We start from the raw sequence: 72,089 nt of genomic DNA on the forward strand, positions 1-72,089 counted from the left end.
ATGCGAAGGTGTACAGATGCCAGAATTGGGAAAGCGTCTGGAAGCTGGGCCAATTTTATCCGATGCACTCTAATTTGATGTTCAGCATGTGGAAAAATAACATTAATCAGAACTAATACGCGGAGGCGCTGGAAAAGAAAAATAAACGAAGATCAAGAATTGGGATTGATTATTCCCACGAGTCATCGATGTGCTGAAATGGATGCTATTCGGAATCTTATGCAATGCTTGAGTGTGGGTAAGGTTGAAACGTGGGAATATTATCCTTCCACCAAACGTAAGAATAGTAGGGCAAGGAATGTAGTAAAATTGCGTATAGAGCATTAGCATTCTGTTCATCTTTGCAGGATAAACAAGAATATCAAAGAGTACCGTTTTGGAGGGCAAAATCTTTCGATATAAAATCCATGTAAGTGCTAATGAGACACATAGGTTATGAGAATTTTTTCTTGTTGGAGGATAAGCTCGTCTTTGCCGTCGCGTAACAAATCGCATACTACATTTATGCAGTATTATGCTTCCGAGCATTGGCGGTATCGCGCTGGAGTGCCGATGGAGGCGGAGGCTGAAATAACAAAATAATTCCATTCTGTTTTGATCGTTCGCTAGGGTGTCGTGTTGATGCTATCAGGTGAGGGAAAAAGAAAGAAAAATATGCCGGGTTTACTGAAAAATGAAGCGAAAGGGATATAATTTTAAGATGTAGAAGAATTTGCCACCATCACGCGTTACCCTATGCTGCTGTGCTCTAATACACAATACAAAGAACGCCATCCGCTCGTTTCATAGGATTCGACGCCCTGATTTGACATCAAACTTACGACGTGATGTTATAATGATAATATCAGACGTAATGTAGAATAAATATTTATTCCATTTCGTACCGTACCGTTCCGTTTTCTGTGTTCGCTTGACGAACACCGTCATTCGGAGCGGCTGGTAACAAAGGATGGATACATTTGTATTTATTACGCGGGGTGGGAGAAATTGAGCGATAAAATTACAAATTTTGATTTAATAACGATACCACAGGGGTTGTTGAAGTGCGATTATCCATTTTCAGCATGCTTGCAAGTAAAGCAATAAGCTTAAGGAACCATTTGATGCTAATAGAATGGCAATGGAACAACTCGTTTGAGCTTTCTGACGATGTTGGTATAATTAAGTGATTACAAGGTGAAAAGTGACAGCGTTATAGAAAGATTTGTGCCAATTACTTTATGAGCTGATCTGCGATCGATTTCATCAGCGAGAAAGGATGCAGTGCTATGCTTTCTATTAGCAAAATGGTTATGAAATACATTTTTGAAAATGGGCGGAGTTCGATACTACGTAGCTAAGAGTTTATGATAATGAAGATGCGCACAAATTGTAGTCAGTTTTCTGTCCGGCCTATTTTAAAAGTTTGTTACATTCCTTCAATGTTAAACTAGACTAAAAACGAATGCTTAGCTAAGTCAAACCGATTTCATCTTATTTTTAGTCACAGAGAAAATGCTATAAATACAAACGATTGATTTGTTTTATTATCATTTCATGTTGTTTGCCTCTTAACGCCACCGCTAGTACTGAAAATTGATTTGTTGTGTTAACGGCGTGGCGTGGTTGGCCGGAATTTTATGACACTGCTGGTATCAAGGCCTGTGATTGTTTCGTCCGTGATTTCTGTGGTTTCGTCGTTGTCATGAAGTGCTTAACACTGATTCCAGCCGGGTGATAACAATCATGCTTACACTTAGTTTAATATCAACCAACAACGTGTCTCAAACAAAGGCCACCATGTTTGCCATGAACAAGCTCAAGCTAATGCCTCTTGTAAATAGACCTGGGTGGTGCATGCTGTAAACAAGAAAGAGCTCCGGCGTGAAGAGTTCATCATGTGGGAAGAAAAGTCATGCCTCTTTTTTCTAGTCAATTGACGTGCTTCTTACTCTACAATGAAACCGACACGTTGTATTGCTCGCAGGGTATGGAGCACTCTGATCTCGCGCGGTTAAACGAATCGGTAGCGGAACATAATGCGAGAATCAGGACAAGAATATGAAGAAAAGTGAAAAGCTCGTGAATGAAAGGACATTGTTGTGGTTAGAAGTGTAAACAAACAGAAACACAACCGTATGCCCAAGATCCTGTGAACGTTTGAGACAAAGGCATTCGGCGTATTTTTTGTTTTGTGCTGAAGTATTCCCGGTGGGGTATGAACAAGGCGATGAGGCGGGGTAACAGAAAACAATAACAAAAATGACTGTAAAAGCACTTCACAGCAACAACAGTAATGAGATTTAACAGTTATGCGGCTCATTAAGTGTGTGTTACTACATTTATATTGTGTCGGGGCCAAATAAAGCGTGCCAGCCAGCAAGCGTGAGTAGCGTGGTCGCTAACCCTCTATTATATTCTGTAGCCGTTTGTTTTCACCATATCGCGATTCATTTTTTCTATCTGTGGTAAAATGTAATGTGTTGCATTTGAGATTGGGTTTTACAAAGATGAAAAGTGGACTTCGTTTGCTGTAATTGGTTGAGATTTTTTGTACCAATACACGAAAAATAGAAAACAATCTTTTCAAAACCATTAAAACATTATTGCATGTGTAATAAACAAGGACAATCGTTTGATAATGTTTGGTGTTAAGCTACTAAGGAACGTAAATGAGCATATTAGTTAAGGATAATGTGGAAGTGAAGTGTTTACGTAACTGTTTACTTCATTAAGGTAACGGAAACGCACATAAAAGTAGATGCAATAGAACTGACTCAGTACCGCAACGGTTTGCAAATTCGGATGTTGAAAGTAGCTACATACCGATCATTCCATATCCATCTGACCATCCGACAAACGATAATTAACGAGCATCTCGATGTGAAAGTATAAATGTCGAGCCAGACAAGTAGTACATGTTAATTGGTGTACCATTTGAATGTTAGTGGAATTGTGAAATAATTGTTTGCAATATTTTACATGAAATATATTGAAATATTTTTGACCTTCTTCGATATCTCATAGCTTTCTTTTATTAGCGTAGTTTAATAAATATTACTCTATTTATTTCTTCTATTTGGGGTAATATCCAACGCAAACATGCCGGCCTTAAAAAGGCTTTCGAGAATTATTGAGGACCGCAGCCGGATATAGTCTATGTTTGCTACGGGGTGACGGTCCTTTATAGGATTGAACCCAAGACGCCAAAACGGGGATGTTGTTGAGTAGTGCGAGTTGACAACTGTACCACGGGACTGCCCAACGCTATTTATTTTGAACATCATATTTCAATTTGAAAGAATCCAGTTTTCAAAATACTACGAAAACTATGCACAACTTTTAACTCAAAAACAAGGGTATAAATATCCAATGTTTGTTTGTTTTTGATGATAAATATAACATAATAATATAATTATACATAATTAGAACACTGTTTGGCTGGTATAAAGCTAAATTTTATCAGTTTATAGTAAATTATCGTCCTACAATCGTTCTGAAATGAATGTTATTTTGTATTTGAATTTAGGTTATCCAAGTCACTGTTTATATATTCAATATATTTTATGCCAAGGTAAAGAATTTTATTATCATATAAAGCATATTTAAAATCTATTTGTTTTTTCTTGTTAGTAACACAAAAATCTATTATGGTGTTTCGCTTTCATTCGATGCATTGCATTGCTGTGGATTTGGCTGTTACTGACAGGATTTGATTCTAATTGGCATTGGAACATACTAGTTGATTAGGGGAAAGTCTGGAACGTTGAGTACCATATACCTGTATTAGAGAGTGCCTCTAAAGAGGGGAAATGAAAAATATAAATGACTGTGTAAGGCTCAATATGGAAATTGAGCAAAATTATTTGAAAACAAAAAAAAAATAGTGGTAGAAAATTTTAGTGAATACTGTATTGAAATATGTAGTTAAATAATAATTGTACATTGATTTGTGATACTATTAAAATCTTCCGTTTTGTGAGCGTCCTTTTGCTACACATGCGCCGTCAGGTGTAGCACTCATCCAGAATTTAAACATGAGTGCTTCAGAACACGCGACACCACATTTCATCCGTTGGCCAACATTCATAGCAGTCCAGTCGATCTGTGCTAGTTGACGGGATTGGTGGCAAAAGGTGTAACTGTATAGTTGCACACTAGCAAAACTATTAGAAAACAAAAATACATAACCGTTCCTCGTTTGTGCGTTCGTTTGCTTTCGCCATTGATCGAGTGCTGGATTTTAGTTTTTGCGGTTACTGTGTATGTAAAATATAGCGTTTGATAGTGTTCAGATTGGGCTGAAATCGTTCCGTGACGTGGTGTGCTGTTTGGAATTAAAACAAACCATCATAAAAGTTTGTGTCGGCTTCCCATTTGGTAAGGAACTGTAATTTAGTCACGAATCAGAGATATTGCTCGTCGCTTCTTGTGTTGTGTGTTGTTTTCTGTGTGGTTTAGTTTTTTTATGAAAAGCCATTCTTACTTTCCTAGGCTGTGTGGGGAGGCGAAAACTTATTCTCAACGATCTCCGGCGTGTATGACTTTTTCCAATTTGTGGAATTTCTTTCGTGTGTTCCTTTCCTTGTGCTCAGATATCGCGTGTGTATATGTGTCACAATCGTGTTTCTAGTGAGTCAGTGTGTTACACCACGTGTACCTCGTTTCATTTTCAAATTAAAAAATGACAAAAATTGCTTTTAAACCCGATAATTTTGTTGTTGCCATTTAGAGACGGTGTCTTCTGTTGTAAGTTCTAAGTGAGTGTAGGTTTCATGCGTTATCAGGTGTTGTCAATCGGTATCCTCTATCTTATAGCATTTCATTTCACTTAGCTTCTACATAGGGGTGTGAATAATATATCGGGCCCAGCCAACCGGTGCCAAGGTGTCTCATTACCTTTCGGTTGTATTGGTAAGGCAGATGTACAATCAATTGATTTATGTTGGAACAATGCCCAACAATTTTGAATGTGCTGTTTATTTCTGGTGAAAAAAAAATCAATAACATTTTCCACTAGTGTCTCAGGTTTTAGCGCCAGAAGAGTAATCACACAATGGACGGATATCGAAAAAAAAAGGTTACCATTAGGTTTTAGTGTGTTATCCAGTGTTGACGAGTCAGAATCAAAGAAGCAAACGATATGAGTTGCAGTACAAATTAACCCCATGTGTTCGTTGCAGCACTACTTCTGAGAATGAAAGAGAACTCAGGTTCAATCAAATATCACGTGCAGTTCCATTGCGACCATATTTCAAACATACTGTCCGACAATCCATTATTTGTAATTTACTACTGGACAATCACATTGGTTCTTTCTGAAGCGAGGCATATTTCCTGGAACGAATAAGCATTTAAAATAATATTCCAAGTATATACACTTTATGTTTTATTAACCAAGTATCACTTATCCTCGTATATCGGAAGAAGTACAAAATAAATTTTGAAAATACATAACGGCAACGATTTGTTTTATTGCAGAGGAACAACTTCGGTTATTTTAAAAACCTTCTTTAAAATTGCTGATGAAAATTAAGAATCGTTGAAAGTACTAGAAATGATAGGTTACTAATAATTTAAGCTATGAAACACCCTAGGTTATTAAAACTGAATTCGTCTACAAAATGGCTATGCAGAGTGTATGCTCATATGATGCCAATTGGTGTTCTAAATACTATAATATTCATTCGTAACGTTACAGGCCGGTTCTGGTCTAATTAAACGTTGAATTTAGACAGATTTTGTCGTACGAGCAAATATCCCTTGAAAATGACTGCACCGTACATTTCGTTAGTTTTTCATACATTAACGATGTCAATTATAATGTTTAAAGATGGTGAATGAAGTATACTACAGAATAGGGAGCTATCCGAATGTTGTTTTCCGAATCCCAGAGTTCATTTGTCAGATGGTGGTGGTATGATGTAGTGAAGTTTGGCCTTTGTTCCGCGATATAAATCTGATCCGTCGGACATGGGTGAAGAAGTATGATGTTTTGAATATGTTGAAATATTCAAACCCCAAAACGATTATGCATAATTCACACAGTTGTTGTTCGCGTTTGTTGTGTAGTTGCATGTCGGAGTATAATTGATGCTGTAGTTGGCACTCTTGGTGCAGTTGCGTTTTGTTATTGCCTGTACTTCCGCGTGATAGGACATGATGCATAATAATTGCACCAGCTCCAGATTTAGTTAATAGTTTTAGTTGGTTTGTAGTGTTGGCTAGGATTTTTTTGAACAGTACTATTTAGCAAAAATGTGTAGGCCTTAAGAATATGTAAAAACATCATGAATCCTAGCATGTAGTAACATAATATATCAAATTAGTTCATGTACTTGTAATAAAATCATTTGTAATTATTATTGAATAGAAACAATATTATCACTTTTAATTGAGACCTATTTCTGTTGATACTAGATTACTAAAAATACATCAACATGGTTCTTCTTCTTCTTTGGCGCAACAACCGCTGTCGGTCAAGGCTTGCCAGTACCCACTAGTGAAGTGAGCTTGGCTTTCAGTGACTTATTGTTACCATAGCAGGATAGTCAGTTCTGCGTATGGGAGCACGGTCTATTCGGGACTTGAGCCCATTATAGGCATGTTGTTACGTCGTACAAGTTGACGACTGTGCCACCAGACCGGCTCAACATGATTATTTGTTGATAAAACATCAGTATTAGGAATGAGTTTACATCTGTAATTTTTGCTGAGTATTGCAGGTGCACAGCTTAAAATTGCTACTAAAATAAATTTAAAACAAAGTTTTATGCAATTATTGAATACTTTCCTACTCTTAAATGTAAATTTTAACGCAAATGTCCATCAAACGTTAGATTACAATGCATAATACTGTTAGTAATAGGCTCGTGATTGACAAGCCAGTTGAAACAAGCTAGTTGAATTTATATCGATGATGACATGCAAAACATGGTATGAGCTAACAATCATTATAGTGCGTGTGCTAGACGCATGAAACCCCAACAAACTTATTTGACTGAACAACCTTTGGGTCATGTCAGTAGCACGGGAGCAGTTTACTTTAGGCATTGGTGTTTACATTCATTAGAAAAAAATCAATTTGTACAACGAGAAACGCAACCACCAGCTGACATATGTAGCTCTTAAGCTCTAGTTCTATTGATTTTGCCAACTCCACGCGAGCTCCATACTCTACCTCAAATCAAACCCGATGTGAATTCCCGCCTTGGCATTACTCCAACTGCATCGTAACTGCTTTTGCATGGCAGAAGTGTACGACAAGCTTGCTACAGATGGAAACCTGAGAAATGCGGTGCTTAACAGGAGTGAAAATGCCGGAAGATTCTAGAAAAAAGGATTAAAAATTCCTACAGTAAACTGAAAAACAAAACCGGTCAGCAAACATTTCTGATGTGGTGTAATTTTACTGTCATACTTTACTGGCGAAAGTGAAGTGTAACTCTGATGGTGGTACCATAGCATCGTATGAAATGCTCACATCAACATATCAAAAGCACAGATCACGAAAAGTTTCCTTTTTTTGGTGATTGTGGTGACAAAGTTTATCCAGAGAGCGTTTACCGTGCTTAACGTATCATATCAACGAGTTGTGTATTGAGCATGCTTTGGTATGGTCCGGTTATTGGCGTTAATCAAGTGCCAAAGTTCATTTCGACATTGAGGTTCTTCCTTGTAACACCTTTCGTTGGTAATTTTACGCGTCGTACGAGGTGCTGGATGCCGCCAAAACAGCATGTCAATCGGTGTCACCAAGGATCGAGTAGTTTTGTGTTGGTGTTTTCGTTTAATATACGAGTTTCAACGCATCGTCATCGTGATCACATTGCCCATTCGATGAATTGGTATCGTGGCGAGATGGGATTGATACGAAAACAAGAAATTTTGCTCATGCAAAACTCGTTCAACCGTTCAGCTGGCAGTAGACAGATGATGCCCGTAAGCGACCGATTATCGGGATGGATCGAAATGGACCCTTTTTAGTGTCGGAGCTAAAGGCCAGCGCATTGGCCTCGAGCCTGACCTTCTTATACCTGCAATCACCTTTTTGGAAGTGTTGATTGCCGTAGCCGTTAGCAGTTAGCCTGGTATGTCATTTATGTTCCTGGTACGAGGATGATTTGCACTCGAAAACGTTAAGCTATTGGACAGATGGTAGATCGATGTTAGAACACGCTTTCTGTTTTGTGCTATATCGATTGCTTATACGCATCCATGTGGAATGCTACTTTCTCAAGTATTAGTAGTAGTGTGGTTAGTTGTATTCATAGCGCTGCTAAGTGCGAAGAAGATTGACCCCCTAGGAAGATTAGCACTTGATTTCAACCTGCAGTGTTAGATTTTTTTTATAAGTGGAATGGCAGAACATTCTTGGCGTTAAACGCATGTCCTTTGGCTAATTCATGCACGGCGAGCAAATGGTTAGTATGCAGTCGGAGAACCACAGGATGTCTAAAAGGGAACATTGTGCAAATGACATATGCCAATTGATGAACAAAGAAGATATATGCAAATATCGGTTATTGATGCGGTCAGAGAGTGTGATAATAGGATGAATGTGTGAAACTGTTATGTTTGTCAAAAGAATTGGGAAACTTTATACGCAATTAATCTTCAAATGACAATTAAAATTTGAATGTTGAAAATTTTCCATGTGAAATGCTTTTCGTTTGGATGCACGCAATAACCGTAGCCAGTCTAGACCTGGGAAAGGGAGCTAAGCTAGCTGTAACCTGTTCATGTACTCCATACGGGGCTTAAGCTCACAATGGACATGTTTGTTGAGTAATTCAAATTGACAACTTTACCACTGAAGCGATTTTTTTTAAATCAATTTGTATTTAGTATAATACGATTTTTTGATAAATTTTCCCTTTTGAATTTATTCGCTTTCAACCTACTTTTATAATCCAGGTTGAATTGCATGTATATGTAGCAGAGTAACGTAAAGTCACAATATGTTTCAATTGTAGTCCTTCAATCGCCTACATCAGTGCTCGCTTGCCTTTTAAGAATCACGGACCACTTGTATTTGAAAATAATGTGCCACGATCAACACATATTAAGTGCATATATTTGGTAGGCTAAATCCAAAGCTTTTTGATCAAAGATACGTTGAATCTTATTCTACACATGCCTGTAGAAAATTTAATCTTGATTATGGGAAAAACTTGTACAATATGAGTTGCGATAAGCCTTTCTTTAAAAAAAAATCAAATGATCCCTACATGATCGCAAGAACTTAAAACCTCTCTAATATGGAAAGCTCATAGGACACTCACTTTCGGCTTGTTATAGGTTATATAAATATTCTTAATTTGCATTTTACATTTTTAGCTTGCATTAAGTTTTCCTAGTAGAGCTACAATTTAAGTTGAGTGACAACTCCGTATGAAATAAACAAAAATATTTTAAATAATCGCCAGAGAGTTTATCATGTGTAATGAACTATGTTTATTTGTACTTGCAGTGACATCACATTGTATCGTTAAAACAGGTGAAACGATGTTGCATAAAAATTCAAGGAAACCCCTGGAGGCTGAATTTTATCAAGCTTCAAAAGGAATAGTTTTGTGGTGACCTAAGACACGATGTTATCAACGAAGTGAAATGTGGTTATGTGAATTTATAAAATCAGTGTAGTATTTTGGTGTAATAAATTCTTTATTCAGTACGAACTTGATACGTGTGAAAGCAATGCTTTGTTGCGTTACAGTCAATACATTTTGGCTAATATTATTAGTTTGTATATTTATTCGCCCAGCTTTATTTTCCGAAGTAACAGGTTAGTATTGTTTAAAATAATGTATATACATATGATTTTTTCTTGTGTAAAAAGTTGCAATTAGAGGAAAAGTTTATTGGTTTGTAGAATTACTTCTAAGTTTCCGTTAATCCAGGCTTGAGTTTAAAACTTCCCTAAATTTCATTTCATCTGGTATATATGTACAGGGTGTTCGAGATAAATTTGACAGTTTCTGAGGGAATAGGAAAGGAATTTTTATCAAATTTATGTTAAAAAATAAAAAAAAAAAAATCTACAAAGTTTAGCTTACCATGTTTGCCGCATTTTTTATTCGAAGTACCCCCCCTCCGTGTCGATGGCCGCCTGCACCCGCTTCCGGAACCGCGCGCAAGCCCGGACAATCATGTCTCTGGGGATGGCCGCAAACACGGCCTTTATTCTGGCCACCAGCTCCGCTTTGGTATTGCAGGACGCCCTGTTGGTGTCCCGCTCAACTGTGCCTCACACAAAGTAATCCATAGGATTAAGGTCAGGGGAGCTGGGTGGCCAAACGTCGGTGCTGGTGTATCGGTCGAAATTGGCAGTGAGCCATTGGCGTGTTTTTACGGCCGTATGGCATGGTGCAGCATCCTGCTGCCAAACGTACGGCCGCCCATTGGCCACCGTATTGTTTTTATGGTGTTCAGCGAACACATCACCGCCTTCCGAATTTCGGCATTCGTATGGCCGGCACGAACCATCATAACACACGTTACGCGCTTGTACAATTAGGACGAGTTCCACATATTTACGGAGCTAGACATTTTTTACACTTGTTCGCACAACTTTTAGCAATCGAATGACATATCAATCATTTCGATACGTCAACTCAACCCTGAGATGTAAACCCAAAGGCAAGGTGTCAAATTTATCTCGAACACCCTGTATATATATATTTTTTCTTTTGGCTCAACAACCGTTGTCAGTCAAGGCCTGCCTGTACCACACTACTTGTGGGCTTGGCTTTCAGTGACTTATTGATCCCCCCATAGTAGGATAGTCAGTCCTACGTATGGCGGCACGGTCCATTTGGGGCTTGATCCCATGACGGGCATGTTGTTAAGTGGTACGAGTTGACGACTGTACTACGAGACCGGCTATATATATGTGTATATATATAAATATGTACTCATACATATATATAAACTGTCCAAAATAGAAACAACATATTTTTTAAATTTCTTTGTATTCAACACATTTGTATTTACAAGCTTGAAATTTTAAAACGAAGGTTTCCGTTGAGCTCTGGAGTGCTCTTCTAGTATTTTAGAGTAGTTTTATAAAATGTGTCAATTTTGGTAGAAAAGTTTAACAACCTCTGCAATCATATAACGAATAGTTTTGAAGTTTAAAATCATCAGAGTCATATAATAAGAACCCTTTTTCTCAGAGTTTTATCCCGACAATTGATCCAAACTGCCCGCTGTGCACTGGTCTAATAATAATTGCTACAGCTCTTGCAAAACCTGATCGTTATTTGATTCTCATTTAAATCGACCTTTCGCGTCTAGGACATAAACTGTCAAACAGTCATTGAATTAATTCTAGTAATGCTGTTGTATGGCTTCACAGGTATCTTAAAATTGAAACAATAACCAAATTATTCTTTAGATATAATTGATGGAAAAAAGCAAACGATTTTTTTAGTTAAAGAAAATACAAACTTAGTGAATTAATTATTACATTCCGTACTTATTTAATATTAGGAATAGAGCAAGGTAGGTAACGACGGACACGTTAAGGGAAATGGTAAAAATCTAGGGATATATAAATGCAACGACCATGAAAATGTGCATACATTATCTTACACTTATGTTTTATCTGAAAATGTGTTGTAACTTTTAAGTTTCCATCGATTTTAGTGTTTTTTTTTCGTGCAGTTTTGAAATCTTCGGGTAGTCCGTCTTACCCGTTCCGTCCTGATATGGAAAAGATGGACACCATGAAGGGTAAGATAGACACCTATACACACGCTGCTCCAGCTTGCAGAACAACAGTATAGAATTTACTTTTAGGAAATTACTCCGCGAACCACGACCTAGTCCACGACCTTAGTATTTTTTTGGGAACTTGTTAATAGTTAAAGCCATTTTCGATTCAACAATTAATATTTGTAATCCCATAGAATTTCGCATCTATTTCTGAATGATGTCGTATCAACGGCTCATCTTTTTATTGCTTAAAGTTGTCCAAGTCATGACAAGATATTAGATTTCGTGAAGCGCTTCATCAGCGTCGAGCGAGTAATAGCATAACGAATGGCTACTATTTTGACCGGTGTTTCATTTCTCGCGTGTTTAAATACTTTCTCTAGTTATACCTATATAAAAAAATATATAAATATTGAAAAATTATTTTTTCCGTGGATTTAAACAATTTTGCATATACAGTGAACCTTCTCTTTTTTGACACCTCTCCAATTTGAAAATCCTCTCTTATTTGAACATTTTCCTCAGTCCCTTGATTTCCAGTACATTTTTGTCCCTCTAATTTGGAAAACCTCTGAAATCTGTATCCCTCTTATTTGTGTATGGTGTTGCCATGGTTATTGAATGATGTATGCTCAAATTAGCAATTCTGTTCGGAGTTTCCTATAGCAACAGTTAAGGCTGCATACTAAATGTTCTGTCTCTTTTTTTTTCTATGGACCTTTCATTCACTTTCAACCTCTGGAATTTGAAAACCCCTCTTATTTGACAGTCCCATCGTCTCTCAAATAAGAGAGAGTTGACTGTATTATGCCAAACATATTCTCAAATGTGTTGTTTATCTTTAAGCTAGGATGCTGCTTTGTTGATTTTTTCGAAAATTACCGTTTTCATGCATTCATGAGAAGTGTCCATCTTACCCGCAGTTTCCGTCTTTACCTACCTTCTCCTACCCATAAATACGCACACATTATTTTTAACTGTTTCTTCTTCTTTGCCTCAACAACCGTTGTCGGTCAAGGCCTGCCTATTACTTGTGAGCTTGGTGGTTATATGAATTCAGTGACTTATTGATTTCGCCTTACGTCCATTCAGGGCTTGAACCTATGACGGGCATGTTGTTAAATCGTACGAGTTCACGACTGTACCATGAGACCGGCCAAACTTTTAACTGTTTTGTTGGTTATAAAAACCCTTTAAAACTACAGCACATCACACTGACACATTCACATGTCAGGAAGTAAATTGAAAAAATATTGCAATCTTATTTATCGTCTTCTGATCAGCCAAATTGAAGAACGTGATGTGTTGCAATATATTTAGCTGAGTGGTGAATTGTTAGTGTGGTAATGAACATGTAAAATAAATGGACAAATCCAATTCTGTTGTATCCATTGTACTGCATTTGGTTTTTGGTTGGCATCGCTGTTGCGAAAGATACAAGGACTGCATTTTACGAACAGCCTAATTGATTTGAAACTGCGCAACCAGCAATGGCGTAGTGGGCATATATTGAATTGCACATATGTAGAAAACAGCAACGCTTTCCGATTCCGCTGTACAATCGTGCAGCCAAATGCATATGTGTAAACATTCTTACCACATTTTGTGACATGAATGTAAAATAATGTATTGATGTTTCTTCTTGTCTCTCTGTAATTGATATAGTTCGTCTGGATCCGAATAATTATTGGTCGGATTGGAGGGGAATAGATATGTTTGACACAATATCTGAATATTGCACTTCGGCTATGCTGGATGTATTGGTTGAGGTGTAGGGAGAAGAAAATTAACTTTAACTACTGGCGAAAGCCCACACAAAACCGCGCATTGCGATTATAGAAGGTGCCGTCTCTATATGACTGGTTTCACTACCATCATGAGCATACATCACAAATAGAAGAGATGATACATCGTCGTGGTTTTCCCTGGTGAATGACTGATAATTCCACAATTTATTGCATCAATCTGTGCCTGTTAAATGTATGTCTGTTAAATGTGTGATAATTTCAATGAGTACAAAATCACTGTACTTATTACACATTTCATTCGCCGAATCATACCGGATGGACGCTATTTTATTGTACTTATGTTGCCTCGTGAACATATGTTTAATATTTTCTATTACATTACCGTAAATATGGTTTAACCGTCCTGCTGAGATGTAAGAAACTACTCTATGGGTGTAGGCTGTAATCTATGGGACAGTTCTTTGAAATAAGCAACATTTAGGGAAGTTTAAGTCTTTAGTCTTAAGTCTAGACTAAACGTAGCCTACATTAACGCAAACTTTGTAGTGTAGGGAAGTAATTCCACAGACCAAAAAACTTTTCCTTAAATTAGAACTTAAAACTTATTAGAAGTTTTTAGGTCAGAAAAAAATCATGCACACTCGTTTTTTTAACCAGGCTATATAATTTGAATAAAAAAGAACTTGAAAGAAAATTTGCAAACCTAAACCTTGTAGATTTTTGAAGATCTGTTTCTGCAGGAAAGTAGATGGAAAGAGACACTGCTTTAAAACCATTCTGAAGGGTCGTTTATACTTTTTCTTTACTTCGTTACGTGTTCTCATACCTAAGAGAATCCCTCAGATAAGAGACGAATATGGAAACATTGCACGACATTACAACATAAAATAAATCATTGTAACAGGATGTTTCGTTTGGCCAGATTTAGCAATGACGAGTAGAGCGATGGAGTAAGAGAAGCTGGACCTAAAGCTCTAATTAATATGATTAGTTTTATTTACTTAAGGACAGTATTGGAGCTGTTGAGCTTGGATAATATTTCACATGACCCCACAAAAATTGTTTTTGTGCGATCGTCGAGTGAGCTGCAGTTATGAAATTGTTGTCTGGTCCAGTGTTTAATGGCGTACCTCGTCGCATGTGGTCAGTGTGGGTCGCTATTGGTAGAGAACGAAAAAAAATCCTTGCACCACAGATTAGAGTAAAGTTTTGTGGCAGGGATTAAAAACTAACGCATACTGACCGTTGGGCGCCCGTAAGCATTTCGTGTTTTAGCGAGAGACACTGGTTAAGCCTTTTGATGGTCCAAGGTAGCTTGCTCAAGTTTCCGATTCGCATACACGTACGCATGCAACTATACCTGAATGCTTGCAGATCAGGGTACTGAGAAGGTTGTGAACATATCACTATGACAGGAATGAGAGTGATGGAATGTTTGGTAGAATTTTCCACTCAAAGAACAACAGACCGACGAGTAGCAGAGTGAATCTGCAAAGCGCATTCTGTATGGACGTATTCATAGTGTTAGGAGAAGCCGTCCAGTTGTTCGAAGGCTTACCCACGGATGGAAAAAGATGAATGGGCTGACAAAAGAGAGAATATAGAGCAGAGAAAATCCATTACATAAATTGAGGGCAGATTTTTGCTTTTCAGTTTATTATATATTGCTGTTTTTGTACCTTACGGTGATCTCTGACCAGCATGCATGCAGTAGGGTTGTAAAATAATTCTGTCCTGCAGCTGTTTGCTACCCTTTGCGTTGTGTCAGAGATGATCTGTTAGCGCCGTTTTTATGTCCATCAAAGCATGTGTGGAAGCGCAGAGTTTATAAATTGTAAGCGAATTTTGGAATGGTCTGTTTAACAATTCATAGCATTTCAAATCGTTCATCAGGTTCAGAATCATTGTAGAGCTGAATTAATTTGTTTGTTTGGAGATAAAAACGATTTGGTGCATTTAGTTGAAAATGATTTATTAATATTATTTATAATTTTACAAAAGAGAAAAGTGAAATGTATTTAAGACATTACGACAGCGACAGCCCGGTTGGGAGGTCAGTAAGGAAGATGAGGGTTATTTCTTACTCAACACGACTTAGTTTGGAAACAAGAAACATAAACTTAAATTTGGTGTTTAAGTATTCATCATTCAAGTAGTAAATGAAAAAAGCTATGAAATTGACATTTTGGGTATGTTTTTATACCTCAATTGGTTTTGCCTTGCTTACAGAGCTCAAACGAATGAAGAACAAAAAAAAACGAGCGCAAAAAACAAAAGCATTATAGCAAGCTGAAAAGGGGTAAGGTAGCAACAGCATTAAAATTAGAAACTCTTGTTAAGAAAACTACACAATTAAGAACGAATAAGTCCTGACGGCTTCGGAATTTAGAGATAGCTTATAATGTACACAAAAAAGTTTTTTGATTTATTATGTACCATCATCGACACCATGATGGGGTAAAATCGACACCTTGTGGGGTGATTTCGACACATTGGTTTTAGCTTTTAAAATAACAAACTAAGATGGCCGGTTATTTTTCATTAAAGTTCAACAAAGTATTTCGTACCAATTTTATGAAAAATAAACACAAAACATTATTGACAAACATATGCGAAATAAATCAAGTCACAAGCACGAACAAAAATTTCATTACAAATAGCATCGGACCAGACTCCATATAGTAGAAGCTGCGGCGATATCATCTGGTTTACGGAATGAATGGTTAAGATTCCTTTAAAAAATAACCTGGCAGCCATCTTCCAGTAATCTTCTTTTTTATGAAATCGAAAAGTGTTCAATTTCATTTTTCTCTGCCAACTCGAAAGCCAAAAGTCGAACATCGGTCAATGTGATTCCAAACCAGCGACAAATCTATAGTGTTCATAAAACAATACTGTTAACAATATATGAAAATGTATTTGAAAATATATTTTTTTTTGAAATAACGCCCCAATTCCTTAAGTACCAGAAGTAAAAACTGACATCGGCTGTCAATCAGAACCACCATGTGTTTATTTTGTTGTTTTTTGACAATTGACAGGTTTCTGATCAGTGAAATGTGACTCAAATTTTCGAAACAGTTGACATAAATAATATGTACTAGTTTTTTTTCTTCAAAAAGTTCTATAAATACAAAAACGGCAAGGTGTCGAACTTACCCGCAGTGTCGAACCAACCCTGACTGCTGATATTGCTAATTTTCGAATTGCAATTTGGCTAGCAAATAATTTTCATTAGTACTCACAGAAGAATGTTAGTAAGGGTAGTGTCAAATTCAATCCGAAAAGTGTCATTTAATGTTTATTTGAACAATGTGCAAACCTACGGCATTTGTATCATCATGAAAACACAAATTGCAGTGCCAGAATATTGAACGCTACCCAGATTCATACTTCCGAGATTCGGAACGCAATTGATATAGGAACACGGTTTCGGTGCACCCAAGCATTGGCTTGTGTTAAGTGTAGTTTAGCTAGGCCACTGCTTGCATATTGGCAGACAAACAAATACATGGACTATGTGGGAAAATCAAATAGCTCCTTGCATTCATCGGCATGAGCGTGAGTTTCACTGTGGCAGATGAAATAGTGTATGCAAAGTATGGATACTCGAATTATCGAGTCGAGCCACTATGCATCGGGCTGTGGATAATGTTTCTCTTTTTCAATCCCACTGAGGTCATAGAAAACCATACTAGTTGTAGGTTGGTTTTTGCATCCTTTCAAAGCGTATATGGCACCATCCATTCTGTATTCAATTATTTCGTTTAAACGTCGATTTTCATTAGCTGGATTCAATACACCACTAGACTACTTAATAGATTGTCAGCTGCGTGATGAGGTAGCTTCTTTCTCGTTTTCTCGTCAACGTTACCTATGAAAACTACAGAAAAAGGACTCGCGGTCTGGTCTGTTAAACGGGAAAAAATATATGTGAAACTCATAAACATTTTGAAATGAACGTGATATGATAAATGTAAAATGAACTAAACAGATAATTTTGTAGTTGTTTTTATCAGACAGTTGCTTTGAAATGCTGTTGTATAGTACAGACCAACTTTGTCCAACAATATGTCTAATTATCTGTGAATAATAAGTAAACCCAAAGCAAAACCCCCTGTATGGGTAGCTGGGTCTATACCAGAATCGAACGGTCGAGATGTTATTATGTTATGGTTCGAAATTATTTATATTATATAACATATAATATATTAAATATATGTATCTTCAATAGTTGGAGTGCAGATATTTTAAGTTTTATGATAAGCTATTTTGTCGGTTATCATATTCAAGTGTTGAAATAATTAAAAAATCTTATAAAACCTCTTTTTTATTAACTTTCAGTAATAACCGATCCGAAGTTCAGCACACCCATATCTAATGTTACAGCCGCCGTTGGACGCGAAGCGACCTTAACATGTGTAGTGCATGATCTAGGTGCTTATAAGGTTTGATTACTACTAGTATAATTAAATAATGGTTGTTATAAAATACAATATCAGTTAAACTCAAGATTTTAAGTTTTACGATTTCTCAAACGTTACTGGACTTAATGATAAATTAATGCATATTATATTTTTGGCAAATTTAATAATTTGCAATTGTATTTAGAATTATATACCGTATCATAGTTACTTATCTAATATATATTGTTTACATTATATTTGCTAATAGGTCGCTTGGTTACGGGTCGACACACAAACTATCCTTACCATCCAAAATCATGTCATTACGAAAAACAAACGCATTGGAATTACATATACTGAGAAAAAAACTTGGCAACTACGCATCAAGGACATCCGTGAAACAGATCGAGGATGGTATATGTGCCAAATCAATACGGATCCAATGAAAAGTCAGATGGGTTACTTGGATGTTGTAGGTACATATTTATGAAAAGTTTGTGAAAGTATGATATCACCAAATTTACATTTTCAATCAAGGGTTAGTTCTAAAATTATTCCATATGACGTTTAGCTATTAAACATTATTCAAATGCGAGGACTCTTTGAATATACAAGTCATTCAAATAATACAGTGAGTCACAATATAATGTGAATTGCAACGTTACCGGCTTTCCGCCAATGAAACCAATGCAGTGCATTTATCGAAAGAGAATTGTAATTAAGAATGAATTGGAATGTGCAGGACACTAGTTATGCACCACGAGTTACTACTTGTAGTCACGATATACTTAAATTGGCCACCTTATGCCATGGGAATATCTCATGAGAAGCCCATTTTTGTTGACGAAACCAGCCGTCTTGAAGAAAGCATTAAAAGCACAAGGAAACTTCTCACATAAAGTTGAATGAACAACTAACGGTAAACATCATATGGTCAATTCTTTATTCTTCAATTACGTTATACTCAAATTGTAATTTATCGAACTCCTCTCCGCTATTGCAAAAATATATACCTTTTATGTTTAGATTTTGTATTGTCTTACGCATTGATTTCCTCTCTTTAATTATTGTACCAGAGGGCAAAACAAATCAAACGGTAGCTCTTAGTGCATTGACAGTGATATTGTTAGCACTTTGAAAATGTTGTTAGCACAAAAATCGAAATGTACGATCCACTCGATCAAACAAAACAGAACTAACGTATCACGATACCTCCATTCCTTTATATACGTGTTACGTAATTGATAAATAAAACCCATACAGGCATATACAATGAAGCAAACGAATACAGGCTCAGCGGTAATTTTTCACGAAGTTATATGAGTTATGCATTTTATGATGTTTAAACTTGCTGAACGCCTTTGCACTGTCATCATAGTGATTTTATGTTTTTCTTTGTGTAAATGAAAAAGTGCAGCCTCGAGAAAAGGTTACGTAGAAGGTTGCTGCCAGAATTAGCTGTTTGGAAAGTTACGCGTGTGTTTTTTAAGTTACAATTATAGAAACACGATAATGTTTTTGTGTTAAGCCTAAGCACAAATAGTGGTTAAAGAATTAAACAATTCAAATGATTGCATACAAACAAAATAAGACAATTAAATGGGAACAAAAAGAGTATATGTGTTTGTATTTAGTGTTTGTTCGTTGCATCGCTTCCTTTCAATTTAACCATTAGTGATTCAAGCAGCGATGCATATAAAGGTCAAACGAGGTTCGATTCGCATTCAGACTGTGCTGCGGAAGCAAGGATTGAGTAACAGGTTATGTGTTAAAATTAAACTTCAGTAAGTCGTAAAGCGTTACCGATATGACACGAAGATGAAAAGATTGAGGGAAAAAGTCAATTGATCGAAATCGAAAAGGATTAGTAGAAAAAGTTGTGAAAAAACAGTTTATAACCTTGGAAGTATTGAAATCGGAGGATTGAAAGTGTATTGTTAAGATTCTGTCAATAACCATAACATGCTGGTATTATTTTGGGAATTTTAGTGCCACCGGACATACTGGACTATCCAACGAGCACCGACATGGTGGTACGAGAAGGCAGCAACGTGACGCTCCGTTGCGCTGCTGTAGGTTCACCTGCCCCCGCAATTGTGTGGCGCCGTGAGGCTGGAGATAACATCTCACTTCAAGACGGTGAACAAGGTAAGCTGATGCTCCTTCTCATCATATATCCCAACAGGTGCAACACACAAATAAATAAAATGAGTATAAATCTACTAAATGATTTACCAATGTGTTTGTGCGCGATACAAGAGTGATAAAACAACATGCCGCGCTGAGTACAGAGTTGTGGGCGTAATAAACCGTAGAGCTACCGCAAAGTTGATCTGAAGGAACCCCACCAACTAGTACGATTGGTTGGTGAAGGTTTGCAATAAATTTAAACTGTATCGTTTTTTTATGTACACAGCCATTAAATTTGAAACTTTTGGCATATGTACAGCAAAAAAAAAAAAAAAAAATAGCAAGTTGATACTCGTAGTTTCTAGTGAGTGTAAAATATATGAGTGAGCTTAAAAATGAAAAAAGTACACAAAATAAAGATGTGCTTAACCGTATCGACTGGAATAAAAAAACGAGAGTTGGAAGCTACAAGGGCGTCGAGATGTAAAGCAATGATATTTGATGGGCTATATAATTTATTGGCTTGCAATGTGAGGGAGTTGGTAAGAGCGTACATCATGCTTGTTTATCAATGGCATTTTATTTCCATTCCCCCCCCCCCCCCTATCTCCACCTACTCTTCTTCCACTCGTCTTTGATGGTCCACCGCTCGAATTACTTCAGATATGTTTGCAACCAGTGAGTGATATACGAATCGGTGAGATGAGTTTAATTTCAATAATAGCTCGTTGCGTTGTGAACTTTTTACGGTCAGTGGAAATAGGGAGGTATAAGGTAGGGAAGCAAACGTGCAAGTGGTTACGTTTGGCAAACAAAATTCTCTCGACGAATGAATTTTGTTGGCAGTCAGTTATTCGTTTTTAGTAAAGCTTTGTACAATCAACACACAAGAAAGAGATTTATGCTACAAAAATAAACAACTAACCACCACGGGTACACTCAGTACGCCAATCACGCTAAGTTTGATTTGATTGAAAACGAAAGCTCAGTGATTGGAAACGAAGTCGGCCTACCTAATCGTTGTCAGTATGCCGAAACCAATTCCACAATCCCATCGGTCATCAGACGAGCTAACGAATAGGTGCAAATGAATTATTTGTTTGGTAAATGTAGCTGGAACCATCATGACTGGCAAATAAAGCGATACACGAGCACAAAACCATGGATAGGTACGCCTAACATACATACGGAAACATTGGCGGAAATGGAGGCAAAAGGTGAGATTGGGTGTAATTGGGCTAATTTACCGTCGACAGTTGGCAAATACTTTTCACATTTTATTGTTGCCACTTGGCCCGGACAACCGTGGTCGATTCTGTGTAGCCCGGTTGCACGCGTGAAAGACGGATCAATGAGCCATGACCGTGGATGACAGTGGAAAACTCGTTGTAAGTGAAATAAACTTCGAGCTCATTCGTTACGGTACTGTTCGGAAAGGAAGAGGTTCGAACGAAATGTTGTCAATATTTGTAGATCTTTGTTATTTGATCAAGATATAACCAAATGTGGATTGGCCAATATACAAAATCAGCCATAGACGGAGCGGAACGAGAGATAAACGTGAGACCTTCTACATGAAGGTCGCAAAGTGGTATTGTTTGAAATCGATTGAATCATTTTTTCTCATGCTTGTCTCATGTAGATATTCGTAGTGGCTAGTTTGGTGATGGGTGATGATTGAAGAAGCCAGAGACGAGAAGCTAATAAAATGAAATATGTGTTTTAAAGAGAAAAATAAGTTTTGCAACCAATTTTAGTGGTTTGATAAACCTTTATAAACATTATGTAGGAATTTGTCAAATGACGTAAGCATGATATTTTTTTAACAATTGGTGATTTTTTGGCATGTTAGTTCATATTCTAGTTAAGAAAATCCCTTTTCTATTTGAAATAGATAGCAAACAAAATAAAAGTTGAATATGGTTCTCACAAAGTATGGGTTAGACACACAATAGTGTCGAATGACATAGCTGATCCAAACAGCGTACGAAACAGAAAAATAATTTTGTTTTATGACAACTTTATTTCCCAGATCCAATTTTCCAGCCAATTGAAAATTTATCATTCACACCAGTCCTACCCTTGAGGGAAGAACTCAAAGCACCTCTTAGTATAAGTAAGCGCCTTTTTCCGTGCTTACACATCGGTGCTTCAGTCAGCAACAGGAAGACGCATGCTGTTACGAATTCTTCCCCTTATGTCTTTGGCCTTAGGAGTTATGTTGCGGTTGTGTGAAAATTCCAGTTGTTATTTGCACCTTCGGTGCATTCAGGACGCATTCCTGTTTTGTCATTTGAAAGAGTATGTGAACGCATTTAGGAATAAAACAAGAAAGATAAGCATTTCAATGAACCGGGTATCAAGCTATATCATAATATATATTTGCTTTGGTACGACTAGATTGGTAATTCTTACTTAAGCTTCTGTGTACTACAATGGACAACAATATAATGTGATATGCGAGGTTCCATTAATTGATTTCGTTTGACGTTAACTTATTGCCCGCTTTCAGTATCATCCGTTGAAGGTCCAACGTTTACAATACCAAAAGTCAATAGACTGCACATGGGTGCGTATCTGTGCATTGCGTCAAATGGAGTACCACCATCAGTAAGCAAACGGGTAATGTTGATCGTACACTGTAAGTATCATACGATCTGTATTCGCATACCATCTGGCAATTCCGGAATGCGATGGCGCTTGAGGTGAATCTGATTGGAATAATTCAGTTCTCCTATTTGCTCGTAGTTCCTCCTATGATATGGGTACCTAATCAACTGGTTGGAGCGGTTGAAGGTCAACGGATGACTCTTGAATGTCACTCGGAAGCATACCCTAAGTCAATTAACTACTGGACCCGTGAGAAGGGAGATATTGTTCCCCAAGGTAAGTGTATAAAATAATAATATAATTTGTACAATATTTTTACAAGACTATGAAACCTCCTTTTGAGTTTTGAAAACCATTGGCTGTGATATCTACTCGATGCAGTTTGTTGGCATACTTACTGCTGAGCTATATTCAACACACAGAATGAAAATTTAGCTTGCGTCAGATAGTTTCTTATCATAATTTTTACATATCACGTTTCATTGATTACGTATCTGTTACGTGCTGAGGGAGAAACAATGAACGGAGCTCTACTTTCTTAGCAAAAGCGTAAAATGAGCGAATGTTCGTGGGGTGAATAGCGGAATGAAACGCACTGTTTGGGTAAAGATACGTAAAGCGCAGGTATTGCTGTAGCTACACAGTAGAGATAAGAGGATAAGTGAATGTTAACAGCATGTAGGTGAGCTGTAGGGAAAGAGGTCGGTTTGTTTTGCTCTTATTGTCCTTGGGAAAAATGAAACCGTAACACACAATTACGGGGTACGTGCTTTCAATGAGGGCGGCTGTTTTATGTAAGAAATGGTGAAGGAAGAATGTTGGCTCGTTTTTGAAGTGTGACAGTGTGAAACATAGATGGACAAGATATTAATATAATCTTTGATTCTTGCACTTGTACTTAGAAACGATAGTTATGGAATAATATTTGAAACTCACATAATTAAGTGTAAAAGCGTACCACAAACACAACTGCGAAACGATGAATGTTTACCAAATATAGGCTTAATTCGCACAACGGGCAACACTCGACATAAAATAGATTGAAAATGTCAATTTTGGAGTTGAATTTCAATTCAAAACCCCACAAGCAATTGAATATTTGGGCATATTAGTGCATATAACACGTGTTCATATAACGACTGTATATAACAATTTCTAAACAGCGTCGAGTCTGAATTTTTATTGCAGTTAGAGCATTGGAAGACATGACAGTTAAGCTTGTTTGGCGTATTTTTGAGGTGTTATTTCTAGACAATACTTGGAAAACTCCGACTTAAATCAAACAAGTGTTAATGACGACAGCGAAATATAGTCAATCCCAACTAATTCCTTTTGATTCGAACCTTTGACTTCCTCGAAACCATTCCATTCCGCTTGCTGTGAAGTTTACTACGAAAAGAGATTGACCCTCCCAACTGGATACGTCAGGCTAGGACCTTCTTCAGGCGACTGGATTTAGGATAAATGAATTGATAAGCATAATTTATGCCCGTTGTGTTTTCCGATACTTCCTTGTTCTATTCGACCAGATTGTGGTTGCGGTTTGACATTTGTTTTTTTCTTGCGTTTTCATTTTCAACCTTTTCACTCCATCGTCAGAATACCGTGAAAGCGGTATATGGTTGTGTCGAAAGTAATATCTTAATTGGGTTGAAATTAGGTTAATGCCACATTATTAGACTCCTTCAAGGGTGGTTACGTTACGCGGCGTTTGTAAGGCAACGAATTCGCTTTTAGTGCGAATGGCTAGCGAAAGGATTAAATACGACGAATGTTTCGTTGATGTAAGAAATATGTAGGGTGTCACTATTATAAGATTTAGACAGATTTGTTGATGTGCATATTCATGTAGCAGCTATGTTCTTTTTTTAGAAGATTGTGGATAGGAACGAGATGAAAGTAGGAAACGAACAGGTAACCATTTATGACACCCGAATATGTACGTTTAGCATGCTTACGACACGTATGCGAATTCAGATGTATTATGAACAAATTATTCGCAGTTGAGCCAAAGATCCTAGTTGATAGTTAGACAGATCCAGAGAAGGTAGCTCAAACTTGAATAATTATGCAAATTTAACAGAAGGTGTGAAAAACAGTATTTTGTGTCTAGCATGTACGTTTGAATCTTCGATTTTGATACCGTTCCTGCTATTCTGTGCTACGAAGCAGTGATTTTGTTTGTGATTCCAATTTCTCTCTCTCTCTCTCTCTCTCTCTCTCTCTCTCTCTCTCTCTCTCTCTCTCTGTTTCTCTTGCAGGTGGCAAGTACGAGCCGGTTCTGATAGACAACGCCTACAAAGTGGTCATGAAGCTTAGCATCAAGGTTGTGAGCCTAGCCGATTTTGGTGCCTACAAATGTATCGCCAAAAATTCCCTAGGGGAAACCGACGGAACCATCAAACTATACAGTAAGCTCTTTTCCTTTTCTAACTGCTTCGGCAAAGAGCCTCGTTCGCTAGCGAAAGTGTCCCTCTTTTTTTATGGTGAATCTTGTTATGTAGACCGCTTAAACAATTCTTTTCCGGTTGGCGTTATTTGGCCATTCAGACAACAAACACAATTTCTGCAAGTGTTATTCGTACCTAACAAACAAGAGCTTGCATTGTGTAAAAACAAAAGACTTTTTTTTTGTTGATTTGTTTTTCATCCATTCGATTTGAACATTTTATCGAATTCGTGATAATAATCGGTTAGTGTCTGGTGTGGAATGAATATGATCGTTTTCTGCTTTGACTAGGCTTTAATATATTCTTCTACAATGCTCACTCCTCCAGAATTATATTTTTAACATTATTTAAATTTTATCATTTCAACAGAGCTACCAAAAAGTGCTATAAACTCAGTAGAAACAGTGGATAGCAAACGAAGAAGTAAGTATTAAAGGTAAAATATTTATGTCATGTACTAAAAAAATCATCACCTTTTTAGTTTTTGAGGTAGGGTTGATAGGGAAGGTAAAAAAAGTGGAACGTTTTAAAAAGCAAATAAATGTCTACCTGTGGAAGTTGATGTAAACTTTCATTAGTGTCATAATTTGATACAACCGTCACAAGCTAAAAGTGCTGTAAATATTTGGCGAAAAGTGTACTAATCAGCGTTAAAATAGTCATTAACCAAATCAAGATTAATGATGATAACATACTATTGTGATTGAGCAATCAACCAGTTCACCGGCTTGATGCCGTTGGTGTACGTTTCCTTCTATAATAATTCAAAGCAATTATTCCGCCATCAGATCGGTCGCACGGTGTGGGAAAATTGGGTTCAAATTACAAAGCGCGTGTAGTGAGAGGAAGTGTGCAAATGCTCATTTGACTGTCGTGTGCGATATTTGTGTGTGCAATGTATTGTGACTGGTATCCAGGAGCATTAGCGCAGTGATTTAACCACCGAGTTCATCATTAATCACAATAAAAATATAATTCTGAACTGGGCAAATGGGTTTTTTTTGACACAACAGACGCGTCTGTGTTTCAAGACATTTTATTTGAGCTCGCATGTGCTGCATGATCAAAACAATCGTCCAGAACTTTGGCAGACATAGCGTTTATGATCTGCATGACGTTTTTTCGTTTCATACTAAAAAAAAACAGTATTTGGTTTTACGAGATTTTCCGCTATGAAATATGGTCATCCTAATGAAATAATGCTCAACAGCACTATATTGTGAGGTAAGCAGGGGTAAGGTAAGCACTTCTAGGTGGTTGCTGAGGGAGAGGCTTGTTTCGCTGAACGTGTTTGGGCTATGCAATAAAAAATGTGAATGGACGCCTAGCCGATCAGCGTCTCGCTGGCGTGTATTATTGTTTATCGCTGCAAAATTGAGTGAAAGTGAAATGGCACATAAAAGCCCTACTCGTTAAGAGAGTGAAACGCAATCGCACGGCGTTGAGAAAATACAGTCACTCAGCAGTGGTTCGTTGGGGAATTAGTAAAATTTACTAGCCACCGATGGCGTAGCAAGGGATGTAGAAGCAAAAGTAGTAGAGCCAAAGCCGCAACCTTTTTCAAAATAATGAAAGGTATACCTTCATCGGTGGAGGTGTCAATGTCAAGTAGAAAAGGCGTTTAAACGCTACACCCCTAGGGAATTGTGTATATTTTACTGTGGTACACTAAGCCGAAGGGTTGAAATTCTATTCTCTATAGGAGAAAGGCAATTGTTCAACACGTACCGAAACCAAATAATGGTCAGCGGGTTTGAAACACATGGTTTGCCTTGTAAATCTCAAATGTTGGTACCAGGGGTTTGCATTTCCCTACTCCTTTTGAATAGTTGTGCTTACCGAAAGAGCTTACCGTCAGCAATATTGCAATGAATCGTACAAATTATACAAGTCTTGTAGTCTGGTTTAGCAGCATAGACGCGACGAGGAAACGTTGCCAGAGAGAAAAAAAACAACATGCAAATGACCTGTAAAATCTTACGAACTCTATCGGCTTACAGGTCAGCAAAAGAAGGTGTCTAATTATATTTACTGGAGCTGATCGTATGCTCTAGAACAATTTGGTGTGTGGAGTGGGATTCAATACATTTCCTGTTTCCTGAGTTGTTTTTGTGTACGACTGTTTTGGCTAGCCAAAAACATATGCGCACATTTTGTAGCAAAAATGATGATGGCTAACAATTAGGTACATGTTGACCGCATAGTACGATTGTTGAAAATTACAAGTTATTTGTGATTGCCGCCGGCTAGCTCTGTTTCGCTAGACGCTCAGCAAAAGAAGCCTGGGCACACATACACGAACTCGGTAATTCTCTGTGCAGTAAGGTCAATTCGGTTCCGGGAGTCGAATGGCGCAAGACGCCAAACCTCATTTGTGAAATAATACTCATTAGACACGGCTTTACACATGTGGAGCATTTTTTATGACTTCATGGTCACAAAGGCCTTCCGTCAGTATTAACTTACGTATCTACATGTACATTTGGATTTTGCCGTTTGTTTGTTTCTGTGCCAAACAGTCGCAAGGAGAAAACGAAAACGTATGGCAAACGCAATCCAAAAACAGTTGTGTGCAAACCAATTGATTTGAGCGCTGTTTACTATTTGTTTCAACTTATGAAAAGAGCACCGGAATGCTGTTACTTATAAATACTAAAATAAATCTGTATTATCTAAGAAAGCTTTCACAAACAATTATTTCCGTTGTTTCTGGAAGAAAAAAATTTACAACAATAAAAAATCATTCTTAAATAAATCCGATATTTGTTAACAATTTATTTGTCGTCAATTTCTTTACAATTTCAAATACTTTTGTTTGTGCATATATGTGTGTATATTTATAATATAATTTGTGCATATTCAGAGGTTTAGCGAAAAAGACTGTCCAGAATTTAAAAAATGTTTTGTCTATGTATAATTAGTTTATTTTTATTGTGTGTCTATTGATGTACATTTGGAAAAAACGAAAGTAATTAAAGATGGATGCATACAAATTATTTAGGTTGTATATTATTTAATGCGGTGAACAGTTGTATTGAAAACCACTGTTTGCCTTAGTTAAGCGTTATAGTGTAATATTTGACGATTGTAGTAATACCAAAAAAAAAAAAAAACAAAAACAAAATCAGTGATACGTGTTTTCCTGCTTGTGAACAAAAAAGGCGGTTCCAATTCGCCTAATGCTGGTCCCCTTTAACAAGGTTCGTTTGAAGGCGCCTCTAAACAACTCCCGTGAGATTTGCAGGCATTCTCGTAGGTCTCTCATGTGTGTCTTACCATTTTCTTATGGTAAGGTTTGCAGACAGAGTAAAATTTGTTTTCCGACCATCGAATAAAACGAGACATAAAACCAGCACTAGCCCTTTATAGTTTTTTTTGGCTGGAAAAACTAATCGGGAGAATGTGTTGTGCTGTTAAATGAAAACTTGAAATCTGACACAAATCCAATTGGATGTTCCTATGTGGAAGATGAGCGTAGCAAATTGGATGATAATTTGGGGTGTGCTTTTATATTTTGTTTCAGTAATATTGATATTTCTATGGTGGAAAAGCTAATCAATTATACCATAAAGTGTGTCTTTGTTAAATCTTGACTTGATATTGCGAAGTCCGGTTAGGTTAGTAAAGTAAGAATACAGGAAATTCACAAGTGCTATTGCTATACGAAAAAAACAGCCCATAGAGAATGTATTTGGAGAAAACTTCTTTGTGAGCTGTTTTTGAATGAAGAATTAAACATTATAGAAAAATGTATGATGACTTGATATTATCAGAAACAGAAACGAATGCTTCTCTAATATCCGATGATATCGGACATTCCATGCATGGTATCGTTATATCTCTCGGTACATTCGTTCTGCCATAATGAGTTGGTCGTGCAACTTTCCATGAGCGTTTTCGTCATCGTTACGCATCCGTTAAGAGGCGTATTAAGCCATTCCTAAGTATGATGTTTATTTTTTCATTATATTTACGATGCTGTTAACATTATTTATCAATTAATCAAATCTTCCTTTGACATTCTTTTGTTCTGCATGGTCTAATAAGACTATAAGCACTCGTTAAAACCACATCTAGAACATAAAGATTTATAGCGTAAGCAAGTTTACTATGTTACAGCTCTTTGTAATGTACAAGTTAAAATGTAAAAATCAACGATATAAGAATTGCACTTCAAATAATCATTTTGTTATTCCTCTGTCCTCTGTAATCCTCTGTATCCTCTGTAAAAGATTTGTTTGTGTGCTTATATTATTTATAACTAACATTGCAGTGTATAGGATTTGATAATTTTCTTTATTTAATGTACTACAAATTGAATTGTGAATGGTGTACCGGTTGGAATATTTTTTTTTTATCAAAATACACACTGTTTGCGATAAATTTTTATTTTATCTTTTGGATCATATGTTCCAGGTAACATCGAGTCCCGTGGTATCTTGGCATACGCCTTATCGAATCCCGGGAATGTCGTTTTCTACGAACTCTGTCTGCTCTTCAGCATCTTGAACAGTCTGGGCTGTCAGTACACGCATGTTTTCCTGCAAACACAATACCCTAAATTTGCCCCCAGCATGCTCCGCCGGATGCACTGCTGCAGGACCTGGACGTTGGTACCAAGCAAAACGATTGACAGTATCTGTCGAAAGTCGCCACATACCAGCACCACCTTATCACCAAACGTTCGACGATTTCCTATAACGTCCTGCAGGGCGTGATCGAGGGCGCAATCTTCTATAGCAGGGGTCTCCAAACTACGGCTCACGGGCCGCTTGCTGCCCTCGAGAGCCTATTATTAGTTTTTAGCATCCCGTTTACGCAATAATAGCTTCGAACAGAAACGGCTCCCCGGTGCTACCTGGTTCATCAAAGAAAAAGTTCTGTTCATGTTTATCCTCTCGGCTGGATTGTTCTGTTAAACCGTAACTATCCACTGTTGCGGTAATTACATCTTAATTCATTATTCGTTGTTAAAAAGGTTCACGTATACTAATATGTTGTCAGCACATCGATAGCATAAGAGTGCTCCGCGTCCACCAGGGAAAATATTTCGGCAACGGATAAGGCGCATTGTAGCAGGTCTGGTCCTATCTGCATAAGGTCGGATAACTGCGGCATACTCGGAAACATCGTCAGCGTCTTCTGCGGCGCTATTTCGCTCAGGTGCTGATCAATGAGTCGCAGCACTTCAAGGCGCTTGACAGCTCGCAGCAGCCGATTCTGCTCGGAGTGTGAACGGTGCACCGGCTCTGATTTCGCAGACTTTCAGAAAATCGGTTCACGTTTGCGTCCTACAATAAAAGAGGATTCGGGGACATTCCCTCCGACAATATAAGGGAAAATAGGTGACGCAGATGTTGAGCATTCCAAATGAAACTGCTTCCTGTAGGGTCCTGGATATTTTGGTGTCGTCCCGCAGAAATCCTGATATCAACAGTACACCATGCGGTCAATAACGATATCAGTCTGGCAGCGATGTGTGATCCACTGGTTACCCGTACCAACATACCATGGAAGCTGCTGCAATTAATTTTAAGCTTACTTGTACTTATTTAATCTATAAACTATTTAGATTACTTCATAAATATTACACAACATATTATTATTAGTATGTTTGTTTGAGGTAAACATGGTTGTCGTTTTTCGTCCAACGCCTACATCGATGAATCGCTATGTCGGTGCAAAGTGTGCCAGAAAACCAACACGGTACAAAAATCATCCAAGCTATCCGCACCTAACATCAACTCAGCTAATACCTAACATCAACATTAGCTGATTGAAACGGAGACCAGTCTTTGAATTACAGCTTTCTATCAGATCAAAGTTACGGAAAATGTTCTATTTAACGGTTTTATATTATTACAGGTGATTTTTGCCACATCGCCAGCATCGGGGGCCTTCCTTCCGGGGGCCCTTCCGGGGGCCCTTGTCACTTGTACTCTATCCATACGGCATACTTTAGAATGGTGATCTACGGGGCCCCTAAATCGGCGGGGCCCCAGGCGATCGCCTAGTCCGCCTACCGTTAGATCCGCCACTGACTGTATCACAGGATTGTCATTAGACCCTAGCAATTTTAGGTCTATTACAGTTTTTCTTCGATAACTTTCAAATGTATGATGTAACCAAAGTGACTAATCAAACTATAGCTTGTTTTAAGTGGTTGATTTTGGTCAACATGATGGATCGCATTTTATATAGATATTGATGGGAGGGAAGAAAGAGTTGTTCAGGACAATATTAGATACCTTGCTTCAAGTTTGAACGGCACAGTTTGAACTCACTGGTTGAATCTTTAAAAGACTTGAGGTCTACGTATATAGGACAAAATGAGAGAAAACCGCTGGAATCTTTTGACAGTTAGATTAAAAATTATTTGTATTTAGACACTGTCGGTTGCTATGTAACGAATGAGAGATTGTTTCACTACAGACCGTCAGTCACTGAGATACGCGATTTTTTAGATTTGACAGTTCCTAGTGACAAATCCAAAGTTATGTTGGGGTGACGTGCAAATAGGTGAACGCACTTTTAAGGTTGACCAAGAATTCACCTATCTCGGGTCAAAGGTCAGCAACGACAATATCAAGGAAGCTGAGTTGCGCGCAAGGATGCTGGCTGCCAACAGTTTATTCTACAGCCTGAGAAAGCAGTTCACCTCAAAGAACCTGTCGCGACGGGCGAATGTGGGACTATATAGCCTAAATTGTAAAGGTACTCACATACGCCTCTGAGACATGGACACTGTTCAAATCTGACGAAATCCTCTTAGCTGCGTTTGAGAGATGCTCAGAAGGATTTTTGGGCCTTTCTGTGTGGAAGGACAATGGAGGAGCCGCTATAATGACGAGCTATGAGAAAATTAGCTATTGTGCAGCGTATCAAGCTCGCCAGGCTCTGGTGGGCTGACTATGTAGTAATCTTCAGTTGGAATCATCTCAAATGATTAATTTAAAACCTACCACTTCAAGCACCATTATACGAACATTTAGTTATATGTTGGTAGGAAACAGTAAAATTGGACATATGCGAAAATTCTTTCATCTTGGTCTACATCAATAGGCTCGGGGACAGTCTGTATTTTCTGTAAATCGATTTCTAAAATTAACTAAATATTATACGACTGGTTCAATCCGATTACCTCTATGATCATTTGTTGTCGGTTTATAAGCATTGGTTTATAAGCACTATTCAGATTGTACATGTGTGTGCCGATTTGATGTTTCATTTAACACTCATGGTCTCATTGGAAGTCAATAGGACTTCTATCATGCAACAGCAACATATACTGAGCTGTTTAAGATCAGTAAAGATGTTGGTTTCACTAGCAGCACCAAATGGAAGAGAATGGTGGTAACCGTATGGCACTGTTTGCAATGCACACAAACGCCGGAATGAAAATCAATTCCTCATGCTTTTTATGTTGTTTCATTCCTCATGTCGTTTTTATTCATTAAATACAATTGCTTTTACTATATAGGACGGTGCTTTACTTAAGTCGTCACGACAGAGAATTAAAAATAAAAATTATTGCTCACAACATTGTATTATTGCGTAGTAGTCAACAGCTTCAACAACAATTGTTAGCAATTAAAACAAAGACGGAATAAGTTTCTTCCTAAAAACGAATTTTAAATGTATAATGCGCTAAAAAAGCAGAGCTTCTCACGGTTGGCTTTGAAAAGAGCTGACCTATTCTATGACATTTTTAAAACTGTTTTCCCTCTGTTCAGCTTTGTTATTTATGCCTGGTTTTTTAAAATACCAGTTTATGACTATTAGTTAGATGGTGGTGGTGTATGACTCCTACAACAACACTATTCAAAATCGCTCGCGCTCTTTTCAAGAAGAAGGTAAATAACTTGCGGGGTCACAGATGGTCGCAGCTTATTTCAACGATAAAACGTAGGAAGAATGTTTATCTTTCCTATGATATACGACTAACGATTGAAATCGAGTCAAATCATAAAAAAGCACTCTCTAAAATGAAATTATAAAAAAAACCAGTGATGTTTAGTTTTCAATGATTTGTGAATTTAAAAACTATTTTTTGTTTTAAAATAATTCAAAAAATTAGACATAAAAGTTTATATTCGGTCAAAAAATTGGTCGAATTTCGGGCAAAAAACAAGTTTGTTCTTCGATGTGTGAAATTCAGAAGAAATAATGGAAGAAAAAAATATTATCACGAGAAAAATGCATGAATCATTGAATGTTGCAGCGGGCCGGATTTGACCCGCGGACCGGACTGATAACAAAAAAAAAGACATATTGTGTTTTTTCGTACATTGTGTGAATAAAAACATTATATGACAAATAGTTTCAATGTTCGCATTTGGTTAAAGCATTCCGATAATGATATGCAAATGTTTATATTTTTTGACTAATTTCAAAACAAAAAAATTTACCATTGGTTATCTAACTTCTCAAATTGTATATTTACACAAAAGAATGATGAAAAATTATTAATTTTCATACTGCTTATTTTTCAGATAAATCACGAAAAGGTAGCCATTTTTATGAAGCTAATGATTTCATCGATGAAGAAATGGATAGCAATAGCAAAAGAAAAGGTAAAATCGTAGAATTGTTATTTGAAATGGTTTTGGTTGTATAAATAATGCATATTCTTTCTTTTCATATTCTTGACTAATTTGGATGCAGATTTAATAATAGGTGGTAATCGAAATGATGACAGCTACGAAATATCAACAACCGGAGTCAGTGGGGCTGTGTGTTTGAAAGAAATAATATTCAGAAATATGAAAACTATTATAACTGTAGTTGCTTTGCTTTTTGGTTGGAATATAAAAGCAACATGACATTTAGAATGAGATAGCACAGTTAGCCAACTGTAAAACAAAATTTTCGAATGTTTAGATTCAGTTTGGCATAGCAGATGCTATTTTTCTGTTGAAAGCTATAATTATATGTAGTTGATTTGATCAGATTATTTGATTAAATATGTTTAAATGATTCAAACCATGTTGCTACAAACTAAACAAAGAAAAAATAGTAGGGAAATATACGCTAGAAAAGAAAATTAGCTAGTAATTGTAAATATGCTGCTATCAATAATAAGTTACATCCAAACCAACAAACAAAAGCAACATCGATACATATCCTTAGAGTAAATAATAATATAAAGGAAGAAAAACTCAACCGAAATCTAATGCTTGTATTACAAAAATGCATGACATATCGGCTTTATAAGCGTGCATGAGTATCATATTGAGGAAATGTAGGTATAAAGGAACTGGAACTTATCACAAGCGAATTGTAACGCTTATTGTCAGGTAAAATGTTATGGAATAAAATATTTTTATGGAAATAAATAGAAAGACGATACAATACGAATTTAGTCATATAATGTAATTCTCGCAAATGCGAGGGCTGTAACAAAAACTTGCCCTTTATAACTTAAAAAAATATTCTGCACTAAACTAACTAAACTAACTAAAGCTCATCACAAATGATTGGATTTTTTTAAATAGTGAACGAAGCAGAAGTAGACGTTTAAAACGACATGATACAGGTAGGATCAAATCGATTTTAGTGGAGGACGTATCCGTTTACAAATCCTCTTCATAGGATGGGTATACCTATCGGTTGGTACCGTTCACTCATTCATATTGGAGACTGTTCAGTTTATAATTACCTGGTGGGTAGACAGTAAGAGCTTGATCTCTTTTGCCACGATCTTCATAGGGAATCTCACACCTCGATATCCTCAACATACGCGTAACGAGCTCACAGAGAGAAAATGCAGGTTTTCAAATAACGTTTTGATATGTTTGTAAAAACTTCATATTTTTGTCTCGTTCCATGAGTTAATTATAATAGATCTAGCCCTTCGTGTTTTACAAAGAAAGTTTATATTTACAAAAATAGAAAAGTATTTTTCTTTTCTATAAAGTTTCACTGCTTTTGACTGAAAAATGTTTCTTTGCGTGAATTTGGTTGTCAAAAGTGGGGATTAGCAAGCGTGCCAATTACCAAGCGTATACTGTACTACTGTTACATGACAAGATTGTTTGTTTGTTTTTTTTTTTTCATAAGGAGACCATACCTATTCACCACATGTGAGGCTGTTTTATAAAATATATTTAATAACCTAGTTCCACCAGCCTGAAATATTTTTCGGAACATGAATGGAATAATCTGCAGTATGCAGTACGCAATACTAGATAAATGCGTATTTGCAGCAAGCAATCAGTTTGAATTGACAGCTTGATATGTTTTTCGTGATTATTTCGTTCATTCGGTTTAGTGTAAGGCTTGAGTGTGATTTATTTATGTTTTGAATTTAACTAAAATTCAAATGCATCTTATTTCAAATAGAAAAAAAGCTTCTCAATTTCCCCCTCCTTACCAATTACCAGAAGTTGTAAAACTTTTTCAAGTAACAGATTATTCTGAAGTAACTCATAAACCATGCAACCCTTGTTCAGATTTTTGCCTTTTTATATAGTTCAACATGGGAGATCAGTCGTGCTGTCATCTGAACAATATTATAATATATCTGTTTTTTGCCACATCAAGTCAGTTTCAGTCATGACAGTAGTAACTTGTATTAATTTTTCTTCCAAGCAAAATGTATTGATTTGTATTGCAAAATGTATTGAATGTATTTTAAACAAGTAATTAGCGAGTACATCACCTACATGAAGAAATAATGCTACTTAATGCCGTAAAAACTATGACAGTTAGAAACATCTAATTTAGTGATGGGAGTTCCGAATTGGATTCGTGAATCCACCCCGACAACGATATTCTTAATCCGGATCCGACTCCAAAATAAATATGGCTTCGAATACGGCTACTCCGAGCGAATACAGGTCCAATTGACTCCAATTTAATCCGGATCATTCCGATTGAAACCTAATGGCTCCTATTGAATTCGTTTTGCTCGGAACCGTGCTTAATACGTAAGGCAAAATATTAACACTACAAAAGCAAGCTTGCAAGAAACCCTAATCCCAAGCTATATTTGCTGTTTTCATCAGCAAAACTTCGATCGTCTATCTGCTTACCGACCAAAACCGTATACTGGGTTTTCTATGGGTTTCCAGTTGTTTCCAGATTTTTGATAAAGTTGAATTGGTAAATTTCGTGAATTATTGTTTACTTGATTATTTTATTTGGATTCGCTCAACGATTGACTTTGCATTATCCTAACATTTTTCAAGTAAATTATTTTGTTTAAATTTCTAAAATTTTAATTTTGAGCAACGTTCAATACATTGTTTAATAATTCAAATAAATAATTTAATCAAAATAATTTCTGGAAGCTAATAATAAATAGTGAGCTGAGCCCAAACCCCACGGATAAATCTGGAGTTGATCTCCGGATCAATTGCCTTCAGGTTCATTTTGCTCATCACTTTAGCTATTGAGCGTTGTTTTAAACACTTAATAGTAAGACGGTCATTTATCAGTGCAATGTTATTGGAATCCATTGCCCATTTACTATCATAATTCAGTGACAGTAAGATTGTAAGGAAGATAAATTTAAGAACAAGTTGAGCTCTCAGTTACCTCACATTTCCACGGAATTACGGAAACTAGATTAAACAAAACTAAGCGCTATATCCGAGCGCTCCATAGCTGGTTGCAAAAAAACCATAGGTGTTTTGCAATCTACCCCTGTAAATGAGCAATAGAACGTTTAAGTACAGAGAGGGTCATCCAGCTCACGAGTCAAATTTGTGATCAATCTGCATCTTGCCACCACATGATCAGGCTGTTGCTCAAATGAGTGTTTTGTATTTACTGCGTGTTCCGAGTACCTGTAATTTGACAATTACCTAAAGCAAAATACATGAAAATGTATAAAAAAATCATTTAGGATTATTTAAAAGAAAATGTAGTTTGCTTTGCAATCTATTGAAATCAATTGAAATATTCGCCCTAGGCATCGATTACTGGCCATCGAAGGACTCCCTGGGAAGGATTTCGTACATTGATAATTATGATAATTTTCAAAAATAATTGCTCTTTATTGTTGCTAGATTAATATTTCTTTCATCTTCACCAAACTCCAAACTGTTGAACTTCATTTGGTAAATTTCTAAAAAACCTTCGATGTAGTTTTCCTTCTCATTCCGAATAGTTTTGATGGTATTCGAGGTTCACGGTGCAGCCTTTATTTTGTCCCAGTTCTACTTTCCGGCGTGAATAACAATGCTGCCCGAGATCCGTTTTCACAAAACGTGCGAGCAAAATTTTTTTTTATGCAATTGTAAAAAAAATACCTATCAGTGTACTACTTTGATATCGTTGATATGGCGAGGCAATCACTAATAATAAACAAAACCGTAACTGTTCAATTTCTTAGATCCTTACCGCGCTGAAGAACAGAGCGAACCGTTCCTATGGAAATTTATTTCACCCATTCTGTCAAAAGGAGCTTTTCCAAAATTAGTTGTCAATTTGTATGACCCAAGGACTCCACACAGCATAACACGGAGCGCAACATAACAACTCCCGCACAACAAAATCGAGCAGTTTTTGAGCTCGCTTTCTAGCTCGCTTTCCGCCGAAACCGATCGAGAAAGCGAGCAGAAACATCCGAAGAACCGATCGAAGCTTTTGATCTATTGAAGCGTTTACGGTCGTTCGAGAGAGCACGCTGTATGTGTTTGTCTCTTTCTGACAAAAAAAGCTCCGGTACGCGACCATGTTGGTTCAAAAATGATTATGGCCGCAAAATAGTTCACACCCACGTTCTCTTTCTCCCCTCCTTCCCCTCTTCACCATCTTTTCATCCTTTTTTTATTGGTTCTTGCTCTCTAGCTACATTGAGCGAGACGCTGAGTTTTCGATCGCTTTGCGCAGCGGGTGTCTGTCATCGCAGCTCGCTACGCAAAGCGATCGAAAACTTCTCAACCCCTCGCTCAATGTTGCTAGAGAGCACCTGCACAACAAAATCGAGCAGTTCATGAGCTCGGTGACAAAAAAGCTCTGATTGATCCTTATTCATACTCCATAGCTACACCTTCATTAATTTTCTTCAACATAAATATCTCTCTAAACTGACGGTAACTTGAAGTTTCATCTCAAAGAGACTTCTCTTTATAGTTAGAATTCAATAGATTCGTGCTTTTACATATTTTTTTATATTTGTTCATATATCGGCCTAATTTTTGGATGAAACATTGCTAATCTAAATAATGTCATCAATTGACTCGAGGAACTGTCCAGGAAACCTCAAAGCCAGAATATAGATACTTTATGTGGCCGCCACTGTAGAACCGGATGCATGAAAACGCCGCGGCAACATTTCTACAAAAAAGTAGCTGAAATAAATAACCTTCTTTTAGGGGTAACGGGCCGTCCCGGCCGATATAGCCTTTCGATACTGGCATGCTACAAATATCATGTCCTGGGTCCATACGAGGCTTGAACCCAGGATGGGCATGTTGTTAAGTCGTCCGAGTTGACGATAGCACCGCAGAACCCTCCGATGGTTCTCATCAAATGGTACAGCCCATGGTAGGCACTTTTTCCTTTCACAATTCGTCTCTGGATTTCGCTGCTGATGTTGAAGTCCGAAGATTGTCGCCGTCAACTAATACACTGTCTCCCAATGGGGTTGTACCTCCGGCCAGCAGGTACTTCGTCGCATTGATCCTCAATCCAATTCTGGCTGTTTCTTTTTTGTGTCGGGGTGTGTGAGGCGTACACGCCTTCGCAGTGATCTCGCCGATGATATCGATATCATGTGAGTGAGGCGTACACACCTTCGCAAACATGATAGTCCATAGCTCACTCTGGCCTAGGTCGTAGATTGCCTTGAAGTCGATGAACAGGTGATGCGTAGGGATCTAACACTCTCGGCACTCCTGAAGGATTTGCCGAAGAGAAAAAATTTGGTTGGTGGTGGATTTGCCTCCAACATACCCTGGTTGGTAGCTGCCGACCTAATTTGTCTGCAGAACAGGATCTGGGAAAAGATCTTGTAGGCGGCATTAAGGACCGTGATGGCTCAAAAATTCAAGCAGTCCAGCCTGTCACCCTTTTTGTATACTGGGTGAATAACACCCAGCTCCGGTAGTTCCTCCTGCCCCCAGACTTTCACGATCAGCTGATGCATTTCGACGGTAAGCCTCTCCAGTCCCATCTTGAAGAGCAGCTATTAGCCGCGTTCTCACACGGCATATTCTGATAACATATATGTAGGATGAGAGGGCTACCCCCCGAAAACGTCAAAATGACAGCTAGGTAGCGAGGGCATGACAGCAGGCGATGAGCGCCACAATTTTACCGCGAGCGTCACCGTGAACAGAATCAAAGCTGAACCGAATAGTTCAGCTATCGCTGGATAGGTAACAAACATATTTGCTAGCAATCTTTTGAAAGATCGAACTAAATATCGTGTTTTTTGTGTTTAAAAATTATTTGTTGATTGCTCTCAATTCTAAAGTGTTTTAACGGTGATATATTGTGCATTTCTTAGAATAACAACCCATATTTTACGAATTATTTTGTTAAATGACAGTTATTGTATCTGACGAAGATTCGTTGCGTGTGAACGCAAAAATATTGGCGCATCTTATTTTGTCATACAGCGCTTACCATAGCTATATGGACAGTACAGTAGAACATCGATTATCCGGGGGTGGATTAACCGGCGGGCGGTTTAACCGAGCATTTAAATGTGACAGCTGCTCAAGCGTACGGCGAACATTTGCAGTGATAGTCAAGTGGGCAACCAATTTTTTGTGCAGCTCTGTAGTGTCTATTGGTATTTTCGAAATTCGTTTTTGTTCATGAACAGTCGTAAAACCTATAGTTATTGATTAAAATAATATTCTTCTCACCGATTAACCGATTGATTCAGAGTAAATTAATCATAAAACAAGTGAATGTTATAATTTGTATATGAATTTGACATTTCTTGGACCATTATCCGTGTAAATCGATTAACCGGCAACCGTCCGGTCCAAGGTGTTTTAAAATGACAAGATGAAGTTGTTTAGAGAAAAATGACATTTCACGACTTGACAGAACTGTTCCGGTGGCTTTGGTATAAAAATCGGGGAGGGCTGGTGAGGGGTAATGAAATTCGTATGCAGGGATTGACAGATGTCTCCCACAATGTCACCCAGCAAAAGCGATAAAAATCAACCTTCTAAATACATAGTCCTTGGTCCGGTCCCGAGCGGCCCGGATAATCGACGTTCTTCTGTAGTTTTTCGTGATTTTCGGAAAATCCGGACTAGATAGATACAAACAGTGAATGTATGAATTATCTCACATTTCACTTATTATTTTATTTTACATTTTTCTATATTTTTTTTTTCAAAATTATTGAACCATTATTACGCAACTTATTACAATAAAACGAATTTAGGGTCCTATCATAACTATAAACACACTTCGAAAAATAGGATTTTTATACTAACGAATATATTTAAGGTTAGGGAAGGCAGATGGCATCGTCATTTCCATACAGTTTTAGATTGCGCCAATATTGCGAAAAAATTTCCAAGATTATGAGCAAAAGGCCCTGAGAATTTCCCATCCACCGTCACCTGGCAAGTGATGTTGGTCATAGTCATTTTAACTAGCCTTATTAGATTGTCAGGGATTCCAAAAAAACGCGTTGTAGTTTTACCCTGGCTGTAGGCCCCTTCCTTTTTTAAGATCGTAGGCTGAAATTTCTGCGTATCAGCTGTTTGGATCGTATATCAGTTTTCGAGCAGCTATCAAAGATAGCATAATATGCAGAGCTTATCCCAAGGTTCATGTATTTACATAAAATAAACGCGATTACAAGATGCACACTATACAAAGCAAAACGAGACCAGATACCAGACTGGTGGATAAAAAATGAAGAGAGCGATCCCGGGCCCTTCGTTCACGAGCAGGGCTGAACTAACCCGAATGCGTATATCAAGCCCTTGCCACGTGGCGAAAGGGCTGAGCAGTTGTGCTGCGCTCAGTATCTCTAGGTGTACACAACACAATGATAGATTAAAAAAACCTATCAATATGTGTTACTTTCCATTAGTTTTCAGAGAAATACCGAATAATTTTGATACGCCTCCACAAGAAGTTTTTTTTTTATGACAACTATTTCCAACATTGGGGCCCTTTACGATTCTACTCAAGTGACATTTGCTCGAAATTGTATCACCATATCTGCTCGATTAGTACTCGATACGCCTGAAATTGTGGATTTGTGTGTGATCAAGTGTGTTGAAAGCGCCAAGATTTGGTGTGATCGTAAATTAGACGTTCCTCTATCGATGGACGATGCCGTCGAGCTCATTTTTCATTCATAGCTATGGTTTTTGATGAAAAACAAAAGATATTTTTTGTGACGTTATTCTATAAAAATGGGTATTATTTAAGTATAAAATGGGTACATGACCAACTATAACCAGGGTGACCACTTGAATCAGGATTTTAAATTCCCGGTTTTTTCCCGGTTTTTCCCGGATTTTTTTGGAGTTTTCCCGGTTCTTTATGCTTTGTTTGCCGGTTTTATCGATACTTCAATTCCAAATTATTATATCATACGTTTTCAAAAATCGTTATCTAGAGGATGGTAAGTAAACACGGGCATTGCGGGAAAGATAGACTGGACTGGATAGACTGGGAAAGATAGAACTTGTCATAAAAACTGGATAAAATTTATTAGTGAATTATTCAACAATATAGTATCCAATCTGGAGGTGTGACAACACATTTGAGAACCATTTTTGGCATGATTTCTGTCAAATTTGTACAAACTAATTTTCAATCGTGCGCTCGTTTGTGGATTTAATTTGGCTACTATGGATCTTAAGTAGTGTTGGGTAAAATAGCACAATTAAGTGTGCTGTGCGTACACGCACACACATCTCAGTGTGCGGTGCACATTTCGCACTGTGCGCGCTCTCCGCACTGTGCGCACACTCCGCACTGTGCGCGCACTTCGCACAGTAAGCGCACTTCGCACTTTACGCACAGTGCGTGCGAACTCCGCACTTTACGCACACTTCGCACAGTGCGTGCACTTTTCGCACAATCCGTACAGTTGTGCGTACGCTGAAACACACGCGCACAGCTGAAATCAATACAATTTAATCATCTATGGCCCAAGGCATTGGGTAGAGCGAGAAACATAATTCTTTGCCAGTGTGGATGACCGGTGCACGAGCACACCGAAACTGCGCGGAGACATTTTCTGCGCGAATCGAATGCACAGAACGCTGCGCTTGACCACCATCGAAAACCCGTTACACAACCACAAGCATACAACACATCCAGACAAAAATTTAAAGGCCCCGAAACACAATATCAACACAGCGGTCCGTAGCCGGAGAAATTATCAGGAAAAATCGGCTGACACCAAGCACGCGTCTCTTTCAAACAACTATGAACTGTGAAGGTCGTAGGTAAACGACGCTCCAGTGGGTTGAGGTTTCTCTTGAATTTGGCTGAGATGAAACGTGTCTGTGCTTGTACTCGGAGCCACCGCTTTGCGATTGTGCAATACAGCGTTTTCGAGGATTATATAGACATGTTCGGCGAGTTGTAGATTCGTTCAGGCATATAATAGACTCTTTCAGCGAGATATACAGTCAGTCCAAAAAGTATTCGTCTAGCTGAATATTTTACAGAAAAAGGCGAATTATGGCCGCAATAGGCATGGGGCGATAAAAGTAATGATGAGGTTTGCTAAAGGGACCATCAATACACACGTTTTGCTAAAACATAAGCATTTAAATAGTGCAATAGCAACCAAAATACATAAAAAACTAAAAAAGTCGTTTGATGGGCGCGCAAAAAGTATTCGTCTATCAGACTTTTGGCATAAAATGAGTATGAAAACAAAAGTTATGGAATTAAAAAAATTAATGATCTTGTTTCTTATTGCATTTATGACTATTGGTGACTACTTGCACAATTCAAGAACTCATTTGAACCTTTAAAAAGGCGTATTTTTGATCCACTCATCCTACAAGACTTGTTACAATTATGCTCTGATAGAAATATTGCATTTCCGGACTACGTGGCCAAGTTCCATTGAAAAATGGCAACTGATATCATATTGAGAGTCTACTAAATCATTTTCATCAGTTTGGTTTCAGCAGGTTTGGCGTTTTGGGCAAATGACAATGCCCTGTTTGTTCTCCAGCTCGACTGTTCTGAAACATGTGATACATTTTAAGTACAATTTCTCAAAACTGGCACCCAAAGTACTTAAAAACTCCATTAATATGTTTCCCCACCTCGTCTCCTATCATTTTGAATTTTTTTTTTTAGCTCAGCTTACCTCACTGAGTCCTAGTATCATGACTCTATGATGCTACCATTACCCGAGATTTTGATGTTGGATCTTAGTAGACTGTTTTCGCTATGGTAGACGTCGGCCGTATGACCTTGGCGATTTAAACATGTTTTAAAATGTTAGTAGAGCCTAATTTGAAATAAATTCCTGCATTATTTGATGCACCTTAACAGATTTGGCCACTTTCTGTGTATGGTATTATTCAAACAAAACATGTTTGTAACAACTCACTCATTCAAGCTATTACATGACCCGCTACGATGAAATGCAGCATGACCCATCAACCAAATGTGACCCATATATTTTCCTTTTCTTATTGGCCATCTCAAAATGCACTGATTCCATGGTAAAATTTGATTTTTTGGACATTAAACCGCTTCTTTCGTTAGATTAACCGTCAAGGATGGCTGCTTACATGGCAGTTTGTCACACTATTAGTGTCAGAAAAATGGCCAAACTCTGATCAAATGAAGGAACGAGCCCTTCCACACATTTTGTAACCTTCAAAAATGGGAAGGATAGGTTATGCATAAGTTAAAGATACGATTATCGCCATCATGCTCCAATCATTTAACTCCCCCGCCTTTAGTGCCTCTCTGACCGCTTGAAGAGCAATTGAAACTATAGAAATGCATTATTTTAGAAGGAAGTCACCAGTAAATTGATAATAATAAATTTAATTCACGTCTACGTTGTGTTTGCCCAGCGTAAATAATTCAAAAGCTAGATGGACGAATACTTTTTGCGCGCCCATCAAACGACTTTTTTAGTTTTTTATGTATGTTGGTTGCTATTGCACTATTTAAATGCTTATGTTTTAGCAAAACGTGTGTATTGATGGTCCCTTTAGCAAACCTCATCATTACTTTTATCGCCCCATGCCTATTGCGGCCATAATTCGCCTTTTTCTGTAAAATATTCAGCTAGACGAATACTTTTTGGACTGACTGTATATTTCATTTCATTTCATTTCATTTCATTTATTTAATACAATATCTGCCATCAAGGCTAAATATAATGGACTTAAAACTTATTAAATACTAACAAAAAAAACAAAATGATTCATGAAAAACTAAGCCTAACTAACCTAGTCTTGACCTAGCAAAAAAGAAAAGAAAAAAACAAGGGTAGAGCGTAGAGACTATCATAAACTTAACAAAAAAAAGAGAGTAATAGAAAACTAAGGAGAATAATTAAAGGGAATTAGAAGAAAAAATACGGTTACGGAAAGAGTTAAGAGAGGAGTCGAAATCAAAGAGATAGTAAAAGTGGTTAAACAATCTGAAACAGGACAGAAGAGGGTCATTGAAAGTATAAAGAGTATGACGTGTTTCAATTGACAGAGGATCACGTGGACGAAGAGAACGAGAGGGAACATACAGCGAGATGGACGAGAGTAAATCAGGAGCATCAGTAGCAGAAAGTAATAAGCCACCAATAAAACAAGCCTGAAACACTTGGCGGCGGAAGCTTAAAGAGTGAAGATTGAATAACTGCAATCGCGTTTCATAGGGAGGTAGTGAGGCAGCACCGAACAAACGACGAAAAGCAATCCTGGTAAAGAGGCGCTGAATGCTTTCAATTCTCGAACAGCCATCAATGGTGGGAGGATTCCTGATGATACTAGCATATTCAAGAATAGGCCTTACCAAAGCACAATAAAGGATTCTTAGGATGCTTTGATCTCTAAAAATAGAGGTAAAACGTAAGATAAACCCAAGGGTTCGGTTTGCTTTTAGTAGCACCTCATCAAGCTGCAGTTTAAAGTTAAGACGACAATCAAGTATAATACCAAGGTCACGGATGGACATAACACGAGGCGAAGTAAATTGGATGAACACCAATGAACAAATGCATTGAGGTAATGCTGAAGTCTCAGACAATCAGAAGAAGAAGACACAGGTAAAAAGATTTTGATATCATCCGCATAAAGAAGATGACCATCAGGAGGTAAAACATTACAAACATCATTGATGAACAAAGAAAACAGAAGTGGACTAAGCACACAACCCTGAGGGACACCTGACGTACAAAAAAACTCCTCAGATAAGTACGACCCGGTTTTAACCCTGCATGATCGATTACTTAAATATGAGGACAGCCAGCTTATAATGCCATCACCAAAACCAAGTTTAGACAATTTAGCTAATAATAAAGAGTGAGGTAAACTATCAAAAGCAGCATGAAAGTCGGTGTATATTGCATCAAGTTGGGTACCGGCCTCAAAAGATCTAAAAATATTGGAAACAAAAGACATGAGATTAGTTGAAGTAGACCTACCAGGCATAAACCCATGCTGTTTAGGGCTAATAGCAGAACTACAACTATGAAGTATGGTTGGAAGGATACATAGCTCAAAAGTTTCTGCTGTGGCGCATGTTTGGGTTATCCCACGATAATTAGAAACAATGCTACGGCAGCCCTTTTTGTGTACCGGAAAAAGCCAACAGGATTTCCAAAGAGCAGGAAAAACCCCAAGAGAAAGTGAAAGGTTGAAAATTTTAGCAAGGTGTGGAGCAAGCACGTCCTTACAGTTTATTAAAACAGAGGCAGGAATGCCATCTGGACCAGGAGTAAAAGAACGTTTCAACCCAAATAACACCTGTACAACTGTTTCAGAGCTAACCGAAATATCGGAGAGATTAATTAAGTTCTCTGGCGTGTAGAGAAGCCCACCCTCAATAAGGTTAGGGTCACTAACCGGTGGCTCAAACATGTGGGAAAAATGTGCAGAGAATAGCTCACAGATCTCAACAGGCGTAGAGGCAGTTCGAGAATCAAGTACCATTTCATTAGGTAACGTATTGCACCCTCTTCGTATTCTAACAAATTGCCAGAAGGATGCTGGATCAGAACGGAAACGCGATTGCAGTCTACTCGAATAGGCCTCAAAACGAGCCCTGTTGTATAGTCGATGCGCAGAGGCAGCGTACTTAAATAAACGAAAGTTGAATGCAGATCGGTTCAGACGATACCTGCTAAGATATTTCATTCTATCCTTTTTCAGGTTGCGAAGAGTACGATTGGACCAGGGAGGATTAGGAGGGGAACGAAAAATAGGTGTACATGAAAGGAGTGCAGAGGTTAACAAAGCATTAAACGATTGGACAGCCTCGTCGACCGATGTACATTGATAAAAAAAGACCAGTCGGAACGAGATAGAATTGAATTAAGTTTACGATAGTCTGTGAGCCGAAAATTATAACGAACACTCAATGAATTAGGAGCAGAAGGTAATACATTCCTAACCCTACTAGCCCTAAATAAAGAAGACGGTAACGCAATTTCTAGGGCAGGATGATGGGCATCCTGGGGCAGGAGCAGTGACGAAGCAGGATACACAGAACAACAAGCTGCTGCAGCAGAGTTGGAGAGCACCAGGTCCAAATAATGATTTAAATGGTTATGCACCCCGTTCAGCTGATAGAGTTCATGCAAGTTTAACATATCCAAAAAGCAGGAACTGGATGTATTCGAAGAAATATGTGGCACATAATGTCTTATAGCTGAAGATGAATCTGGCCTTACTACGGTAGAAAGCGACCACTCTAATGCAGGTTGGTTGAAGTCGCCCAGAAGGATAAGATGATCATTCGGTTTCATTTGCATGTATGCATCACTGATGAAAGCAGAAAGGGATTCCAAATAGTTGCGGTCGCTGCTCAAATACGGTGGCACATAAACAATCCCCACATAAAGACGAAACTTAGAAAAAGAAACACGTATACATAAAGCTTCAAGCGTGGGTTGATTAATGTTAAGTGCCACAGAAGGATATCGAACGGAACATGCAAGTAGCACACCACCCCCACGCGAACGTTCATTGTTTAACCTGCTTCGATCGCAGCGGTATATGTTGTAGGCATCACTATCAAGGACCATGTTGGATGGAATCGATTCATTTAACCAGGTTTCAGTAAGGGCAAGCATTTCAAACCCTGATTCATTCGCAGAAAGGCGCAATTCATTGTATTTGGTGCGAAGGCCTCGAACATTTTGGTAATATATCACGAATGGGTCTATTAATTGTGAGCTGTTCTGTTGCTGAGATTGAATTGTGATTGAAGCCCCACCCCCGGTGATAACTGAGGCGGTGTGGGAGGAAACTCCAGTTGAATAGCCTCTAGAATCTCGGTCAACTGGGATGGTGATAGAATCCCGCGCTGTGGGGGTGGCGATCGATGTTCCAAAAAATGATCCGGATGAGCGGTAGTTTTTGGCACAGCTGAAGAGCAATTTTCACTATTTGTACGATGCGAAATAAGCTCAGAAGGGTCAAATCGAGCCCTTTCATGTACACGTTGCTTTGGTAGGCCACGAGCAACAAACTCCCGAACAATAAGTGAAACTGGCCAAATAGTAGACTGCAGCGCAAGCTCCTTAAGAGATTTAGGAACACTCACTTTGAACGATATGAAGGACATCGAGTCCAGGTTCACACCCTTTTCCGTGAGACGGTAAACATTAATATCGTCCGTTGGTAGCACAGCTTTAAGCCACACACGCATATCATCAGCGGAGACATGCGATTTGATGTTCGTGAAGTATAACCATACTTTCTCGGCTATGCCCGTGTTGGTGGTGTTTTGGTTCAAAACAGGATCAGAAGATGCTTGTGTATTTGTTCGGTAGTTACCAGCACTAACATCACTAGTCGGCTTAGTACGATGATTGTAGTGGTTACAGTTGTCAGAATCTTCTACAGTGTTGGTATCGTTCGCAGCTTGGATATCAGCAGTGAGCTCCGTTGAGTTAGTAAATGTACGGCGAGCGGAAGCTGTTTTAGTCGTTCTGGATGTATTTGTGGCATTGAGCGACGATACATTAGTGGATGTGTGCGTAAGCGATGCGTTGCTAACAGACGGCTTAGCTAATATGGGTGCTAGCGCTCGCTTATCAACGAGAGCGAGGATCTCAGGAAGCAAATCGCTCTTGATAGCCGATCTAAGAGAAGAGAGAGATGAGTCAATTGTGGTGAGAATATCTGCTTTCACCAATTCGAGTAGGGCTGCTATCTCACTTGTGAGAAGTGAATTTGTGCCATTGCGAAACTCGTGACATGTTTTGCACAACCACAATAACTGATTATTACGCCCAAGCTCACGAGTAGAATCACGAGACAACCCCGTGCAATGGGTGTGATGCTTGGAACCACAAACACCGGCACAGGACACCGAATTAGCACTATCGGTGGGTGCATTGCAGGTTGAGCACTGCATAACGATGACTCAGCACAAACTGATGAGTGACAGGAGCAGAAACGAAGCCAAACACTTTCTCGGCAAAAATGTTGAATTAACAGAAGAACTCCAGTGCAACTTTATATTAATCGAAATATTAATCGAAATCTCGCTGAAAGAGTCTATTATATGCCTGAACAAATCTACAACTCGCCGAACATGTCTATATAATCCTCGAAAACGCTGTATTGCACAATCGCAAAGCGGTGGCTCCGAGTACAAGCACAGACACGTTTCATCTCAGCCAAATTCAAGAGAAACCTCAACCCACTGGAGCGTCGTTTACCTACGACCTTCACAGTTCATAGTTGTTTGAAAGAGACGCTTGCTTGGTGTCAGCCGATTTTTCCTGATAATTTCTCCGGCTACGGACCGCTGTGTTGATATTGTGTTTCGGGGCCTTTAAATTTTTGTCTGGATGTGTTGTATGCTTGTGGTTGTGTAACGGGTTTTCGATGGTGGTCAAGCGTAGCGTTCTGTGCATTCGATTCGCGCAGAAAATGTCTCCGCGCAGTTTCGGTGTGCTCGTGCACCGGTCATCCACACTGGCAAAGAATTATGTTTCTCGCTCTACCCAATGCCTTGGGCCATAGATGATTAAATTGTATTGATTTCAGCTGTGCGCGTGTGTTTCAGCGTTCAGCGCAGCAATACAATTTAATCATCGTTGGCCCAAGCCATTGGGTAGAGCGAGAAACATAGTTCATTGCCAGTGTGGCATGTTTTAATACAAAAATTACAATTTTCACTCGGAGCCCCAGGTCAAATTTTGTAATTAACTAAAGAGAAGGGGACATGGGACAGGGCGAGAGGGGTGGGGGGAGGGTGGGGGGTTGATGGGCATGTGTGTGGTATGAATGTGTGCAAGCGATTTATGGACCTTTGATTCGCCCCGACTTGAACTCGTTGCACCAACGGATCGGAGTCGCTAATGCTAACTGATGCTAATGCTAAAAGGCGGTTTGACAAAATATGCTCAGTACTACACCACCTGACTTCCTATAACATGGTACGAAGTGTGCTCGCACAGTACAAAGTGAAGCACTGCACGAAATTAGCAAAATATGCTTGCACTGTGCGAAGTGTGCTCGCACTTTGCGAAAAGTGCGTGCACTGTGCGGAGTGTGCAAAAAGTGCCCGCACTGTGCGAAGTGTGCGAAAAGTGCCCGCACTGTGCGAAGTGTGCGAAAAGTGCGGAGTGCGCACGCACTGTGCGAAAAGTGCGAAGTGCGAGCACTGTGCGAAGTGCGCGCACTGTGCGAAGTGCGCGCACTGTGCGAAGTGTGCTCGCACAGTACAAAGTGTGCTGTGCAGTGCGCACAATGAGGTGTGCTGTGCGCACAGTGCGCACTCGCGCACAATGCCCAACACTAATCTTAAGCTATTTAAATATGCATTCTTTATATTTTCGGAAGTTTTATATGAGCAAACAACTGATGAAAAAATGACAAAAAAGCATTAAACATATTTCGTTTTGGTGGTTTTGCATCATGACACTAACGTGTAAAGACTTTACCCCGTGGCAAAGATATTTTTCATGTGCTATCAATTGTTGATTTACCGATGTCATCACACAACCTTAAAAAAGGGTAACCGGAAGTCATGGACCAACCAGCCACTGGAGAAAGCATACAAATCTGCGAAGAACGGACGCGAACTTCCTGTTAAACAGCAGCCATGCATGATGCTGTTATTCGCACGACGCTGATGATGCACCTCACGACTAGATACAGGAGATTTCAGGGGTTTTCCTAATTTTGGCAAACTCTTTTGAATATGTTTTACGGGAAGTGTACTTTATGTGACAATAAAACTAAGGAGCAACGATCGGACTGCAGAAACGACGCTACTTCAACCATCAGTGCCAGTGTGGGAACCCAGTCACCCGGGCGGAATGAAGACAGAGGCCCGAAACCAAAATGCAAAATTCCAATGTACAGGCGATGTGTGATTGGGTAACCTTAAAATTGCTAAAAGGGACAAAAAATATCAGTTATGTTCAAAAATTGGGATCGCCCACTAAATCCACCATTAAATTCGACACGACCGCAACTTCACGAGAGATGAATAACAAAAGACGAGTAGGGGAAAGCGGGGCAAAATGGGCATGTTAAGCTTCTTCTTCTTCTTTGACTCAACAACCGATGCCGGCCAAGGCCTGCCAACCCACTTGTGGGGTTGGCTTTCAGTGACTTATTGATTTCCCCCCATAGCAGGATAGTCAGCCCTACGTATGGCGGCACGGTCTGTTTGGGGCTTGAACCTATGACGGGCATGTTGTTAAGTCGTACGAGTTGACGACTGTACCATGAGACCGGCTCAACCGACTGCTTAACCGGGCATGTTAAGCAGTTTACTGAATATTCCTTTGAATATGCCACAAAACACAATTTTTCTTTCATTATTGTATGCCTCCACCCTTTATCTATGGATTAAAATGGCCAAATAGAATGAAAACAACTTAAAATCATGAAAACAGTGTAAAATAAAAGTTGATGTTTTACGAGAAGTTTTTTTTGACACGCGGGGTAAAATGGGCATAGCCCTTGGGCAAAATGGGCATATGTAAACAAACTGTGAAACGTCACTGGGTCAAAATGGGCCACAACAACTGCGCTTAGGTAATGGTCTATGCTTTTGCGCACGTTTCGTGAAATGTATTTTCGTTCTATCTTTTGTTTTGCTGGTCAAGATAGCCCTTAAAATTCTTCCAAAAGTATGTTATCAAAATCAAAACAGTTTTTACACGTTTAAATCTACAAAATCAAATCTTTTGAAGCTGTGTCTGTTATCATTATTGAGGCGACAAATACAACACCATACCCAAGGAACATTTCCTACGCTTTTTAGACTTAAACATGTCGTATCAAAGTTTTATCATGATTGGCCTAAGAAATAAATGTCGTAATACACAATTTTTACTTGCTAAGCAGTCTTTGAAATAGGAGCATCTTTAAAACATTTTAAAACACCTACAAAACCACCTATTAAAACCAAAATTGTTGTTTTTTTGGGTGATTTTAATCGCACTGTAGATGTGCTGTAAAGAGCTTTTAAAAACCGTTGATTTAAGATCTATTTAAAACTCAAAGCAATAAGACCATCCTGTCTAATATTACGCTCGGTAAAACTATAATCTCTTAATACCGACACGTCAGCATTATAAAAAGAATGTTGGAAAAATAGTTGCTAGTTGTCATATTTTTGTACCAACAAAAGTAGCTATCATGTCTGACAAATTGAGCAGAATAAAATTCTATAAGAATAGTGGAAACATTACGAGCAGTAAATCAGCCTTTTCAAAATGCAGTTGGACCAACAAACATCAAACCAACGCCTCGGGAATCCACACAATCTCTACAACTGGGACAACAAATGTTTTTCCCAGCTGTAAATGATGAAATTCATCGCCCAAGTGTAACTCCCGTTCAAAACTCTATTAATGATGATGAACAACTGTACAACGATCTTCAAAGCTGTTCAGTCCGTTTCAACATAAGAAAAAAGCCCTGAAGTCGCTTATGGGTTTACTTGACAAAAGGATACCGGGAGTTTTTCCGAAAGATCCACGGACTTTTCTAAAAACTGACCGAAATGTAGAAACAGACACGATAGGTGATGATAAATATTGGCATAATGGAGTTGGAGCGTGCCTTGAGCAGGCGTTCCCAGCAATTCATCAGCTGGACAGTATATCGCTAAATATAAACATTGATGGACTCCCACTTTATAAGAGCTCGAAAGACGAATTCTGGCCTATTTGGGTAAATTTTGTTTAATTACAACACTGAATTTCCAATTCTTTCGGGAGCACTACAACGACAGACGCTTTTGTTTATAAGTTTGACACTTGACACGATGAAGCTTCATAAGACACAATAGCTTGCACCAGTGCTGCCATACAGGTTAACATGTTTCACATGTAATCTCGTAAAGTGCTGTACAGTCATTTATGCTTAACAGAGCACATGAATAGGTAAACTAAGAGTTATAAGTCTAAACATTGTTTGTTGCCATACATGTTAAATCAAAATGTGCGTGAAAGAGTCGTAAAGCAAGATCTAAGTGTGTTAATGAAATGGAAACCATTTTTATTAATGAAATTGACATTTATTGGTACATAAATGTGTATGCCATATTTAATTTCTGTGTATGCATGTGTTTGATTTCATGCTTATAATTTAAATCTTTAATAATACATGACCTTTTTTAACTTGATATTACTTTATACTATGCTACAATATGGGATTAAAGTCAAAGATTTTTTTTATTATTGGAAAATAGCAGAACACTCGGCAGTTATTTTTAATTAATTTTTTTATAACAATAATCATTATTTATTAAGTTTATTATTTTGTAGGCGCTTCGTAAAAATTCGAGGTACAATGTAATATTTCATCAGTAAAACTTTCTTGGCATTTACATTTGCCCTTCAGCAATGTTATATTGCTTAACATAAAAATATGACTTTTTCATTTGTTGACTATCACGATTCACAGGCAGATAATGTTATGGTTGTATTTTATTGCCACTGAAATCTTTCAAGAATAAAAATTTCACAGTGCTACGGTTTTTGATTTTTATCCCATGATTTCATTTTTTATGTGTTTGAAAGACTTTCTAAAGACCATCAAATCTTGTTAAAATATGATTATCTCAGTCGTAACATGTACTTGGAGATTTAATTAAATTTTCAAGGTACAAGATCTTAAAGTCTAGAGAAGGTTGCAACGAATAGTTTTAATAGAGTTCTGTAGATGGGCCCTTGCAGGCTTAAAAGAGCTTTATTATGGTTTTATGAGGACATACAAGAAAAACACCTATTAACTGAATACTTAATGCCATGATGATAACAACATTGTTAGAACTATGATAAAACTCAAAATGTTACTTGGGTAGCCTCACCAAGCGCCGTATGTCAAAAGCATCTGCCCATTTTGCCCCACGTGAAGCATTTTTGTATTTTTTTTATTTTAGTAAAAATACGCATTCAATTGCCTTGCTTTCTTGAGACAAATTGTAAATCAAATCTTTAAAACTATATCATGAAAAACTTCAACGCACCCCAGTAACACTGTGGTTTAAGCTTATTTTCGAAGTGGCGAAAATTACATCAATATGCTACTAAATCTTATTTTGCATTTTTCTTGGTTATTTGTTATGTAAGGGTTATGAAACTTACATGGTGTTAATATAACACTCAAATGAATACATTTTGACCATTGGAAACTATCTTTGTAGTGAAACAATGCTTAAATAGAGGGTGCCCATTTTGCCCCACATGCCCATTTTGCCCCGCTTTCCCCTACAAGGTGGAACGAATAGGCACACCATACTCGAAATGTGCAATAACCGATATTGGTGAACGTAAGTATTGCACCAGTGCGAATGAGAAAAATATTACATATGTTGCGTACCATATGTGAGAAATGGAAAATGTTGTCCTTACACATTGGTGTGATGTTGCTGGCCTGTGGTAAGTTGGGAGCAATATACAAAACATCCCATTAATTGAATCCCATTAACTGAGGAAGCATCGTTTCCGATCGAATCTAGAAGAAAGTAACGAAAAAGCCGCATCACAGTTGATTTTAAAGGACTTTTTCTAAATTCCCTTAAATTGGTGCAGTTTAAGGGAAGTTTAAGGTTCCAGTTTAAGGGAATATGCTCGAATTCCCGATTATTCGAGCTTGAAAATGTCAATTACCCAATTGACATTTTCGAGCACGAATTACCGGGAATTCGAGCAAATTCCCTTGAACTGGAGCCTTAAACTTCCCTTAAACTGCACCAGTTTAAGGGAATTTAGAAAAAGTCCTGTAAAATCAACTGTGATGCGGCTTTTTCGTTACTTTCTTCCAAATTTTATCGGAAATGATGTTTCCTATTGTTATAGTTGGTCATGTAGCCATTTTATACTTAAATAGCATCGATTTTTTTATAAAATAACGTCACACAAAACTAGCTTTTGTTTTTCATCAAAAAACCGTAGAAACGAATGTAAAATGAGCTCGACGCATAGCCCATCGATAGAGAAACGTATAATTTACGAACACAGCAAGTCTTGGCGCTTGCAACACACTTTATCACACACATAATCACAATTTCAAGCGTATTGAGTACTAATCGAGCAGATTTGGGAAAACAATTTTGAGTAAATGTCACTTGGGTGGGTTGTTATTTTATAGGATTATGTTTGTTCTAATTTTCAATTTTCAAAATTATCGGATAGCTTTTGATTGCTTTAAATCGACAATAATTAGATGAGGATATCATTACGAAACGTTTTGTATCTTGGCAAGCTACGTAAAGGATTGTAATACCGTTGTGGAATCGTTACCAAGTCGTTTGTTGAGCGTGGATTTACAAAAGTATATTGTTAGACTTATTTAAAATATACACAAATCTTCGACTTGTCCCTTTGGTGGATTTTCTGCTTCTAATCTCATGTCCTTATTTGATCAGAAATCCGCGTGCGCTGTTCCGATTCCCAATATTTGATCGTTGACCTGGCGCGCGTATCCTGATCGCTCTGAATATTTTTCTCTCTCTCTAGCTCTGATCGATGTTTTATGACACCGTCGATCAGCTTATCGATAAGCGATAATCGATAAGCGCACCTGCCATTTCAAAGCGCTTATAACGATCTGTAGCATATCTGCTAAACAGAACTTATTATAAACGACACTATCAGCTATAGACACATTGTAACACACTTCGGAAAGCCAAATCACACTATTGCAACACATTCATTTTATTACATCAGCAAATCAATACACACCATAACAACATACCCAGACCATACCGTTCATAGAAAAAAACCATTGAGACACACTTATCGAAAACAACCGAAACGCGCAGCATAAGCAATTCAATCGTTACTGCAGCAAAATAAACAAACAGAGAACGCATAGCAACTTATTGCTAAAAGCGCAGCGTAGGCTAGGATCGACCGACGCACCCGTTCTTTAGATAGAACAATTTAAACTTTCCAGAACCTTCGTAAAAATAATAAAAGGGCAGCATAGGCACATAATGACAGACAACTCACTACGATACAATGTATAAATTGCACCTCATATCAATAATCTTTAATTAGGACAAAAACACATTCCAAAACCAAATGTAGGAAACTTATTGAGTATAAATCAAACCAATTCCGACCGTGGCAGTCAGATTCGTTTGGACTACTAAGATGGGACGTTACGCTGACCAAAAACTTTGCCTTCCAATTTATTTGAAGAGTTTTGTCCCCCTTCCCAAGGTAAGGCTTCTAAACTCCAACGTTTCCAGTAAGGGAAATCCCTTCTGGGTTTCTATGATCGCTTGGACGATCAAGTGTCGAAAAGTCCGCTCGAACGAAGTATTATTCCACCTCGGCTCATATCACCTCGGCGCGACGGTACTTGAAGTACAGTTGTACGATTATCGCATTACATGGCGACCGGAACAATCTTCAGAACCCATTACATGGCGACCGTGACTATCTTCCGAACTCATTACAGATCCAATAGCAATGAAATGTCATTCAAATGAGTTACCGCGGATGCGCAGAAATGCACATGTCTCAATGAACTATTATTGGCATTTCCGTGGCTGCGGAAATGCACTTCGTGTATTTGAGGCCTAATAATTAACCTACCTGTTTTTTCAGGTTACCAGCTCGTAGAAATAATTAACGTGCAATGAACTATCGTTTGCTGTTTTTCACATATTTTTGCATTGACGGGATCGCAGCCTAGTGTACAAGTGGAGTAAGTTCTACAGTGTGCTTAGGGAACACCGGAACTACTTGTATTAAATTGCTTCGGGAAAGCCTTGCTATTAATCTAATTTTTATAATCCTCAAATTCGTATATGCTTTGTCCTTATGGCTAATACCCTCGCCCTTGTTTTTCAACTTGCCTTAAGTCTAAGTCAACACACTTTAAGCCTAACTGCTAATATTACCAAAGCCACTAATTACATTTAGGCGTCCTAATGTATTTAATGGCTGCGGCAATCCTATTTTATTAACCTACGTTACTATTCTATGGAATTCCTAGCTCTAATCCCGATCTGATAATAGTTATTTTTATTCATTCAAATTATTACTTCGTCCTTGAACTAGCTATATTTTTATATTTCCGCTTTGCTCTTTTATCGCTAAGTTCATATCAATTGGCGATAACTATTACGACGAGCTCCTACAACTGACTGACCTGCTAAGCGCACGCCAACAAGTCACAGGTAATGCCAATGTAGGTGTTGTAAAATTTGCATTTTTTAAATAAAGTTACTTTACAATGATTGAATTGATCGAAGTTTAAAATTGATTTCAAGCTCTTCTTATAACATAACAAACAGTTAAATTTCATACGAAAAACATTTTCTGAAAAACTTCTAGGATTCGTGATTTAAGTGACAGGTTATGTAGTGGAAGGGATGTTTATACATCAAATAAAAAAAAGAAAATTTAGTTGGTCTTTTTACATTCTTACGTTTTAATGTTCTTATTTATTCGGCGATACAACTACTCCCATTCCGTAATTCCGGCATTAATGACGATGCCTCCACGCCAATTTGCGACTCTATCTTGGGCGTACTACGCCCCCATTGTTTTTTGTGGACGGCCTAACATACTTCACGGGCTGGGTTGCCGTTTTGATGCGTGTAAAATGATCAGCCCACCGGATGCTGACGAGCTTGATGCGCTGCACGGTAGTGAGATCGCACTACATTTCGTATGTTGTAGCGGATCTTTCATTTTCATTCCTCACATTTGAGCCAATGTTACCATTAGATTAGATCATTAGATTAGATCATACCAATAGAATCTTCTTATCGAATGCGGCTAAGAGGGTTTTGCCAGATTCTGACAGTGTCTATGTCTCATAAGCTTATGTTAAGTATAAATTAATGTACAGTAGATACAAACATGTTTCACATTTACTGGCAATTCAATTCAATTCAATTGTGTTATTCGCAGAGAGTTTTTGAACATGGGTATGGACATGGTAAAGTCAAACTGCCCGGGATGTTGATTGAACCTACAAATCAAACCGTTGAGTGATGCGTTACTGCTATACAGAGTGTTGACGCGTGTTTCGTGTAAAATTTGACGATATCTCGAAGTGATACGCGGGACTATAAACCGTAAATTACTGACTAAATACGGATCATCAATCGTTCTGAACAATAACCCATCTAAAAAGCAAACTTGAGCCCTACAGAGCCTAGTTTCTAAGGATTAGGCCCAGACGTAGCCAGTGTTAATTGTACGATGGTAACGTAGATACGTCTGTCCAATCTAATTTCCTGATTGCGAACCTTATAACTTTTTTGGACCATTTCATTTAGGACCATTTTTAGTACGGCCGTGTACGAAAAGTGATACGATACAGAAGCGATATATCCGCCAAATATCTGAGACAGGGGCCCTTTCCGTTGTAAGTTCGTAGGCTGAAATTTCAGCCTGTCAGCTGTTTGCATTGTATAGCAGTTTTCGAGCTATCTAAGTGAGTATAATATACAGGTAGGCTTATCCCAATGAATTGGTGTATGAATTCAGAAGGCTAATTTTTATCGCTTCTGCTTCTGAATGAAAATATTAAGAGTGTTTTGAGTATTCGTCAAGCCTCAAGAAAGCTTGTTTGAACAAAAGTTTTCACCTATCCTATCAAAAAGTGACATTCAAATTTGGTTATAAAAAACATGCCATAAGACCACCTGCACTACATACACTTTGATTCTAGATTCCACCACGTGGTCTCTTTAATGCACCTTGGGGTAAATGTAAACAAGACCGTGTTTTCGAGCAGGTACTCGAATTTAATTCTAGCTTTGAGGCTAGAATAATCTAGACTGAAAATTACAGGCTAGTTTTTTGTGTGGATTTGTATGGAGTGTTTACATGATTTCAGCCTCCAACTGTCAAACTCCATACAAAAAACTAACTAGAATCGTGAAGGGCCCCACAAATGGAAAAGTATCAAACAAACCCACTTTGAACGAAGGGAAGTTTTATCTGTTTTATAAAAGTTTATTAAAAAGCCTAATATGACGGTCTCATGGTACAGTCGTCAACTCGTACGACTTAACAACATGCCCGTCATGGGTTCAAGCCCCAAATAGACCGTGCCGCCATACGTAGGACTGACTATCCTGCTATGGGGGGAAATCAATAAGTCACTGAAAGCCAACCCCACAAGTGTGTTGGCAGGCCTTGACCGGCATCGGTTGTTGAGCCAAACAAGAAGAAGAAGAATATGTCGGTAAAAAACTATTTCGTCGCATCGAGATATTGCTGTCTAATTGCCCTGTCAATACTCTTGATTTACAAATAGAACAACAACGTGAAGTACAAGTATGATTACAAAAAAGAAAACCTTTTTTTCTTTTGGTATATTATTATTCTTCTGTTACTACTGCTATTAGCTCTTTTCATCAGAGTACAAGTTTTTCAAATTGTGTACTAGAAATAAATGGTTATATATACACTGTTTTTCGAGTAAGTTTCTAATGTCAGTTTCTCCAACAACCGCCTCACGTTTCTTCAACAGCTCAGCTGTTACAAATAATGATAGCTATTGAAAAAAAATCTTGCAAGTTTTTAATAATGCTGTTCACAGAGGCGAAAACCGTGTAATATTTGTATGTGTTCTGTGTATTTTCTCTTTTCTAACACATTTTACTATAATCAATAATAATTATTCTGTTTTAGAATAATTACTCCCAGTTACTGTGGTATACATCATCTACATTCCTAGTAATACCAAGAGTAATTAATTCAGGCAAGATAAAAATAAGGATATGAAAATAAATTTCTTAGATTGAACCTCCCAATATTTGTTATCCTAATTTGGTAGAAATTCTCGGTTGATCACGGACTCTCTAAGGGACAATTCAGTCCAACAAACATTCAAAGCCGCTTTAGAGAATCTACTGCCAGAAAACAGATATGATGGCCAGAGCGAGCAAGAGGTGGAACGCTCGAAAAAAAAAAAATAATAATAAATTGTGCAAGAAATATACTCCCACCACGTCGTGAAAACACCAAAACTAGCTGGTTCGACGAAGAAAGCAGATAAGTTACCGAACGTAAGAACAATGACAAGGAATATACACGGCTCTGACGCGAAGAGAAACGAGTTCACCGCTTCAAAAAACACTTATGCGAAGAGCAATACATGCGGGAACTCGAGCAAACCAGAGAGGCGTACAGACCAACGCGAATGTTTTACCAAGCGATAGTAGGTCACCGAAACAACGCTATACTTAATCGAAATTGGTTAGGAACAAGCCATAGGGCTTCTCGCGGTGGGCTCAGTACTTCTATGAATTACTCAACGACCAGCTTAATGAACAGGTAGAGGCTCCACTAGTAGATAGTATCATGATATTGCCACCTTATATTGACAAAACCCAAAAAGAAATTCGTCCCTGAAAAATAACAAGGGACCCGGAACCGACGGAATCGCAGCTGAACTGGAGGTCCACGACTAGAAAACGAGATTCATCAAATTGTTACTGAGGTGTAGGATAGCGAATTGATGCCCTATGATTGGAATCTCGGCATCATCTACCCCATATACAAGAAGAGAGACAGGTTGGACTGCAACAACTATAGCAATTACGGTGTTGAATACCACCTATAAAATATTCTCCCTGATCCTTCAGGATCGTCTTGTCCCGTACGTCGAAGAAATGGTCGGAAACTTTCAAAAAGGATTCTGAAACGGAATATCAACTATTTATGAGATCTTCACTATGCGGTAGATTGCCAGGGTAAAACTATACGACGCTATGAGCTCATTTGGAATCCCGGCCAAACTGATAAGGCTAGTTAGAATGACTATGACCAACGTCACATGCCAGGTGAAGGTGGATGGAAAACTCTCAGGGCTTTTTACTACCACCAAAGGTCTGCGCCAGGGGGACGGACTTGTCTGTCCCCTATTCAACCTGCCGCTAGAGCCATCCGTGACTCGAGGGTGGAGACTACGGGAACCATCTCAGGGCCTTTTACTACCACCAAAGGTCTGCGCCAGGGGGACGGACTTGTCTGTCCCCTATTCAACCTGCCGCTAGAGCCATCCGTGACTCGAGGGTGGAGACTACCAACCAACTATCTTCTATAAGTCAACCCAGATCCTGACATACACTAAAGATGTAGACATCATTGATCTGCTGCTATCCTATGTAGCAAAAGCCTACCAAGGGATCGAGCAAGTAGCAGAGAACCTCAGATTTCATGTAAACGGGGTAAAGGCCCAATTGATGGTGGCAACATCAGCGGCCTAACCAATAAATATTCCAAACCTACGTAAGCGCGACATACAGATAGGTGAACGCAATGTCGTCCCAGAATTCATCTTGGGGCAAAGGTCAGCAACGACAATAGAATGGTAGTTGAGTTGCGCGCAAGAATGCTGGCTGAAGAAGCTGGGACTATATAGCACCTATATAGTACCGGTAAATGGACACTGTCCAAATCTGACGAAACCCTCTTAGCCGCGTTCGAGAGGAAGATGCTCAGTAGGATCATTTGCCCCACATATGTGGAAGAACAATAATGAGGACCCGTTCCAACGACGAGCTATACAAGATGTACGGCGACCTCATTGTCGTGCAGCGTATCAAGCTCGCCAGACTTCGGTAGCTGGCTATGTTGTACGCATGGAAACAGACGACCCAGCCAGCAAAGTCTTTTTAGACTGTCCACAAGGACAGAGGAGGCGTGGTAGACCTAAATTAAGATGGAAGGATGGCGTGGAGGCGTCCGATATTAAGGCCGGGATAACGGATTGGCATACAAAGGCACGAGACCGTGATCGGGTTCGGACACTCTTGCGACAGGCCAAGACTGCAAAGCGGTTGTAGCGCCGGATAAGTAAATGAGTAAGTAGGTAATCTGGTAGAAGATATTGAGAAAATAATTACGATAAGCGTATATGCCAAAGATATGGCAATTTCCCTGTTTCAATAGACATATATTCTTTATTGAAGAGATTGAATAAAGTAATATTAAAAAAAAACTTGGTCAATAGTATACCAAACAGGATTATCGATGGAATGGAGAGTGCAGAAAATATAACAAAACATAAAACATAAAAATGATCGCAATTCATTCAAGTGCAACTGTTGAGAATAAACGGCCAAAATAACATTAACTGATTATTTGAAGCCGGTCTCGTAGTACAGTCGTCAACTCGTACGACTTAACAACATGCCCGTCATGGGTTCAAGCCCCAAATGGACCGTGCCGCCATACGTAGGACTGACTATCCTACTATGGGGGGGATCAATAAGTCACTGAAAGCCAAACCCACAAGTAGTGTGGTACAGGCAGGCCTTGACCGGCAACGGTTGTTGAGCCAAAAGAAGAAGAAGAAGATTATTTGAAGGGCTATATTCATGAGACAAATAATAAAAATCTATATAAATAATCTGGAGATCGGCTTTCCGAGAGCTATGGGACACGATAAAATGAATACAGTCGATGTCAGACTTACAACAATTAAGAATACATTCAATATGTCAGTTTTGTAACTAATGTTATGTTTTGTTGAATAACGTGCTGTTATACTGAAACACGTTTCTACAAACGTATTACATCATAACCGATTCCTGAGCAATCATCTATTTTTTCTTCATAAAACTTTAAAAAACATTTGAAACGTCGTAAAAAATTGCAATCATAAGGAAAACAGTCCAAGCAATAAAACAAGTTCTACTAGCTAAATCATCAATTATTCAGTCAATAATCGAACAATTCATTGAAATTCAGCTAGCTTTTTTATCCATTGTAATCCAGTTCATTCTCTCTTCTTTCCTCATGACCTACACATCACTTGATAAATATAGTGTTAACGGTGAAATCACAACTCGGTTACACAGCATCAGTTTTGTCCCTACTGTTCAGGAGATGAATATGTGCTCTTCATTTTTTATTCCGTCTCTCATTTTATTGTATCGTTTGTAGCTGTTAGTGTATGAAAATAATTCGCAAACTCAGAAAAGCGCTACATAAAACACACACAAATGTATGCATACATGCATATCCGATAAAAAAGTGAGGCAGTGATTTGTAGCATATTGAGAGACCGGATGCAAGTCCAAGCAAACGATGAAAAACCAAACAAAGTTATCGTTATTCAACTTTCTGTTGGGTCACCTATTGTGTTTACCCGCAAAAACGTCAGGTCAGTGGTTTATGGTAAAATACATAAAATAATCTGTTTTATGTAACACAAAATGCTCTTTGTCTTGTTTGGCAGTAGTTAGGATATATATCGGCATGCCCAGAACTTGTGGTAGTGAGATGCAAAGATTTGAATAAAATAGTCAGCAAATCTTTGATAGATTTTTTTTTCTCAGAAGATCGGCATCGACCGCATTGCTTAATGGAATAAATTTATTACTAAATGAATACATTATTGCACATGTATGCAGCTTTTGGTTTGGACTTAGGATTAATTATATATGTTTTGTCGTTGTAGAGTACTATTGATTTATTACTTATCATAAAGATGCTGTTTAGACAAATACATGTTATTTTGGTATTTTTCCATTATTGGCATTATTTCATTATTATCATTTTGCGAAATTTCAAATAAAAGAAGAAAATGAGAAGGATTCCTAATAGTTCATATTAGTTAAAACTGATTAGCATTTTCAGTTATAAAGTTATACACAGCTTATTGAGCTTTGTTAATTTTCTTTAGTAGAATTTAAAACTAAATGCTTATAATAAATGGAAAAATAAACCTTTGTTAACATTTATCAATATCTCGAACGAATGAACCGAAAAGATTTCACTCTTGCTTGTTTACTTAATATTAAAATCGCTTATATATAACGTGAACGCTTCCTTAAAGTTGATAACAATCCGTCGTAGTCACGAGGATCATAAAATCTCCGTGTCTGTATGTTTCAGTGTTTCTGTAGACTCTTCTTGAAGGGATGTCTGAATATTGATACATTTTTTTCTTTTTTTTTAATGCCTGCAGTGACCTGAGGTTGGATTCTTCTTATGTGTGTTCTAGTGATAATATGGCTTAACAGTAATTAACCAGAACATTAAATAGATATTATGGTACTGATGATGCAAACTCTATAACGTGTTGTTAATATTTTCTATAACAAATCATTTTTATATCCTTTTCCCATCGATAAGAGCTCGGCTATCCTCATTGTTTACCAAATCAAACAAGCCCTACTCCTGGTGCTGTTGTGAAAAATGTAGCGTCCATTCATGAAATTAATGTTTTTAATTTTAATCGCATACGATTCACTAACATTTACACAAATTTCTTCATATGCTTACAATGTTTACAAATGACAGAATCTAAATATATAAAGTAAGGAAAGCACGGGGCATTGAAAGGTACATATATATCGTGGCAACTTTTTCGTTATAAATGAATATTCCGATTTTTTGATGAGGTATGATGTGTCCCAATGCACCTAAAACAATAAACATACGTTTGTATCAATTATATTATTTGCTTTAATTATCGCGTAGCTGATGATGAGATCCTCAGAAACATTATAGAGCGATACAAATCTGAAAGAAAAAAAAAAAACATTTTGAAGTGTTAGTTATGTCTATTTTTTTATGAAATGGAGGGGGAGGGGGCGGGGAGGGTACGAATACTGAAAAAAGTAGCTGATTAATCTGGACTTGCGATTCAAAAATATTGAAACAGAATAAATTTGCCTATAAAATAACAACTAACACACATTTAAAATCAGAGTTAGTCATCGTCTAAAACGGATTTGATATTAGACGTCTTCATTTCTTTGTTTCGTTGTCAATCTGGAGATACTGAATACTAATACTAATGAATACTAAAACTTGATGACATTTTGTTTGATTTGTGTTCTACATAGCTCAATCGATGCATTCGATAGTGGAAACTCAATCATTTTTATTCGTTCACGTAAGGATAGGAAACTCGTAAGGTATAACAATTAGGAAGAAGGTTTTTGCTACACCTTTCAATTTGAATATGGTACAGTAAAGTGAGAAAACGTTTAAAGAACCATAGGTTTAATGGATAAAAGATAGTTCACCGCACAAAAAAATCTGATAGGTACTAGGGTCAGGTGTAGCGATGCTTAAATGCATTCAGTGCCTAAAGATTGTCGTTAGAAACGGGCTGAAATGCATTATTTATTAACGCTTCGTCTTTCGATCGGTTTGAACCATTTTAAAGGCAATGCAATCGTTCCCTCAGCACAATACACTACGTTTACTCTTTCTATTTCCGGGTATAGTTGCATTCGTTACCGATTCTTCGCGTAGCTTGGGAAGCAGACAGTATGTGGTTTGGGCAAGATCGTTTCGTGTTCGAAGCGAAAAACTGAACTGTACTGAATCGGTGCTAAAAAACACCTCAAAACGATCAGCAACGATAGCCCAAAGGTGGAAAAATAAATAAAAGGCACACAAATGTGGGAAAGGTCTATGAACATTCTTGGCCATGAAAGTTCGATATCGTTCGATTTAACCAGCGCTTGGAGGATTGCTTCGTAAACCTGTGTGCTTGTGTGTTATTTTGAAAAGCTTTTTATTTTATGGCTAAGAGGTGGTTGTGCATTTTCCATGAATTTGGTTTCCTTTTTATCCCCTATTGGTTGCTTGGATGCTCATAGTATTTGCTGTAGTTCTTCGTTAAGGCGTGGAATTAAGGCAGAGAGTTAATGAAACGGTTGTTAGTAAGTAAATACACACCCAAAATAATTCCTGAGATAATCTAACAGGAAAACTATGAGCAAATGGGATTGTGGTAAAATCAAGCCATGCAAGTGTTGCTAAGAACGGTTGTACCTGAGAGGATATCTTTAAGTAGTAAAATGGATAATCTTAGAAGTGTTCATTTCATGAATATTATATGTTGCTATGATAATATCAAAGGTCGTTTTGCAATTTCAACGACAACAGAAGTAGTTTTGAAAGTTTAGCATTTTTTCTATTTTTTTCTCTCTCTCAATTTATTCACCATTGCCTTCTGTCGGACAGAACGTATAGTTATCTAAAGCAGGTGCTTCGTAAGCAATGATAATAGACAAAGGTACATAAACAAAGATGTACACATGATTCGTCAAACACAGTTTATAAGTTCCACCTATCCATCCATCCATCCATCCATCCATCCATCCATCTATCCGATCAGATCTGTTGTCAGCTCGGAGCGAAATATCAAGCCGCACTGTTAAGCAAATTAGCTCGTTTGCGCGTCGGTAATTCAACTTCCACGAACTTTGTCTTGGAGCTGCTTTCATTATGAGAATCCAATTTCCGGTGGCGTTGGAGTTATTTACCTCGTCTCTACCATACAGACATCTACTGTGACGGGGCAGCCGTTGCGTCTCCGTAGCAGGCGTCGCCTTTGGGACTAACGTTAACTTTGGTGCGCATACGAATCGACGCTCCTACATGTTCGTCTTCGCTCAATCCATGGCGTCGCGAGAATCAAGCCCAGGTGCCGTAGGTGGCACGGAGCATGTTTATACCCGTATGACTGCCCCGAGCAGTTCCGCAACAGAAGTATCAGAAACCGATAAAATTAATTTCATTTCCCGCAGCTGCTACTTGCCTCTACTACCAGTGCGGCTACCAATGTTGCCGTTGACTTTGGTGACGGCGAGAAGTTTTCGGGAAGGATGGTTTGTGAGTTCTCGGGCTATCTTTCGTTGTGGGCATCCTAGAATCTTCATGGCAGTTCTTATGGTAGCAAACGAAACTTCAAACTAGCATACATCTAAAGCGTCGGTATCGAGTCACGTAAGGTGGCGTGGTGAAAGCATTATACAAAGCAATTGTTGATTTGTTTTCAAATTCAACGCACATTTTACAATCGTACCCAAGCTTTTATTCATATTTGCAAACGTGTGAGAATCTCTTTGTTTCAAATTATGCAAACAGTATGCGAACAGTTATACAATAATCAAAGCAAAGCTATTCGCATTTGTAAAAATGTATGGAGAATTAAACGAAAAAAATTCTATAATCATACTAAATATCTAAATATTTAATTAATCTATTATAAAAACAATTCTAAATCATACTAAATATTTAAATTTATGTTGAATAAAAAGTCAAAATATTTTTCTAAGCAATGGTTCAGTCTCATAGTATATTGATAGAGAAAATTTTTACCCACATTTTTTTTATTAAATTACCCGTATGTACTAAAATTCAAGAAAAATAATTTATGCGACTAAAATGTAACAGTTATATTTTATACTACTACCAATATAGAAACTGACAGTGCAAGCATTCGAGCGTTTTGTTTTGCGAGTGTTACGTTTAGGAGTGTGCATTGATTGGTATGGAAATTATCACAAGAATTTCACATTGCATGAATGTACCACTTTTCCGCTTATCGTATTAGAATGTGTAAATCTTTCTCTATGTGTTGGTTAGGAATAATGTGTTGTAGCTCATGCTTTAGGGAAACGTTTCCGGGCTTCGAGATCCTGCTGTTTGTTGGCGGTCGGTTACCATACTAGGGGCCAAACGCAAAGCAAAACGATGATAAAATCAAGCAGAATTTTAAATTATTTCCACTGTCACGCTGTGATTAATTAATTTCATTAGCATTACAGCGATTTCGGTTCACCCGTCCTGCTTAGACACTATCGCTGACCTTTGTGATCCGTGGCGGTTCTTCGTTCGAAATGGAACACAGATTGTGCCTTAAAGTAGAGGGGTTGTGTTGGTACCACTCCTGTTTGGCGTTTATTGGGTGTGGTGAGCGGAAACCGTTTAGAATGGGACCATGTGTGAATTGTGACACTTGTACTGCAACAATGGCCATATGCTACACATCGTGTTTGCGAAACTACGTTAAAACTCCGCTGCCCACCAATGGCGTAACACTAGAAACAGACTAGTCGTACGGTGCGATTGAACTAAAAACTGTATTCAGCTTTACTTACCACATTCCGCTTTCATTGCTGAAAGCATGGAGGCAAAATGCCACGAAAAGGTAAACGTTAATTGCCCTAACGTGTCGCAAACATAAAGCATGTGTTTGAGAACGTGCCATGTTGATTGATTATTTATCCCATTTAGATTTTGTTGTTTTAATTAGCCAATTAAGCAAACCCTCATTTCATAACACTTTGACCACAATTACAGGGTGCAGCAGTTAGTATCCGTACATTAGAATGATTGACACCGTGTCTAGACAAAACCAAAATTTTAAAATATATGTATCAGACAATGTTAACGAAAGGCCAATAGTATTTATTTACTTTTGATTTTGCAACGAATAGAAACACAACTAAACTAAACATGCATTGATTCGTTTCTGATTGTGTTATTTTAGGAGCAAATTGCTTGAGCCGGTAAAGGTCAGTTTGATTTGTGAATCGATTAAGTATTAAGTAAAGTATGTTTGGTAGAAAATTTGACACGTTTTAGAGCTTTAACTAAAAATATTTTTTTAAAATATTGTTTTTCAAACTGTAGCTAGAATCAACCAGAATGTATTTTAGAATTACATTTTATATTAAGCATCCTAACAAAATTTGCTTGATGCTGCAATGGCGTTTTAGCAAAAGTTATCTCAAATGAAGTAAACCAGGTAGTTGAAATCATTACGAAATGTCTTATTTCTGTTTTGAAGAATTTGTTTTACAGTTGAAAAAACTATTACCCTGTAAGCTGTTTAATTGCAGCTCTATGTATTTGGAGCTGCATTTGAAAAGTATTTCTGTGTGTGTTGAAATAATACAAACGAAGTGAGATGTTCTTTCGGTTGAATGCATTGCAAAGCATTTTTCCCTTGCTGATCGAACGACCAACATTGCCTCCCTAATGTTGACTAAAGTATCGAGAAATTGCCAACGAATGATTATGATGGTAGAATTCCATTAGACCCGATGCATAAATAAGCATCAATATGCTGCTGAATCTATTTACACGTGGTATCGTTTTGTGCAATCGAAATGCTGCGGTTGCTATCCCCGATGGGTTTTGGGACGTATTGTACCTGCCAGAGCGGAACAACGACTATGCAAAGCTGGGTCTGGTGACAGATTCAACCAAGCCCAGATTGGCCAGGTATTTGGAGCGGTGCACCACCACGCGACAGATTCATCGAAGACATGGAGATTTTCATTTAATTTTACAGGATTACACGTTTTGTTGAATGCCAGTAGATGCTGTAGCTCTGATTAACCCGGGCCGAAACATTTCGCCACAGTGGGCCGTTATGAGGCGTAGTTTAGTGGTGGGCCGCTTTTTGCATAGGCTGGCCGAGGGAACAATGGGTTCGTTTCGATAGCCACAAGTACTACCACCGGAAGGACTGTCGTTATGCAGTCGAACAGTTAGCAGGATACTCTGTCTTAGTCATCGTCACCGTAGTCACAGATTGGTTAGTTCATTAAACTTGTACGATAGCTTGTTACACATGGTTGCCTTTTTCCCTAACATTTGCCGGACTGGCACATACTGGATGAAACATAATCTTGAAATACTATGCCTATGATGCTCTGGAGTCCTTTGAATCAAGTAGTAAATGGGATACACATTTCTCCATCACCAAACCGTCACATTCTAGCTTTGCAGTGAAATTCTACAACGGTCCTGGCTCTCAAATGTCAATTCTTCGTTCTGGGACTCTCATGCCCTCATGGCAGGGCCACCAATGTTGAATTTATATATGCGGAAGTAAAGAAAAGGAATAGCAATGAATGACAAATTTTATCATTGGCTCATGTACGTTCAAGGCAAATTAGTAGTTTCGCAACTGTGCAACGCTGATAACTGCGAGCAAGTGAACGAGAAAAATCAATCGCACTCGATGTAACTTACAATACGTTTTTCAATGTTTATGAAACTTATTTTCCATGTTTTCCATGGAAACAATGTTTTCCATGGATTTTGACATTAGCTGGGTGATGTTTTGCCAACAGTCCTAACAAAACCATACATTAAACTAGCCTCAGAATTTGAGCCTAGACTATTTCTGCTTGTAAAAATGTAAGCAAACGCCAATTCAGTTCATGCGCGATTACGTATCCTATCTTAAACGATGTTTACTACTGTTTATGATCTACCTAGTAAAGAAAGTAAAACAATATGATTTTTTGATACATGATTGTTTGTATACAACTAGCGAAATCTAATAGCGCGGAAAGCAAATATCTGTTTTCAGTTTCGTAGGATTTTTTAGCAATGTAGGTATTCTTATTTGTATATTATAACCAAGGCTTTTGGTAATATAGAAAAGGTTTGTTCAAAAATTTCATAAAATAGCACAATGAATGACGGACTTGATGGGATCGACAAAAGAGAACATCGAGGCTCCGCTTTGACACTCTTGTGACACGTAGCTAATTATTGGCTTCGATCTTTTACGTTTCCCACCGTATGGTGTCCTTGAGAAGCGACGGATTGCCTTTTCCGTTTTGAGCTGCAAGGGGATTTACGAAAATCTGAAGCACCAGTAGGTTCAGGTAGATTGAAATGTAACGAAATACTGTGCTCGTAAAGGAATAAAGAACAGAAAGAACAGTACCACCGGACGAGAGCAGAAAGTTCGAATCTTAGGAATGTGGCTGTAACACAGTGATAACTGCAGGAGTAAGTAATGAAAAATGAATCGAAAATTGTCAGAAATAATGACACGTTCTTCGTTCTTGTTCAGTTGTCAATTTGCTGCTGATTTTTTCTCTTCTTTTGTTTGACTTCCTTTGCGAGCTCATCTGACGACCTGTGGCAATTGTCTTGCCGCCGCGTACGATCCCAACAGAAGGAACGTAAGTGTGCGAATCAAGTCAAAGCTGTCGATGGTAAATAGTGTGGCGTTGCTCATTCTTCCATTTCGGTCTCGTTCACGTAGCAGCTTTTCCCAGCACCTGCTGCCAACTGGTTTCCATTCGGAGAAGATGGTCCGCGCCATGCTAACAAGCAAGCAGGAGAGGCGGTCCGAACAAAACGAGATAGTGACATACTGAGGGCTTGTCTGAAATAGCATCGAGAAGCGGGTAAGTAATTTTATCAATTATTATTTCGCTTGGGTGCCTGAAAATAAAAGGACGCACAGGATCCTACATACATAGAAAGAAGAAAGCACCGATGACAAAAGTAATAAAAACAACGACACGTGATCGAATGAAGAAAGGAGTTTTGTTCGTAGCACGTCGGTCTTTACGTAGAAAAATAACATGCATTCACAAAGCCACATATTTGTAAAAACTCCGCAACTGTTTCTATAGATTTGAACAGCGCCTGAAAACAGAAGGGCTGAAGTAAAAAAAAGAAGGTAAGCTTTTGCTAAACATTTGCCTGTGGGCGAGGGAAAAGATGTTTATCACACCTTGTTCAATTTTTCCTGATTGAAAAATCAAATTTGTTACTCAATTCTTCCACTAGACCACACTGCCTTATGTAAGCAAGTCTGGCGCTCATTCGTCGAGAAGGAAGGGAAATTTGTTTTCTATTGATATGGGTGGAACTGGCAACTGATACGCCAATCAAGATAAGAAGTAATTCTGTGTATACAAAGGACAGATTTTTGTTTACTACTTGAAACGTTGAAGGCAAGAACTGTTGAAAGATGAGAAGGAAGTGACAATGTATAGCTTGGTTGGCCTTATTTTGATAGGATTTAGGTCGACAAAATCTTAAATAATAACACATAAGTTAGTATTAAATCGAAACTGTTTACCGGCCACGTATAGAAACTATGGAACATTTGAACATTTGAACGGAACAACTGGTGCAAATATAATATTGGTTAGATAATGGTGTTTGTTAAATAAATCATGATAAACGATGCGCACTTTAAAACATTACAATCTTATTTGATATTAAATAGAAAATGGTTTCAATTCAACAAGAAATAGCCTATTTACGTGATCCTATGTTGCAACGAATACAATGTTTGATCATCCTGTTCACCTGTTCTGCAGAAACTGTCAGTTCAATACATGATATGCCCGTGGGTATTTTAAAGACGTAAGTTTTTTTTCTTTTATATTCTTTTCTATTTCTCTGCTATTGCAATCAATGAAATGGAAAACGGTACTCCTTGGCGTAATTATTATCGAATGGCGCACATGTTGAGTGAGCTGCATGAGCGAACGCAAAGCCACGCATAAACGTTTTTGCAATGAGCATCGATAACCCGGAATAGGGCCTTTTTTTCGAGCTCATAGCGATACGGTTGTCGGAAACTTTTTCCTTAGGTTTGCTGTTACCTTTTTACCTGCATATGATGGTTTTCTAGGAAATTGTGGGATATTAAAAGACCCAGGCTCGTTTCGTTCCATTTGCCTACACAGTTGAACAGTGCTTATTTAAGTCGTATGATGTTGAGGAGGCCAAAATAGAACAAAAGTTCGTTCTTATCTGGAAAGAGGATTTAATAAATTTTACTGTTCAGCTTAGCGCTCCGCATATTTCATTCTTTGGAACATTTTCTTAACGATTTCTTTCGATTTTTATTGATGAAGTGATTTAACAGGTCATGTGGAACAATTTAATGAACGCCGTCGCAAGCGTTTGCGCTCGCCACGAGCAA

General features: G+C 38.1%; 2 protein-coding genes across 6 annotated transcripts; one reads left to right on the top strand and one right to left on the bottom strand.

Annotated features, from left to right (window-relative positions):
- Positions 1-4,067: 4,067 nt before the first annotated feature.
- Positions 4,068-36,639, top strand: LOC121597570 (lachesin-like). 5 transcript variants are annotated; one of them, XM_041923412.1, is made up of 11 exons: positions 4,068-4,359; positions 9,452-9,766; positions 17,790-17,893; positions 18,120-18,327; positions 19,841-19,999; positions 22,494-22,622; positions 22,730-22,867; positions 24,853-25,002; positions 25,411-25,464; positions 33,534-33,614; positions 33,706-36,638. In XM_041923412.1, exons 2-11 carry the CDS (start codon positions 9,679-9,681, stop codon positions 33,861-33,863), a joined length of 1,269 nt encoding a protein of 422 aa, XP_041779346.1. In that variant the 5' UTR covers positions 4,068-4,359; positions 9,452-9,678; the 3' UTR covers positions 33,864-36,638. The 5 variants fall into 5 exon arrangements, with proteins under 5 accessions (XP_041779346.1, XP_041779349.1, XP_041779351.1 ...); XM_041923415.1 differs by having other exon boundaries at positions 4,068-4,242; XM_041923413.1 differs by lacking the exon at positions 4,068-4,359 and adding an exon at positions 4,663-4,739.
- A 10,707-nt stretch (positions 36,640-47,346) lies between these two features.
- On the bottom strand, positions 47,347-48,630 carry LOC121597686. The gene is made up of 2 exons (XM_041923662.1): positions 48,345-48,630; positions 47,347-48,268 (listed from the first exon to the last, which is right to left on the bottom strand). The coding sequence occupies exons 1-2, from the start codon at positions 48,383-48,385 to the stop codon at positions 47,347-47,349; spliced, it is 963 nt and encodes a 320-aa protein (XP_041779596.1). The 5' UTR covers positions 48,386-48,630.
- Positions 48,631-72,089: the final 23,459 nt, after the last annotated feature.

Source organism: Anopheles merus, chromosome 3R (genome assembly GCF_017562075.2).
Source record: "Anopheles merus strain MAF chromosome 3R, AmerM5.1, whole genome shotgun sequence".
Classification (NCBI taxonomy): Eukaryota; Metazoa; Arthropoda; class Insecta; order Diptera; family Culicidae; genus Anopheles; species Anopheles merus.

Coding starts and splice junctions, on each gene's coding strand:
- LOC121597570 (XM_041923412.1), top strand. CDS start 9,679: ATGCTTTGTTGCGTTACAGTCAATACATTTTGGCTAATATTATTAGTT. Junction 9,767..17,789: donor TTTATTTTCCGAAGTAACAG/GTTAGTATTGTT, acceptor ATTAACTTTCAG/TAATAACCGATCCGAAGTTC. Junction 22,868..24,852: donor GGGAGATATTGTTCCCCAAG/GTAAGTGTATAA, acceptor TTTCTCTTGCAG/GTGGCAAGTACGAGCCGGTT.
- LOC121597686 (XM_041923662.1), bottom strand. CDS start 48,385: ATGTCACGAGTTTCGCAATGGCACAAATTCACTTCTCACAA. Junction 48,269..48,344: donor CACAAATTCACTTCTCACAA/GTGAGATAGCAG, acceptor CTCTTCTCTTAG/ATCGGCTATCAAGAGCGATT.